Source organism: Anas acuta, chromosome 6 (genome assembly GCF_963932015.1).
Source record: "Anas acuta chromosome 6, bAnaAcu1.1, whole genome shotgun sequence".
In the NCBI taxonomy this organism is placed as follows: Eukaryota; Metazoa; Chordata; class Aves; order Anseriformes; family Anatidae; genus Anas; species Anas acuta.
The window spans coordinates 6,066,856-6,135,502 of NC_088984.1; the positions used below are offsets into that span (position 1 = coordinate 6,066,856).

Below are 68,647 nucleotides of genomic sequence, written 5' to 3' on the forward strand. Positions count from 1 at the left end.
AACCATGTACCAGCTATTAGTTGGAGACAGCATTCTGATGCTGTTATCTGCTTGTTTAGCACAAAGGAGGCCAAACAGAGCGTCTATGCTGATACTTAAGGCTGAGCTATCCCCCTAACACACAAGCCACTTACCCTTCTGTATCTACTCCCCCTACCAAAGCTCAACACATTGTGCCTCAGATTCCTAACACAGCATTAAAGATGCATCCTCAGCTCTTCCATTGAATTGTAGGGATTGATCTGCAACACTGCATCTTTCCTTCCAGGCTAGCTGGCAGTAGAGAAGGAAGGCAGGTAGAAAGTTTGGAAAAACAAAAAAGCTCAGGGACTGCACAACATTGTAAGTGCCAGACACTGGGGGAGTTTGAGGGAGGGAGAGGAAGGAGGGAAAGTACTGGAGGAAGGACAGAAGGAGCTGAGAGGGGAAGAGGTTGATTCGCCCATGGAATTCAGTAAAGTATCCAGCTTTAGGCTAAGCAACAGTCAGCATTTAAGCTAAAGAGCCCATAGTGTGAGCACCTGGGATGTACTGAAGGCCGTGTTGCCACAAGCAGTTCTCTTTGAATGTTACATGTTGGTAACCAAAAGGATTTGTGGTTATTGAGGGACCCATAGGACATCATTGCAAGTGGTAAGGCTTCTCAGTCAAGTGACAGTATTAAAACTCTGCCAAATTTACCCTTTGAAACTAGTCAAAATTATTCTCACAAACACAGCCATGAACTTCTGTGGCCCTTTCTGATATCCAAATAGTAAATCTTTAATTGTCATACTTAATCTTATGTCATCACATATTCCCTCTTTCTGTATATACCACATGAGCCTGTATGAGCCATTTCACAGAAGAAAACTGCAAAGAAGCGTCCACTGCAAATATGGGACACAAAAACTTTGATGTTACAGGCTTCCAGATCTCCCAGATTCATAGGAAGGTAGGCGATGCTTTCAAGATAGGCCCTTAGCTTCCTGCCTCAAAAAAAAAAAAAAAAAAAAAAAAAAAACGGTTTCTGTGGGCTTAGTCTACTGTGCTCTGAGACACGATGTAATATGTTGAGAGAATGTTGCAAAAAGAGACAAAACCTAAGCCAGCTATCTAAATACCACTTTTTGAAAGAGAGGAGTAAGGTCTTCATTGGGAGTTTGAGCTAGTGGTTAATAGAAGGCTAAGAGAAAGAATTTATACAAAATTAGCTAAAACAGACAGCATGCTGCCAAGGCAAAAGATGTGGAGGATATATTATTTCGTTAACCTTCAAAAGATTCCTGGTATGTATTTCTGAAGAATCAGCATGGGGATTGTGGGGGAGGAAGAGAAAGTTATTAGTGGGGGAAAAGAATACCATTGAGTTTTGTGAAAGCTAACAAAAAAACATGACTTAATGCTGACAAGCACCAAACTGGCTGCTCTGAACCTATTTCTTCAAAAAGACTTTTTCAAAATTTGGGTATACGTACATAGCCAGACAGCCAGGTATCTTATTTCAAAAGAAATCCTTTAACGGTTATAATACAGAGTTTCAGCACCTTGAAGATTCTTACCATTTTTGAAGTTGCACAGTAATGAATACAGGCTTCCTCAGGAGAGGAAGGAGGAGGAGAAAAAGAGGGCATAGATGAAGAGTTGCCTGCTGAGTAGGATATTCTCCATGGTGCCCAGAGAAATCCCAGCTCCAGTCCAGGTCAACAGCTACCCTAACAAATGCTCTAATCATCGCAGGGTTGCACCTCCCCCTCATTCTCCTGCCAGGAGTGCATACGAGGCAAATTTGGTGTCTATTTTGAGGCTCCCAGGCAGCCCCCGGTGAGAGGCAGGTATCTAGATATTGGGCTCTGCAAGGGCTGTTGTGCAACTGGGTATGAGCTAGTCAGAGGGTTTTTGTAGTGGTGGTGGTGGTTCTAATGGAAATTTAGATGTTTGTGGTCATTTAAGCAAGTAGAAGAGGTGCTTGTGCTCCTTTGAGGTACCTCAGTTATGCCTATTTGAAAATTCAGATGGATGTGTGCGGTTTTTTTCCCCAGCAAAAAGGCCAACTTAAGGCAGTTGTTCTTCCAGCTTCACTTTCCTGACCCCTCAGTTGCACCAACTGGAACTTTTTGCAGACCCTGTCTAAAAACCAAATGAGATAAATCATAACTTATGTCCTAAAGAAATAACTAATCTAGCTCTCAGAAGAGTTTGACATCCCAATGAATGTGAAACATAACGCAACGAAGAGGAAGTGTCCCCTGCTTTGGTGCCAGATGAAACTTTCCTGTAACAAAACACAGATACCAATTACCATAAAACGGCCTTATCTTCTCATTTGTGTAGTGTGTTCACATTACACTAGTATTGTCAGGTTTTAATTAAACATTTGGAAATTGCTATGGATTCTTCCAAGAGAGAAGCCAGTATAAATAAGACAATTACACTAAAATGGGTGATGAAATAAGTAAGTGACAGAAGTAATTCTATTTGTTACAGAAACTCTCTCTAACATCTTGTCTTTCCTTCATATTATTAAAATAAACCCTACTTTCCAAACATATGTATGCAGATCATTTTTAAACGCAGAGATTACAGAAAAAGGTAATTCTTTTAAGAAGAGAATTGTGCTTGGTGGAAAGGGTAGGCATCTGTCAGGCCCAGATAAGATCAGACAGCTGTGCTCTATCCTGAAAGGGTATTGTGAAGCTAAGTTTTCCTAGGGAAATAATGTCTTTGGTATGAAAAGCAGCAAAATGTAATGAAGTCTCCAAGCAAATAAATTGAGAAAACAGGAAGTCTCAGAGCTCATTTTTATCTAAAATACCAACCCTATATTGGGAGAAAAAAAAAATAGAATGAGAGGAGGATAACATCTGAACCACAGTGAATAATATGGAGCAGGAAGATCATCTCACTTCATATTCTCAATCAAATTAATCCTTTAGAGTAAAAACAAAGTCAAGAGGCAACTTCAGCAACAATAACAACAGGCTGCTAGGATAAGAAGAGCGCTGGGACACACAACTCTTAGGATTGGCAACAGGGTGGCTACAACAGAGACAAGGAAGCAAGCCAGGCAGAAATCCAGTCAGTGTTGCGAAACAGCTAAAGGGGAAGGTGGAGCCAGGCTGTTCCAAGAGGTGGGCAGTGAAAGGGCCAGTAACAATAATCACAAAATTAAGTGAGGGAAGCTTGGGTTTGACTGATGGAAGAACGTTCCTCACCGTGAGCGTGGTTAAGCACTGGAATGGGAAGCCGGGATTTTCAGAACTTGACCTGAGTCAGCCTCACTCTGAAAATGGAATAAGTACTGAATACCCCAAGAAGTCCTCTTAAGATCGTTTTTGTATGATCCTATGGAATGATAAGCTTATGGTTTACTGGGAAGGAGAGCTGTAGACCAGAATCATAAGAGAAACTTCATAAATGCAATGACTTCATGGGAAAAAAATTCCTATGCATCTGGGCAGCGCCAGGATTGGCAGTGAAAATGAGGGGCATCCAGGAATGCATGTCAACAGGAAAGCAAATAAGATTCCTGGAGAAAGAAAGATCTGCACGTGCCTCCAAAAGGGACTTCCAGTAAGAGGTAGGTCTCTGTTTCTATTAGTAGGGCCTCTCAGAACGGTTCTGGGCTTGAATTAACAAAAAAAATAATAATGATTTGTTTCGATGATGGGTTAAGATTTAACTTCAAGGTGATAACTTGGGAGAGTAGGATTAGAATTCAAGATGAACTGAAAAGGAAAAATAAAGGAGAAATGTTTTTAAAAAGATGCAATTCAATAAGGAAATATACACCATGCTTCACATGACTAGGGATAATCAACTGCACAAATAAATGATGAAGGATGACAAGCAGAAAATTATTTTTGAGGTGTTGCATATCACAAACAACATGACAAACCTTTCCAAGGAAAGTGGATGCATATTTCATGAAGCCCCCTTTGGGTGCTATTTTCTATGATTATTAGAATTTTGACAAGCTCTACCTGAAATGTCTGGCTGGGTGGAAAATCTGTTTAAAAAAAAAAAAAAAAAGTAACTTAAAAGAATGCTACATGTAGAGAAATGTATAGTCTTAGCTACTGTGACTATGCAAATGAAACAATGGAGGGGGACTTGTGATGGTCAGTGCCAAATTAGATCACAGTGACACAGAATCACAGGGTATCTGTAAGTTATTAACTAACAAAGGACTACTGAAGGCACCTGGAGTAGTATAAAAAGAAGTTACGAGGCCCTGAAATTTTCAAGTCTGATACTTAGAGAACGTGTCTTCCTGCTAGTGACCGAATGTGCTAAATGCATGGATACAGTAATTACCATATCTGAAATGCATGACAGAAGTTTCAGCATCATGATAAGAGATATAACAACTCAATTCAAGACATAGACATGAGAAACAGGATACAGGCTGCAGGCGAGTCAGGTCCTACTGTGTGCTGTTCTCTTACCACTGCAACTGATTATTTTTATTTGCCATACTGCTCGAGGAAAATCTGAGTAGAAAAGACAGCCTTTAATAAAAGGTGTGGAGAAAGATAACAGTGAGCAAGAGTTTCTGGCTGGTGGGAGAAGCAGTGTCTGAAGCACTCAATATCTGTACCAGCAACACACCAGCCCTGGACGACGAAGCTGGTGAGGGGCCTGGAGAACAAGTCCTATGAGGAGCGGCTGAAGGAGCTGGGCTTGTTCAGCCTGGAGAAGAGGAGGCTCAGGGGCGACCTTATCGCTCTCTACAGATACCTTAAAGGAGGCTGTAGTGAGGTGGGGGTTGGCCTGTTCTCCCACGTGCCTGGTGACAGGACGAGGGGGAATGGGCTAAAGTTGCGCCAGGGGAGTTTTAGGTTAGATGTTAGGAAGAATTTCTTTACTGAAAGGGTTGTTAGGCACTGGAACGGGATGCCCAGGGAGGTGGTGGAGTCACCATCCCTGGAAGTCTTCAAAAGACGTTTAGATGTAGAGCTTAGGGATATGGTTTAGTGGGGACTGCTAGTGTTAGGTTAGAGGTTGGACTCGATGATCTTGAGGTCTCTTCCAACCTAGAAATTCTGTGATTCTGTGGACTAGCCAAGCGTAGGTTAGGATCACTGAAGGACCAGTAGAGGCCAGTAAGAGAGAAAAACAACCAACAAAAACAAGCACAACATTCCTGTGCTGTGCAAAATATAGCTGAGTGCAGCTGAGTCAGGCTGAAAATCAAAGACTACTTTTCTGCTACATAAAACATGTTACTGCTTATTTTAGCATCTGTAACAAGACAAAGCAGAAATAAAATGCATGTTATGGCGTGCCTTTACATCCCAGCAAATGCTGTAACATTGCAATGTGCTTCATTACATGAGACAATCCATTGATTGGCACATTTCAGCTGTCACTAGTGTATTACAAATGGGTAGATCCTCTTCTGTGAGAAAACTGTATTTCTCACTGCCTTCTCAGTGTGTTTGCATCTACTGGTGGCCTGGTTTTCCCCAACACGGAAAACATATACCAGAAATGACTTAACAAATCCGTACTGTTAGGAAGACTGCACTATTTGTGAAATGCTTTAATTAAGCTAGTTAAATTGCTTAATTAATTAAAACTATTTTAAAAGCACATTCTCATTTATGTTATGGACTTTAAAGGTCTTATGGCCTCAAAGAGTATAAAGGGGTCCAAAAGTAGCCATAATGTAAATAAGAATTACCAACGTTATTTTCAGTGGTGTTATTTACAGTTACTTATCTTGTCACATTGGCTTAATTATCATCTGGTTCTAAAAAGCTAATAGTTTCACTGCATTACCCTCCAGATCTGGTCTTCTTCAAAAACAGTTTAAAAGAAGAAAAAGAGAACAGTGGTTTCAAAAATGTTGCTCACCACCTCCCTCTGCTGAGAGTTCCTGTGTGTACCAGCAGAAATAGATAAATCTTGGAGGTACCACTGCTTCTGGACTGGTAAGTTATGTTATATCAGATCAACGGTGGTTTCAAAGGACACGTGAGACTGCTAGTTGTGGTGGTAAAGATTCAATTGCTTTTTCCTATCTACCAACTTACTAAACTCTGCCATAAGAAAAGGACATACATGTACGTATTGTTGAGACAATAGCTTCAAAAACCAGAACTCATCCATCAGTACCCAAATCCATTTGAATTTCAACAAGACTTATATCTTCGATGATTTATTTTTAAAGTTGTTGGTGTTTTGGGGTTTTGTGTGTCTTTTAATTGCCAGTATGCAGAATATTTCTGCCAGTATATTTCTGAATAAAAATTACAATGCATACATACAGCATCTACATGCATCTGAACACACTCACACTCCTGTGTGTATTTGTAGATCCAGGGTTACCTGAACTGCACTAAAATTGATGAATGTTGAAATGAACAGGAGCACAAGAGACCGTCTTTGTGTATTTCAAACTGAGAAAGTAATCAAAGTTAAAGTAGAGTAACTTATAAGGGTGAGCACCAGCAAAGAAGTGAAGAACAGTGACCTCTGCATGGTTGCTACCAGCTCAGTTCCAGAAAGATACTGATGGAGGCATCCTCCAACCCTGCTGACCAGGGTCACAGACAGGAGTGGTGAAACAAGATGTTTGCTCCATTTTAGAGTCCAAAAAACATACAATAGAAACACACATTTGAATAATTCAACTTAAAAAAAAAAAAAAAAAAGGCAGCATGAGAGGATCCCTGAATACACAACTGCTGTTCCACAACCAAATGTCAGCAGCTGAGTGACACACAGGCCTGGAAGAAAAACCGAGAGCTCAAAACCCCCTTCTGCATGGCTGCTTGATGGCATATGGTACATGGTGTGGGCTTTGTTGTGAATCCCAGACAAGTCATTCTGCCATGCGGACTTGGAGCATTGCATCAGAAAACATCCAAGTCCTAATTTCTGGGTTGGTGCTCCAGTATGCTCTCTGTTCAGGCAGCAAGGAGGCCCACAGCTCCCTCTGCCTCAACATTTAAGGATTGCTTTCAGCCTCTAATAACTGTGCATCACCTTGGAAAATTAAAATAGTAGCTCTTGTTCTGATTGTATGTGAAAGTATGGCTAAAACAAATCTCATGGCACTGATAAAGTGTTGTATTCACTAAAACTTTAGAATCCTATTATGGATCTTTCCATATTGGTGTATGCTGCACAGTATGCTGCACAGTGGGTAAGAAAAAAAAAAATCAGATTTCAGGTGCTTACGAGCATGACAAATAGGCACTGAAGTGGCCTTGAGCACTGTGATGCAGTAACTGAGAAGAAATTGAAACATTCAATATTCTGAGGTGCCTGAGCCCTCTGCAGATGGCTCTTGTATACTTGCTATTAATCTAGCCCCAAAAGAAAGTGCCTCCAGTTCTGTTGATTTTTGTGGGTTTTCTTGTGGGTTTCTTCATATTTTTAGTTTTTATTTTTTAACACTGGCAACAGAAATAGTTTTAATTATATAATGTGAGTAATAATAATGTGGGCATTAACTTTCAGCTATTATTCCAGTGTTCCTCTCTAAGTGAAATTAATGCAAGATTTAGCAGAAGTCCTTTGTACAGTAACAAACCTCCAATTCCGTGAGGTTACTGTACATTTCAGTGTTAATTAGGAGCTTTGCTGAATTTAATTCAAGGTTGCTGACAGAAAGACTTGTGGTCAGGAGTATTTTAAACTTGTGACTGACAGTGACAGCAGTGCTACAGTTTTCCCTCTCATTCAGAGTATGTGTTTTGCTTGTCTTCATACCCTAACATTTCATTAAATAATCTGGTGGTTAATAATTCATTTAAAATGTACATCTATTTGTAAATGTTCATCCTTGTTTAAAGCTGAATTTTATAAAAGAATGCATAATTAAAGTGTAGAAATAACTTTTTTTTTGTCTCTGTTTCCATCTAGCAAGTGAATCTGTGGAAAGAAATGCATTCATAGACGAACAGATGACCTGAAAGTATCTCTATATTATATAATCCATTTAGACATCCATTCTGAGTGATTGAAGACAATATCAGCAGGTATTTGATCATTAGGTGTCATTAGCACATGCATAAAGATAAATATTTATCTGTTCCACTACAATTAAAGTTAAGAGGTTTAACATCTCTACTTTAAGAGCTTCTCTGGTTTAGATTTTCATATAGATAGAGGCTTTACAAGTCTGAAATGATGTGTAATGTTAAAAAGGCCCAAAAGATTAGAGCAGTAATATTTACTCTAAAGTTTGCCTGGCACTTGTGAGGCATTGCAAAAATTCATAATTTCTCAACACAAACCTCCCTAGTTTTCCAGCAAGCATACTTCTATATCTTTAAATAAAATAAACTTAAATTATGTGGGTTGTAGGTCAAAAATTTAGAGCACTGAGCAGATTAGAACAACAAATTGGCTATTGCTCAGTCACACACACAGGTGTGACCCAGCAGAGGTCAATAGCCAGACAATTTGTTGAAGCATGGAAAGTTTAAAATAGACTGTGCAAGTGTAGTTTATATAAATAGGTGATGTACAGTTGCCTTCTAAGGCCAATACAAGTGTATTTATTACCTAAAATTAAACTGACCTATGCATGAAGAAACCATGAAATATGAAGAAGCCAGCAGTTTTATGAAAGAAATTAAGTGGTACTTTACAAGATTATTAGAACTTCCATTGATTTTGTGAATAATTGGGTTCCTTGATTATTTTGTCTGTCTTCCCAGACATTAAGTCATCCCTTATAAATGAAATTTAATTACTGATTAAAGAGAACATGAACACATCCCCAAGCACAGTAACAGGGCTTGTGGTAGCACAACAATTCAGCAGCTCCCTGCAGCAGCACACAGAACCCATCCAAAATTAGATCGAGCCCCAACGTACTGCAGAACTACACTTTGCTGGCTCTCCCTGTGTTATCAGGGAAAGCCACAACACCCAGGGGGTGAAATCAGGTAAGTGTAGCTTGTGTTCCTACTTCTCCCTTAAAGCCAATGTTCACATACCCACAGTGCTTTATGGACAAGCCCACGGTCTGGGCACGGGCACTCATCCCTGCTGACAGCCAGCCTGCTGGCCTTGTCCTTCAGGGGCGCCCAGGGAGAAAAGAGGGCTGCATTCTGCCTCATCCAGGAAGAAATGAGTTGAAATGATAGGAGAAAAGTAGCACAAACTGTAGGGTTGGTAGGAGCCAGGACACCACAGTACCACAGATCACAATGCTGCATAGTTGTTCCAACCACTCTGAGGTTAGGCAGATGTCACAGCACCTGGATCTAGTCCAAAGTAGTAAAATCAGATCTATTTCAAGATAGTTATGTCTCCTTTCAGTGGAAGAAGGGTTCCCTGAAAATTTTACATCGATGTAACTACAACCAAACACCCTACCCAACCATGACATTTCTGTAAAGGCTGCAGAGCCACAAACAAGATCTGGACTCAGCAGCTGCCCGTTATCTGTGTCAGTCAGAGATGCCAAAGAAGGCTGATTTAAATTTAAAATCCTATGATTTGGATATTTAAAAATGTACATTAAAAAAAATATACAGACTCAAATCATTACTGATTAATTTTATAAATACATTTTGGCACATTTTCCATGCAGCTTAACCTTTTGAAAATAGTAGCTATTACTGGGCCAAAAGCATCTTTTAGGTTTAGAAGGTCTTTAAATTCTAAACATACCTGGTGCTTATGTTTCAAATAAAGATTAAAAGCTAGTAAAAAAGTTTCACACTGAGCTAAATCCACACCAGAATGGTGTTATAAATATGCAGAGGCTACAGGGAGTAAAAACAGGGGGGAAAAAAGAGTTCAGCAAAGAAAGCTCCTTTCTTTTCTCTTCAGGATCAAATGCCATCTCCAGATCCAAAAGAAAAAGGTGAAAACTATCAAAAACCACATAGAATGGGAATCTGCAGCAAAATTTAGAACAGAAATATTCTTCAGTGATGTGTAAGAGAACAAGGAAATAAGCAGCAGGGATGCTATAAACTGTGGTGAGGAATAAATTAAAGCTGATCTAGCTGTGACTAAAATTTGCAGAGGTAATATTTAGAGTGTCCAGTTTTAGGCATTCAACCTACATAGCTCAAGAGGGAATCTTTTAGTTTCTGCCTCTAAATTATACACTGTGATTCAAGTTTAAACCTTCTAGAAGGTGACATGCAAGTCCCTGTGAATACTCAGTGAGAGGAGTACTCAAAACTTGCAGTGAGGATGAGATGGCTAAAGGCAATGAGGCTGAGGAATGGATGTTACTAAAACCAAGTAAAGCTTGATGTTCTCAAAGTGAATACATCCAGCAATCACCTTTCTTGAGTAAGGAAGGCCTGATAGTTTGTTTTTTTTTGGACAAATTGTTCCATCAAATTAAGGCTTGAAAGAAGAAAATATACTGTTTGTTGGACGGTTAGACAGAATAACTGGGGAACTATAGATTCATTCATCTGACCTCAATAATACGCAAGTCTTTAGAACACACTGAAGGATTTTAATACAAATAAATGGAAACAAAAGTAATGGTCCCATACAGGAACCAGAATAGATTTTGCCATGCTTGTACACTTCTACAAGAAAGGGAGATGCTAGAGGAGATGAAGAGAACCCGAACAAGACGCTACACCTATTTGTAGGCTAATGAGCATCTGCAAGACAAACGTGGAGGCACCCTGTTCTCTATAATACTCCGTTTGTAGCTGCAAATACTTGCATTAATGCCAGTTTATCTGCAGAGCTATGAAGTGAGAGAATGGAGTGCTGGCCACTGGACTGGAGTTAGCTGCTGCACTTCAAGCACCGTAATTGAATCCTATACAGCCTCCTGGACTCCACCAGAACCAAGCAGATGGAGCCTCGCTAAGCTGCTTGTTCAAACACAAATACATAATAAAAAAATACACTTTAAGGGGTTGACATAACACCAAAGCAGAGGAACGGGAATGGTTTTACTAGAAGTGCTTCTCACTTAAACCTTTTTGGTGGCACTTCCAATAAAGTGAAGAATTCATGGTTTGAACCAGGAGTAGCAGCATAAAATTGAGTCTAAGTAAATCCAGCTTACACTTAAGATAGAAATAATAAAATAAGAAGAAAACCAAGTAAAAGACAGTCTGACTGCTTTTATGTAATGCATCAACTTCAAGCAGCTCTGCAGTTTTCTGAGTTTTTGGATCCTTGCAATTAAGGCAGAACTTATCCATTATATCCTGCAGTACAAGGATGTCTTTTAGCTTGCTTTGAGGTGTTTTTTGGTTTTTTTTTTTTTTTTGGAAAGACTTGACACTTCTCTCTTTCATTCCTACTCCAGCTGAAATTTGGACACCCCTTCCCCCTTTCCAGCAAAGCTTTAGAGAACAAATAAAACAAGGATGAAAAACTCTTTAGCTTTTTAGTTTAAGGATACTTATGCTCTCATTTGGCTCCCATTTTCTTTCTTTCTTTAAAATCCTTGAAATCTTACAGTCAGTAGAAGATGTGCCACTTAAGTATCTCTTTCTCCTGAAACCATAGCAGAAACCATCCATCCTTCTGGGATAAACAAGCTGAGATAAAACTCTTTTGTTCTCTGTGCCACAACTGAAGAGAAATTGCTTGCGCCACTGGATTATAACTTCATTTTAAAGCAGTTTTCTTAATAAGTGAAAAGTGGGAGTCAGACTATAGAAAGAGATGGGGCAGGGAAAAAAGAGAACAAGAAACACAAGAAGAATAAACTTCAGAAGACTTCTCTACTACCTTACGGATATCATATTCTAATTTTGACAAACTTCTTACTCACAGAGTCATTTTGTCCACAAATGTTTTTGTACCAGCTCTTTTAATTTTAAGAATATTTTCAAAGAGTACGACCTTACGCATTGCATCTCCCTACACACGGCCCTACTGTTTTGTCAGGATGCATTCTTGACTCACTGTATTAAATACCCTGAGGACAGTATTAGCTGCAACACAGATAGGTAAGGAAGAGGATGTGAAATGGAGTCTTAATTCTGAATTCCCTGACCAACCTTGTTGTTCAAATGGAAATAAAGAGTATGGGAGAAAACCAAACAGGAGAAGGAGAACACAGTTTTCTATTCTTATTTAAAGGATAACGATGTCCTAAGGGAACCAATAAAAGAAAATGAAATTGTACAAAGGACAACTCCAGTACATCTAGTAAATCTTGTAGGAAAAAACAACAACAATCAATAATAAAAAACTATTCACAAGAATGCTAAATAAAGCCAGCTAGGAGTAGAGCCTTTTGAAATGCATATATTGTTTTCTGGGTTTGAAGACTTCAAAAATCATTATTCATAATCCAGGTTGAAATTCAATAAAGATATTTGCCCAGTGTTTACCTCTTTTTATGCAACCTGTGTTTATATAAATTACTACAGAAAGAGAAAAATGGCAAACTTCTACAGCATAGTACATACCACGTGGATTCTGCTTAAAACAATTTTTGCATTCACACCAAAAGACGTACACTTTTCAGCAAGGTAATCCATGTGTTATTCTGCTCTGTTTGACTAGATGGTTACCCCTGCTAAAGTCAGTTGATTTTTATGCAAGCAGTACAGCAAACCAAAAGCATAAGTTCACATAAAAAAGTAATATGCAAACACACCAACAATTAAGCAAGGTGTGAGAATAGTCCAAAATCAGCCAAAAAATCAGACTATTCTACATAGCAAGCTTAATACAGTGTATTTTTCATATTCCACTTATTTAAAAGGAATGGTCAGATTTTCATCAAATTATTACTGCAATTGCCTGTTTATATTGAAATCAAGCACAACGAAAATAAAGCCTAAATGAGATTCGTGGAAGTTTATGAACAGTGAGGATGGGGGAAGACACTGAATAAATCAAGATGTCATTTACCTGGATAGCAGGAAGGAATCTTCAGATGTCTATGTATTACACATATGTAAACCACACATACTGCTACTCCAATACTTACTCACATAAAACTTATATTTATTAATGTTGACAGCATATCTGTCTCTGTTTTATGAGGTATGTTCCTAAGGACTTATCCAGTGCTTTGAATTCCATAATGTTTTTGAATGGAATTGTTCTGGATGACACCTGGAAACTTAGGCAATCATTTTGTCAAGTCATGAAAGATTCATCTTTAAGTTCCAAGTTCTATATTCTGAATATTCAGACATTTCAAGAAATTATATTTCAATATATTGACATTTCAAATGACTGAATCGATCTGCCAAACAATACATCTTAAAGAGAAACAAACACCAACAACCAACCAACAGACCACGGCAAAAGTCTGTTTTTAGAATATTTAAGATCTGTCAATGTTTTCCAGTGTATCAATATTAATGAAGCTTGGCAAACAGGGTCTGTGGTTGAAGTTCATATTAATACAGCATTAGGTCCCGAAGAAGACCTCCTGATTCACTAAAAGTTTTGTTGAAGATTTAACCAGAAAAATGCTAGTGATATTGTAAGATTTCTCTGCACTGGGCCTACATTTACCCTGGAAGAATTTCCTGCACATTGTTACATTTAATGAAAATGAATAAAAGCAGAATATACAACAAAAACTCCCTTTTCAGTACAATTCGCATAGAATTCACATTTCAGAAACTGCTGAATGATGGCAATAACAACTGTGAGATGATTTACTGCAACTAAACTTTGCACCACTAAAATAACTCTTAGCATTGCATATTTTAGAGTAAAACACAAGAAAAGTTCAAAGAAGAGTCCAGGTACTTATTACTTCATATTTTATAACTCAAAGAGTAGCTGCATCAAAGTTTTAGCACACTTAATCCTTACATTTCCACCTTCTATTTTTCCCCTGAGGTGTGCTTTATCATAAAGGTGCACAACTAAGTAGGGATGGTATGACTGACCTCTCCCTTCTCTTAAAAGTCCACGATGAATTCCCACTTACTATAAATGATCAAAGTTTTATGGACTAATGACAGTTTAAAATACTTTTTTCCCCACTTTTACTGCAGTACTGTCATTAAGACTAACAATCTAAAGTAGCTAAGAGAATGAGTAAGCAAGATGATTTACACAGATGATAGTGCAATGGAAAGAAGCGGGGAAAGATTCTTTGAAATTTTTTGTAGCTGAACCATTAAAAAGATTTACACCAAGGTCTTTAAGTGAAAAGAGAGCACTGCCAAAGAGGTCTGGCAAGCTCTTCTATCAATAAAATACTCTGCCACATAAATTTAGCCAAACCTTCAGCTTAAAACCTGATTAAAAGCTAGAAGGAACTTGTTTTGTTACCAGAGAGATCCCACCACCCCAGCATCCAAAGAGACTGCTTATAAAAATCAGTCAGGATAGAGACATTTTTAGAAAAAAGTTTCCACCATCACTGAATCTCCTCTATTTTTCCATGAGGCCATATACAAGAACTCATGAAACATTTAGCATGAGAGAGCGCATAGGTTCTAATACAGGGCAAAGTTGTGTTGAAATTATTTAGGGCCGGGGACAACATTGAAACCATCTGTGTTTCTATAGCTGGCTGATCAAGGCTTCTAGAAGACTCAAAATGTTCATGTATCCTTATAAATTTTGTATTTAAATTCTTTCATAATGTTCTTCAGTTAGAGATTATTTTGGTACAAGCTTTTATCTTTTTCACATCCCACCTCCTACCATTTTTACTCATTACAGGTAGCCTTAGGAGGCTATCAGACCTAGATGTTGGCGTAGGACACATTCAGAGCAAAGACTTGACTTCATGACTGTACAAGAAAATAAATCTGGACTCTGAAAGCAGCGATGTTTGATAAGGTTTCAACAAGATTTCAAAAGCAAGCAACAGAAAGAAAACAGGAGGTTTTCTGCAGGTCACTATGCCAGAACATTATTATTTGTTTGGTGCTAAAATGGGATTAGGGCTGTAAAACACAAGTGTTTTGACAGCCCTTGCTTCAAGATCAGCTGTTCATGACATTTCCACCAGCTTGGATTGCTGCCCCTCCAAAGCCAGAAGACAGGTGTCTTCCAGTTTTGGACTTCACCCAAAATAAAGACAGGAGGGATAGATACTCATACGCCCTCATACGATACTCACCCCTCCCAGAAGGACCAAATAAAGAGAGGAGCTTTATACACTGCACACCAACAGTAAACAAGTTCTAGCAGGATGAAAAGCAAGGAGCTGAAGTGGTAGCCAGGCAAGGAAAAGTGCCTGCTGGTTACTTGGTCTTTTTATGCTGCAGAAGTCCAAGCATCCGTGCTGCCTGAAGACAGCAGGTCACAACTATTGGGACAGACCTGAGCCAAGTTTTTTAACCTTCAAACAGAAATCTGTAGGAAGAAACCCATAGGGATGGTAGCCAGGTGAGTTAGCTGAACATTGCATGTGTCCTGTGCCTTTTTACTCCTCCAAGACACAACCTCAAATAACTGACCCATCATAGTAGGCTTGAGTTTCTACAGAAGTGTGTGCTAAGTAGCTGAATAGCATTTCGGAATTGTTGTGGTCCTTCAGCCAATGAGGTACGGAAGAGGAAAAAAAAGCACAAAGGGAGCTGGGAGAGGACAAACAACCCTATAGCCAACAGCACCTTTCCCAGATCAGTGCTGCTACTTGAAATTTCAACCATTTGGGTGACAGTGTGGTAACAAACTGAGGACACCATCAGTATGTGTCCTGGGAAAGAGATAGATGCTACTCCTTGTCCTGCTCAGCCTTTCCTCAGCCACCATTTGAGCACTTATAAGCTTTGAGGCATTTGAGCTTTCACCTGGTTAACATCTGTAGGTTAACATCACAACATTCAGTTACCAGCATAGTAAAATAAGACAAAAAAAATCATAGGGAGCCAACACTACATCACAGAAAAGTCAGCCTACAAGTCCTCATCGCCAATCTTTTATCTCCATCACAGAATAACAACCTCCTCTCCAAATACAAATATTAACTATTTGTTTTCTAATAGATAAATATTGTCTCTAGTATTATTTTGTATGTGTTGGAATAAACACTGGAAATTATGCATGAAAGTGCTCGTGGGCATTTTCTTCATTTATGGTCAGAACTCATAAGTTTTAGCAAATACACACACACATATATATATATTTCAAATAATAAGAAAACCCGTCCCAGCATTGTATGCATTCTCTGAAAAACATGCAACACGTGCACAGATGTGCAAAGAGAAGACCCTAAAGACAAATGTCCTGTCAACAAGGAACAGATCAAAAACGTGAACTTCACAATGACGAAGTTTTAACTGAACACAGATTTTAAACTGCTTTGGATGAATGTGAACAAAGCATTTTCTTCCTCTAAGAGCCATTTGTCAGCCAGAAACAACGAAGTGGATGGAACAGGGAAAGCTGAGAAATGGAAGAAGGTGACTTCGGCAGCAAGGGGATGAGGTGTTTGGGGGAAAAGAAGGGACAAGCAGAGGCACAGTTTGCACCCTCAGCCAGATGCACTGCCAGCAGGGGGAACGAGGGCTCACATGAGACATGTGATTTACTCCTTTTGACTCCTTGAGAGTCAGTACTTGTCTCCAAAAGCTAAGAAGCTCTTGGACATTTCTGCAGCTTTGGGAGGGACACCTCTTTGAAAATACATCAGATTACTAGTGGCAGGTGGTAAGCTGGGTCATAAAGAGAATGATTTTATTTTCTGGTCAATTTACAGACATATCAAGTAGTTGGGATTTTTATATAGCTTCCTATCTTGTGTGAATGTAATTAATGAATTTCTTCGTTCATATACAAAATATTTAGTGATCTTTAGCTGGGAACTTTCAGTGAAATTCAGTGAAAACATTTATTTTCTTTTCTTTCCCCTTCTTCCCCTGTTGTATAGCAATCTGGGAAACCAAAGCAGATCATGCATTGAAAAACCAGGACCAGAATGATTCATTAGGAGCACTGAAGAATGATTTTTGCTTATACATTTTCCCCACAGCTGATGCACTGGCTGTGTGTACACAGGCCCCCATTCCTTACAGACCTGCTCCTAAGAGACTGCATGAGAGAGTTAAAAGCACCAAGACCTGTTACTCATTCAGGTGTGTGAAGTCACACAGCTTCAGAGGGGATTACAAGTGTCATTTTTGCCACTGAATCTCCTACACACTGAGTAGAGTTCAGCACAGGTGTTCACACAATCCTTACCTTTCGGGTTTGTAGGTGTAGGACCGTTTCCATCTCAAGTACCTTCCTGGAGGGAAACGCTGCATATTTCTCCTCTTTTCAAAACATTGGCAAAGGGATGAAACATTCATAAATAAATGGTTTATTTCCTCCTACATTTCCTCCCTAATGCGAAATACAATTTTTACATACTGCATATTGATGACTTGCATAATGCTGTGATTTATAACACTTGCTTCACTCCGTTTCATTGTAATTTTTTATTCTGATCAAATATGCTTTTTGCTCTCTTTTTTTTTTTTAAACTGTGTGTTTTTATACCGCGTTCCAATTTAAATAAAAAGTTATTTAATAAATGCGATAGTACTTGCTGGTGAGTGCCTGTTGTGCATTTTGCCAGTAGATGGCAGCATGCTGCTGCTTAGTCGTGAAGGTTCTGCATAAAATCCCTAAAGCAGAGACTTTCTAACAGAAACTATTGTGTAAGGTTTTTGTTTGTTTTATTTTTTCAAATCCACATTCCTATACGTTCTCTCACAGCAAAATATTTCCATTGTGTTGCTTGCAACCCTTCTGGGGCTGAGGCAAAGAGTAAAGTTTTCCTTGATTTTTTTCTTGAAACATTAGTTTATAATGTTTCACAGAAATTAAGATTTCTGGAAAGCAGAGATAAGCTGGACAAAGTCTGTTGGTACAGACACTCAGAAAGGTTTGTAAATGGGGAATTTCAGCCCTGTATCCGCAGTTCTGGACGTCATTTCTAGCAACAAAAACAGCTCTTGTATCCTTGCCTCTTCAAAATTCTTGACGACACAATATATTTTCCTGTTATCAAACAATATGCAGACATATATAGCAATTTTCCTCCTTTCCTACTGGTATAACAGGCAGCAGCAGGATATCTGTGAGCATATACCTAAAAATTTAAAATAACAGGCTCCAAAATTTTGCTATTGTTATATATTTTCCATATGATAATTTTAATAAAAACAAAACCAAAAGTACAGACTTTAATCACTAAACTCCTAACTCGCTGCATTCTCAGAACCAAGATGTGCTGACAGAATGAGCATTGCTAGCTGCGCTTTCAATCTACAGTTTGCTCCTATAAGTAAGAATTTGTGTTAAATGCTGTGGCCAGTAGAACAAAAGTGCATTTTTCACTCCATCATACACAAGGTTTATTGCAATTTGTAGGGGATGGATCTTTCAGGTTAGGAAGTTTAGGGCTTATCTTTAACAGTTTTCACAGTGCATTGGCAGCCTTCTAACATGTCCTGTTGTACCCTAGTAAAGGAGAATAGATATATATGTGGCTGGCCATTTGATAAAAGCACAAAAAAAAAAAAATTGAGTGACCAGCTCAGGCATCCCCTATGTCATGTCAATGCTGTAGCCAGAATGACTTGGCCACTTCAAGATACACGTTAAGGAGCAAAGGATTTTTTTCAGAGGCTTCATGCTTTCTCACTTGAAGTGACCATTTTAGCCTTCTCCTATCCCCCAGAAGTGGCTGGAATTCCACATTTACCACACAGCAAGTAGCAACTGCTTTAGCACTGTAGTGAGAGGGAGCACTTCTGTCAAATACAGTGCTTTTTTTTATATTACAACAGATCATGTACATGCAAGTTCATAATAAAGCAAAGCCTCAGGAGGTCCTTCCAACATGTAAAAGAAAATAGACTTCACAAATAAATAAATACAAGACTGCAAATCTCTTTGGTTTGGGCTTGTAAGGGTAGTTTGTATGGCTCCCACACCAAAGCAAGCTCCCTTGCCAGTGCCATGAGGTCCTGCCAGGTCTGGGTGCCCGACCTGGGGCTTCTCCCTGCCTCCTGCTCCCCAGTGCCTGCCAGGACAGGTACCCACTCCCCAAGGCTCCTCCTTGCAGCTCCTTGAGTTATTGAGTCTCTGAGTCCATCTACCAAGGAGCAGAAGTTGAAACCAGCTGCTCGCTTGCAGAGAGCACTACTAGGCAATTATTGCCACAGACTATCTCAAAGAATCCCAATTTCAACATGCCTTTGAAATTCAGCATGCTTTGAGTTGAAACAGGTGAACTGTAAAGAAAGATGCTCAAATACATTGTACTGTTAAGCAGTATTAATGGAGTAAAATGATTTAAAGACCCCCAAGGTAATGACAATTTAAATAGCAACAATTACAGCGATGAACAGCAGCCAAAGGTCTGCATCAACTATAAACACAGGCAAACTTCCACTTCTCTGGCTTCTAGCTCTCCCTAATACATCCTAATTTTAAATACTGCTTCTCAGATCCTGAACACAGCTTATATTCAACAATGCCACCAATGACAATTCTTCTTCACTTTGATACTCTTCTTATCCTCTTTTCTTTGTTTCCTTTTTACTTTGCCATTAATTTCTATTTCCTCCCCTATTTCTTCATGTCCTAGTAAGCTTGACATATCTTAATACTTCTCTGAATTAGTATTTAACAAAGATGAGGTTAAAACAGGGGCAACAGGATCTAATGTAATTATATTTAAAATACTGATAATACTGCATGAGCAGACATGCCAGAACCCACCAGCTGTTCCTAAAGGTACAAGCCAGCTTTCTGTCTCCTCACATTACAGCCCAGTTTAACCACTGTTGTAATGTATTTTAGGGCAGAAAATATGGAATCTGCTTCATTAGAACTGGAGCTCTAATTTATCTGCTTACAGAAAGGTGTGTTGTTCTGTCATTTGGAATATAAAGATTACATGGGGTGTTACAGATAAATACAGCAGAAGTTTGATAGTGTTTGTTAAAGAAGAGTGGATTGGTTTGCATAACAAGATTCTTCAGAGCTGATTTTATACATGTGTATATATAGAGAGAATAACATTTTATATACAGATGATACCACAAAAAAATAAAAAATACACTTGCTTAACTTTGAGTCATACATGGGAAATAGTTTAGGATGTAGAAATATACAAGAAATTAAGCCACAGCTTAGCAGAGGCAAGAGACAACTGTGCTGTGTCCACCTAATAGAACAGCCATTGAGTTGCAGCTAACAGTCTGATCTTGACAGTTTCAGATTGCTTAGGTTAACTGGCACCTGAGTGCAGTTAGAAGATAAACAGATCAAAATTTATGAGGAGCCAACTTCTTGCTTCCTGCCCCATTATTAGGGATCAAGAATGGGGCCTACAAATGAAAATGAGAATGAACTAGGTGTATGGTTTCAAAGAATCTGGTCTAGATACTTGATTTTGGCTGTCTACATCAAAACATGCACCCTCTAAGCCCTTGCTTTTGGCTTTTCCAGGCTGTTACACATACCACTTTTCTTCATTGACTCTGTATCTGAAAAGGATTTATGTCTCATCTTGGCTACCCATCCAGACAAAACAATCTCTGGAGGCCTGCTGCACCTGCATTGCTTCAGACCTTCAGCAAAAACAATCTTACATTGTAGAAGAGTTCTCTGAAATTCTTAAATAAGCTGGCATTTTATTAGTGTTAGAATTTTTTCCTCAACATTCTTTCCTTGTATGTATCCAATGTTTTGGACATGAAGCTGAATCAAAAGAGGTCAGGAGTCCAAAGAGGCAGTGCAGCTGTGGAAGCCAGCTGGGACCTGTGAGTGAAGCTCTGATGACTGATAAGGCTACACCTGGACTTCAGTCCTTCCAAGAGTTTAAGCACAAAAGGTCTGAAGATGATTTTAAGAACCTGGCTTACTCCTAAAGGAGGAGCTATTAGAAAGGAGACAGTTTGTGGGCGCATAATCAGCTGAGGATAAAAGCCACCCTCCGGCAAACTGAAGGCACAGTTCCCTGTGATTCCCTCTGCAGGCAAATTCCTGGTTCTCCCTGTATCACTTGAGGTAACATCTAGCATGGATAAAGAGATCTGGAAGCTGGAGACACACATGTAGAAGTATAAACCAATTAGCTGTTGTCTGATATACACCTCTACATACACCCCCGACCTTGTGCTCTCCTTAGGATTGTGCAACGCTTTATGTTTATTCTCCCTTGGAGTCCTTGAGCTGCCTTCTATGCACTTCTCACCTGCCTTATCTCTGTAGTTTCACCTCTCCTGTTTTGCATGGCTATGCTCCCTGTGCTTTATTACAGCTTTTTCTATCAGTTTGGCAGATTCCTCAGAAGTCTGAGCCACGGTTACACAGGCGTGCTGTGCGCAAGCTGGGTCTGGGATTGCAGAGAGATGAACCCCAAGGAGTAGGGTTACAGGTATGTCAGGCTGTTCTGGGGAAGAAAAACCTATTGACATCACGTTATGAAGACCTGTCTCTGTTATTGTCAAGTCACATTGCTGGGAGGGAGCAGAGAGCAACAACACACACTTAATAAAGTAAAAGGACCTCTTTGCATCTCCTTCAACTCTGACACAACAGTGAGAGCAGCAGGCAGCAGACTCTCGCTGTTTAGGAGCAAGGATAACACAAAAGCAGGTAGAAGTACATAACAAACCTCTTCATTTGTGCTAAGTTAAGCAACAATAAGCCTACTTGTGCCCACAGATGGTTCAGTGCCTGTAATGTTCAGTTTGGGTTTTAATGCAGAAATACCTGAAGCTGTTCCTGGCAACATTGAATGACCTCCTGCCTGCAGCCAGCAATTTCCTTTTGATACAAAATGCACACTACAGAGCGACTGATCGTGTTTTGAGTCTCATTAGACAGTCAGGAATGGAAGGAGGAGAGGCACTAAGTAGCTGTCTCTGCCCTGAGGAATAACTGCAGGACAACACACAGACAGCCCTGGTGGATAAGAACCTGCACGCTCTGAGAAGGCATCAGCACAGGAAAGGTGGTGTGTGCAGCCCCCCTATGCAACATCTGCCAGATGTGGCACTGCAGGAAAAGCACAGGAAAGAACCAAAAGGCACCATGGATATAAGTCATACAAGTGGCACTGTCTTGCTTCTGAAAGGAAGAAATAATTTCTGTATCTCACTGCGTAATCACATCCAACTGCATAAAACCACTGCTTTGTTAAACTGAAGAGATAAATCCATGATTTCCACCTTCTCTTTGCTGACAGGCCCTTAAAAATGTTCCAGTGGAAAAGCAGATTTATATACCATAATTGTCAACCTACTTACAAGTAGCATGTTATTTTGTAGTTATTCTCCTCAATCCTTTAATAAAAATATGTTGACCTGAAGACAAAGGGTCAACAGCCACAGCTCGAGGCCATTCAGCATAGGCAGAGCTCCGCACTTGGACTGTTCCCTGTTGGTGCATTCACACATGGCCACTAAAATCACCTTCCAGTAAAAGTAGATGAGGTTTTTCAAAGCCCTTTCAACAGCTGTGAAAAGAAGGACAAGTGACAAAGCAAAGAGAGGCCACCTCGCTATAATGGTTTTTCTTTTTTTGAATGTCCCTGCCTCTTTCCGCTCCTTTCAGCAAGGTCTGTGTTGCCACACACATTGCATTGAGCACTGGTATCAACAGATTTCATCTGGTACATTGCTTGTCCTAGAAAATTAATAGTGGTAACTATTTTCTAGAAAACTGTTATAAATGTTGTAGGACTGTGGAAACTGCAGTTGCTAAACAAACATTTCTGGTGAGCTTTGAGGAGTAACTTTGAAGGAGTCCATATGTCAGATTACACTTGCCTTTCAAGAAGAAACATTTAAATACCTTTTGTCCCTCTGGTAAATTGATAGTTATGTGTTTTTTATTTTATTCTAATAACAGAAAAACATACCACTGGCCATAAAATTTGATCCTGAATGTATTGTTATCATAGCATGAAATGTAAAGTGTAGAGTTTACCTATCAAACTCCTCTGGAGCGTGAGACCTGCAAAGCGCATCCCAAATTAATGTCCACTGCTGCTTTGAAATGGCTGGAAGCATACTGCTAATGGCAGGGCAAGGAGCATTATCTGTTTACAGCAATGGTTTTGACTTCTAAAATGAATTTTGACCTATAGGCCTTTAAATATCACACACTTCAGTCTCGTCGTAGAAGGTTTCTGCTTGCTACACTCCCCGTTCACACTCGGGTTGCAACATGCCGGATGTGATCTGATTAATAAGGACAGAACCACATGGCTGCACCGAGTCCCAGGCTGTCTCTCATGATTTATTTAGTCCTACAAAGGATATTTCCCTCGATTCATTACTTTATTGATGATATTTGCTGATTGAAAAGTTAGTACTTGCTTCCACTAATCATCAGATCAAAGCAGCCTGGTAAGATTTTTAATGTTATGTAATGCTTTTGAGGAATTTTTTTCTGATTCAAGAAAACTAACTTTCCTAATCCACCTGGGCAAACACTTGCTTTTCTGCCTCCCTCTCAATTACTCAATCAAAAAAAAAAAAAAAAAAAATTAATGTCAAGTTTTTCTTTCTCTAATTCTGAGACTTTTAAAGATGGCAGAGGCTTCCACGGGCCTTTTCAGCTTAGTCTTACGAATAAAGCTGACAGAACTCAGCCAGCAAGAAAAATGAGCGACATTTGTCAAAGACCCAGCACATGGAAATGAAAGCAACAAGATATACATATGCCTCTTCCCACTGTAAGAGGCAGGAAACCTCTCTAGACTCACCAGCTGCAACAATTCTTTCCTCAGCTCCTGGTCACCCCAGCTTTATGGATTGCTGTCCCCACCACCCGAGACCACATCTCCCATTAAGGCCAACAGTATCAAACAGGCTGAAATCTTAAAGTCCTGTAACCTCAAGGCCACTACAGACTAAGTGCTACTTCACTTTCCAAGCAGAAAAGTGCTGCTCACTACCTGGCCTGCTCCAGACCTTTCAAAGGTAGCACACCATCACTGCTGTACTTCAATTTTTCACACACCAGCTTTATGGAGGAGTAAGATCTGAGGTCAACACAGAGCAAACCACAGCCTGGCCCTACATAGGAAGTGGCAGCAGGCCACCCATCAGTAAGTGCTGCTCTCCTCAGCTAAGCCAGCTGCCCTCAATATGCCAGTTTTAGGCAGCTGGCAAAGCTTGCCCTTGCTGAGGCATGTTTTCTAGAACAAGGGGCAAAGCTAAATAGCTTTGACTGGAATACGTGGCAAACTTAATTACAAATCCATGCCTGTACTCCTGGGCATCTTTTTCAACAAACAATTTTTCCAAACCGGGCTTTTTTTTTTTTCTCCCATATTTCCTTAAACTTCAAGCACTCAATTTCCAGCAGTCACAGTTTTTTTCAAATAAAATCCCAGTAAATGCAAAATAAAAAGCAACAGCAAACCCTACCTTGTTTCAGGGAAGACTCCTTAGTCCCTCTGATTCATTCCAAAGCTGTTCCTGCTCAGCATAAACCAGGCACGTCAGCAGCAGGCTTTACCAGACCTCCCAAATAACTGTCCTGGAAGCCAAGGTCTGCCTCTCTTCATCCAGAGGGAAACTGCATTTCCAGAGGGCCAAAGCATTGCTCCACCCAAATTTCTTCAGTAATTTTGATCTGGATTCTAAACAAAACCAAGAGGCTTGTGTTATTTCCCCAGCCCTGACCCTCACAAAGTATTTCCCTCCTCCCCCAGAAGCTTCACACCCACCTGGGCCGCAATTTAAAAGTAGATGCAGGAGGCTGATGCCTGTTCCTGGGGCACCTGTGCCTTGTGCTAAAGGGCTGAGAATGACAAAACTGAGAAAGAACAGGAAAAGGAGTTGAAATGTAAAGTAACATAGGGAAAGAGACCATGAGGGAGGGAGAGAGAGGCTGTTTCCACTGCCCAAAGTAAGATGCCAAAGACCACAATCAGCTTTACGATTAAAAAATATTTCGTTGTTAAAAGTTAAGGGTGTTAAATAGTTGAGGTTTTTTATTATTATTATTATCATTCAAAGTGCAACATTTTATATTGAACATCAAAGAAATTTCTGAGTTATGAAGCAGAAGAAAAAATACACATTTATAAGTCTCAGCTCACAGCTGACTAAGTAACTAACTCCAGGCTGCAGTGCCCTGTGACACCTATCCCAAATTTAGCAGCAGCAGGGCTTGCATTACAGGCTCTAACTCTTTGATCTCATTGCTGTGGCACTGAGTATAGGAAATCAGTAACATGTATTGTGCTTACTCGTCGCTTCAGCTGCCTAATGGCAAGCTTAGAGCCGGGGTCTGGGAAACACAACCCCTCCCATAGTGTACTGCCAGGAACGATGCGAGGAAAGCCCAAAAGATTCCAGGTATACCTCAGAAATGTGAATAATCGCTTTGGCATTGTGGAAGAAATGACGAAGAAAATAAAGAATTTGCACCAATGTACAGAAGCAACCAATTATGAACTTAGCTTGGTAGCTTCATTATCTATCAGCCTGCTGTAACTATTCTGATAACGTAACGCATCTTCTGGATGTTTTAAGTGGCATTTATCTCACCAGGTACCAATGCGATGTGCACTGGATGTATACTTCGTATATAGCTTGGGTAGAGTTTACCAGTGAGTCTCATACAGGGGATGAACAGGGCGATAAAACATGACAATAGCTGGTAAATAATATGTAAGGAGATGTAAACCACAACGTCTTAATAACTGATTAAAATAATTGCTTATATTGGAAATGATATAGACAAAGACCCATGTAGGTCAAATAGGCCAGAAAAATGATGATCTAAAAGTCCATGTGTGGCCTCTTTATAACCAAAAAGAAACATTTTTCTCTATCTTTCAAAAACTTCACTTGGGCATGTTATCATACTTGTATGTTCCTGACCAGCTAAAACTCTAAAAAACACTGAAAACATTACATTTCAGTTGTCTTCCAGAGCTACCCAGATTCACCTTGATACTGAGTAATCACACGTGCTCAGTGCAGGTTTTTTTAATCACTCCCCATATGAAAGTTGACAGTAAAAAAAATTGCTTCTTTTTATGTAAGAGATTATGACTTAGAAGTGTAATAAAGGTGAAAGTGAAGTGGATTTGGAAGCGTTCACTGAACCAAAGATCACATTATATTTTCAATACTAGATGAATGCAATAGCAAATTCTAATCTCAAGTCACAGCCTTCATTTTAGTACAGCTCTGTGATGTTTTTTTCATAATGTTAAGCAGGATTTTTTTTTTTTAGCAGAATTACACAGCGTATATTTTTGTCATAATGCAGATTTGCTTGTTTTGTCTCTTGGTTTGAATATAAGCAACAAGGTACATTTGTAATGATACTGTTTATTCATATTCTATGGAAAAAAAAAAAAAAAAACAATAGTTAAAAAATTAAAACTCTAACATGGTAAAAAAATAATATTCAAAAATAAAGCTTTTCATAACTTATAACTAAAGGAAATTGAGCAGCTGCAACATAAATGAATCTCACGTGAGTGTCCCATCTAAATTATAAAATATTCCTTTGCAAGAAATTAACTGATGAAAGAATACATCCATTTCTAATGAGGAAAATGTATTAATTCTGAAGGTGGAAAAAAATCTGAGAGTATTAATGCAGGGATGCTCTGCCCTCAAACACTACCATTGCTGTATGTGTATATGTACTATACAACAACTCCAGATAGTATAACTTCTAAGACAAATTATATTGAATAGCTCTTCTGATCCAGTTACAGGCAACTTGCTTTCCTTTAAAATGGATTTTTTACCATTACTTTTTCCCATTATGACATCTCATAAAATATTTCCCATGATCCTGCTTTATACACGTCTAGCCATAGTTTATAAACTCTGGAAATTTAACTATCTTACTGATTCATCTTCTAGGTCCATTTGTATTAATTCCTTTAATATCTGCTCAGGTATTTTGCTGGGCATTTGACTTTAAGTAACAATTACTAATTTCCTGGATGTCCCTTTTTATTCATTCTTTCATGTTCGTAAAAAGGTTTAAAATGTATTGATTACCGTTGCCACCTGCCTCTCAGTTTTAATTAGTGATCTGCTCTCACCAATGCTCTTCCAGGAGTGCCAGCATGTCTACTAAAAGGTTTCATTTGTCCATTTGATCTGGACGCACCCCTTTATTTATGCCCTCATTGGTAATGTGTGTGATAAAGTGTGTGATACTTCGCTTGTTTAATTCTTTTTATTCTTTGAATATATGTAAGCTATAGGAATTCAGAAAGACAGTGAGCACTGGTGAGTCACCTCGCTTTCTTCCAAATGGTTTTCAAGGTCAAAAATCATGTTTAAGCACACAGTGGAAAAACAGCTTAATACAGGGGTCACTCATAGCCTTCTGAAACCAAGCTTTAAATCCAAATGTGTAACAACCCCCTCTGAGGAGCTGGGCTAGAATTTGTCCGTGCTACAGCACAGATCCATCACCTGAGTTAAAGCAGCACTAGTAAAGAGCGGTAGCAGGCTGTTATTCTCTATTTAGACTACTCACAACAGAGAAAGGCAGTACGCTGGCTGCACTGAGAAAAAGAGTTAACTGATGTGATACAAAATTCCAGTGGAGAGGCAATCTCTGTCTCAAGCAAAGCTTACAGCTCAGCTTAATGACAACTGAGCACCTCAGATAAATGAGGAAACAATGAATGCAGAAAAACAGAAGGCATGAGGATGGAAAGCAAGGGGACAAGAAGTGCTGCTGGTAATGCAGGCATAAAGAAAAAACTGACAAAATTAAGATTTAGAAATTATACAAAAGACACTATATAGGGTGAGAGAATGAGCTAAAACACTCTGGTGACAATTCATGAATACTGCACCCAGAAGCAGAGATGCAGAGCTGGTCAGCTTTCTGACAGGCTTATTTTCTTAGTGTATAGTTAAGACATTTAGAGAAAATCAACTTGTAAAGGTTTAAAAAAGAATCTTCACATTGTCCAAATTAAATGAATAGAAACAAGAAAATAGTCTGGCAATTAAATTTCTTAATGTCTCATCATCAAATGTGCTGGGTCCAACTGGACAAAAAATAAAATATAAGCACAGAGCACATAAAAATGGTAAAAAGGATTGATAATCAAAGCTAATGTGTTCATTAGGGGTCAGAGAGTGTAATAGAGTGAGAAACGTATATTCAAATGAAAAAGTAGATAAGATTCTTCAGCCTCATAAAAGTGTATATGGAAAGAAAAAACCCAAGGCACTATCTCTTTAGGATGAAGAACTGAAGATAGTCTAGATGTGCCCTAAAATGTCTAGATGTGCCTTCTGCTTCAGTTCTAAATACAAATGAAGATTCTGGCTATTAGACAAATATAATTAATATAAAGGACAGGAAAAAGTGGAAATGGAAGTTCTAACAGCCACTGCAAGACTGAAGTCCCACAGTGAATATGGTCAGACAAGCAGAGATGCAGAAGTGGTGTCAGGCAATCTTCAGCCCAAAATTCTGAACCGCCAGACTTGAGAAACTGCAAGTCAGTAGGAAAGATCTGTAATGGGTCTGTACAGTCAGGAAGGGTGAATATGTAGAAGAGCAAATGTAATTCTGCATGACAATACAGAAAAAAAGAGAAATACAATAACAGCAAACATGAGCTTAGAAACACACACAGCCTGAAGGAGGGAAAACAATAATAAATAAAAGCATAGGTAAATAGAAAATGGGATCAATTTGTTGCATTGTGATGTTTTTATTTTATTTTATTTTATTTTATTTTATTTTATTTTATTTTATTTTATTTTATTTTATTTTATTTTTTCCCAAAAAGTAGATCATAGAGGATGATGAATGTTTCATTACCTGTCTTTGATTAGGTTGCTAATTTTCTAGACAAATGAAATAGAGTCATCTATCAGGACCTCAATCAAAATGTCTTTGGATGTCGGATGGGAAAAAATAGATATGCTGGAGAAGGTGATTAGGGAAAAAGTTGTGGAGAGTGTAAGGTATGGCTTAACAGGGTATGTTCAATGTCTAGGATGAAATAACTAAAATTCTGGTGGAGGGTTGAAGATATTAATTACAACAAAACAGAGGAGACAGACTTCAGTCACTTATGTGACATATTCTTGAAAATTAAAATATGCTAACACCATGTATCATGGAATTTATTTCCAACAGTGATACATTAATCATTAATGATGTTCCATATGACTACTACCATCTAAATTTGGATGATCACCCATCTTCAAGAAAAAACTTGTTCCAATGGAAACAGAAGGAAAGGTTTACTAGAATTATACTGGAAATTGAGTGCTATTGTCTGAGAGACACTGCCTGGCTCACATAATTAGTAACATTTTAGAGGAAATTTGTCCACTCTTTATCAGTTTTGGCGGACAGACCTTACTAGAGGGATGAAGAAGAACATGTTAAAAACAAGCCCCATGGCTGCAAAGAGATAAGCGTGTATAAAACTGGGTATCAAGCACAGTGAATCTGGAAACTAGAAGCAAAAAGAAGGTTTTTGAATGCCAGAGGAGTGAATTTTTGGAACCGCTTCCTAATGCAGTACGGGACTCTCCACACTTCTGGCTGACTATTTTAAAGATGGAGCTTGAAGCATTTCCCAAAAGGACCTAAGCCCACTGTCTTCAGCCCAGGAAGATGGACCGAATGGCACGGGCTGCTCTCTCCAGTCCAGAATTCCTAATATCGGAAACAGAGTGAGGAGGGCCAAGAAGAGCAAAGGTTGGAGCTGGTGCTTTAAATTAACCTGGAGGACTTGGAAATTTAATTGGGGTTGAACAACAGATGACTTTGATCCTAACTACAGGTATTGTTTGTGCTTGTAAATGACTTGATAAATGAATAAAAATCACTCTTGACTTTGTGCACAACCACTAGAAAACATGTGATAATCAGGCATTTTTCACCATCTCATAACAGCTGGGATGGTTCAGTAGGACCTTAAGATGTTACTTTAGTTTTTCCACAACTGGATCACCAATCCACTTCTAAAGAGAGAGCGGGATTACTTCCTGCAACTCTTATTTCCCGAGTTGAACCAACTATTTGTTACTGTGCCTTAAAATTAGGCCAGAAAATTTTCACTTCCCCATTCAAATGACATTTGAAGATCATGCTAACAACCAAAGCCAGGGGGTGCAAAGCTCAGCCTTACGTTCTGTTCTTAACCACCGCTACCGTGACTTTTCTGGGAAGTAATACAAATAACAATGCCACTTATCACTTACTGTGCATGATACTTTTCATCTTCAAAGCGCTTTACAAACATTTATGGGTAGTTAATCTGGAAATAGTATGATTTAGGGGCAGCTTCTGATAGCTTGTGTGACAAAGTTAATGTCATTTAAATTGAGTCTGCTCGCATTTAATAGGATAGAACTACAGCGCTTTAGTTTAACCACTATTGTTCCATTAAAAGCCAATTACAGAAATTCAGCTCTCCTTGAATTTATAGAGCGCGGCTTTTCATTTTAAGAGAGATCCATCTAAATACCTCATCCGGCTTCGGCCCTCATAACTGCGGCTAATTGCATGAGGCTTCTCGCCCCACTGCATAATGGCATTACGGCTCGCGGGGAAGCGAAACCCTCCTCGGGGGGCTCGCAGGCGCTGCTGTCGGGCAGCAGAGGGCGCTGGCGACATGTCCAAATGTCGCCGGAGCCACTTCGGGTCGCGACGGCCGGGCTGGAGCCGCGACGGATCGGCACCGCTGCTGCCTGCTCCGCTCCTCGTCCTTCTGCCCCTTCCGAGGCGCTAATTCCTGCATTGACACGTGCAGGGGGAGAGGGTCAGCACCACAGAAAACACCCTTTTAGGATAAAACCTCTTAAATACGGAGGTGTTTATTTGTTGGACAGTCAGGGTGGGAAAACAGCTTTTGGGGTTATGTTCTGACAGGGAAGCCCTAACATAGCTCGTGCTGATTATTCTGTAGTAAAAGACCACTAAAATAAACATTTTATATGAACTTTTCAGTAGTGCTACAAACTACATGGATTATCACACATAGCCTCAGTGGGTACTTCTCTGAATCTGAAGTCTGATGCACGTGAACCCATTTTGTTCGGCTTAGATGTAGTTTCCTTCTCTACACCTGAGCATATTTTCTGGACCCAAATGAAGGAATGCGGTCGGTGGCTCATTCATGGCTGCGTGACGTGCCTTGACACCCAGCAGCAGGTCTAGGAAAGGACCAAACGGGACACAGCACATGCATAACTACAGCTGCCATCTGGTAAACTCTGCGCAGTAAAAGGGCTTCCAAAGCACCTTCCAGTGGCAAATATTTTAGAAGTTGAACCCCACACAAACTGCAAAACTCAGGGCGATGCTCAGGGGGATAACAGCACTCCCACTGCAGCCTTGCATGCTGAACATGGCCGGGCCTTCTGCCAGCCCCAGGCACCCCGACCTCCACAGCAGGCCAGCAAACCCCAAACTTCATTCTCCTTTTGAGGTTGTGGCTTGAAAGCCCAGGAACAACAGTTTTACCACTGCTGCTAGGGCCACATATCTTAAAAGTGGGTGCAGAGAGCACTCACTGAGAGCTGTGCCAGGGGAGGTTGGAAATGAGGAGACATTTCTTCTCAGAAAAAGCAGTCTGGCACTGGGACGGGTTGCCCCATCCCTGGGGGTGGTCAAGGAAAGGTTGGAGCTGGCGCTTGAGGACATAGTTTAGTGGGTGATATTGGTGGCAGGGGGATGGATGACTTGATGGACTTGAAGGGCTTGGACTTGATGATCTTGGAGGGCTTTTCCAACCTTAATGATTCTGTAATTCACTGCCTTTGATCATTAAAAGGACAGCACCTCAGGCGGGAGGTGAGCACTGCAGCCCTCCCTGCCTCCTCTCACGTCCCAGCACCAGGTGCCCTCATGCCCAAATGCCATTGCCCAGACTCATGTGAGGAACCTGCCGAGCCCCTCAGCACCCACAGGGACCGGCCGGGCACATCACCCCGGGACCCTGCGGCCACCCCGCGCCTCAGCCGGGCAGACGGGAGCGCGGAGCCCGCGGTGGCCGGCCCGTGGGCAGGCTTAATTCCCCCGGAGGGCTCCGCTCTCCCCCTGAGGGTGGGCTGGGGACGAGGAGGGGACCCGTCCGGCTCCCTGCGAGCGGCAGCAGCCCTCCGCCCGCCTCCCCTTCGGCACCACGCCGGCCTCACGGAGCCCGCCCCGGCAGCGGCGGGCGGGCGGGCGGAGGAGGAGGGGGCGGCCGCTGCGGCGCGGCTTTAAACTTGCCGGCAAAAGCCGGGGCGTCGGGAGCGGGAGCCCCACCACGGCTCTCCCCCAGCGGGGGACGCCACCACAACCACAACAACCACCACCACCGCCGCCACCACCACCATCATCATCATCACCAGCGGGCTACGAGGGGACCCCTCCGGGCCGGCAGCGCTCCCGCCCCCTGCCCGCCCCCCGCCCGCCATGGCCGCCCGCGGAGCCGAGCGGCGGGGCAGAGCCGGGGGCAGCGCCGGGGGCTCGCCGCCGGCCCGCAGCGCCCTGTGAGGGGGGCACGGCGCCTCCCCGAGCCCCGGCCGCCCCCCCTCCGCCGCGGGGATGCGCCACGGCCCCGCCGAGGGAGCCGCCGCCTAGACCGGCAGCCGCCATGGTGCCCCTGCGGCCCCTCGTCGTGCTCCAGGGCGTCCTGCTGCAGCTCGTAAGTGCCCCCCCTCCAGGCTCCGGACCCCCTTCCGTCCTCCCCCCAACCCTGCTTTGTTTGTTTATTAATTATCTGCCTTTATTAATTGCACCCCTCCGGGCCGGGGGAGCGCGGGGGCGAGGCCCGGCAGCGCTCTCCTGAAGTTTGCCGCCGGTCCCCGGAGCGACCGCTGGCTGCCGAGGGGCTTCCTTCTGCCTTTTTATCCCTTTTTCCCCCTTTTTTTAATATAAATCCTGTGCTACGGGAGCGGGGTGGCCTCCGGCGGGACGTTTCCCTTAGGGGCCAGCGGCCGCAGCCGAACCAAACGCGGTTTTCAAGACTTTATTTTTTTTTTCCCCCTTTCCATCACTATTATTATGATGATGATTTCGGGAATTTCTGCCGGCGTGCTCCCCTGTCATCTCCGCTTCGTGCTGCCAAACTTCTGCCTCCCTTCCCCGGCTGCCTCGCACCTCCAAAGTTTGTCACCGTAGCCAACAGGGAGCGTGTAATAAACCCTGAAGGGATTAACCACCCTCCCCGAGAGCCGGCTCCTAATGTTGCAGCGTGAATTGATTGATTAGTTTTCGGGGGAAGCTTATGTCAAATCCTAATCCGTTCTCTGGCTTGTGCTTGTCGTGTAACGTTTCTCGCTCCCGCACTTTGTCGTGTAGCAGCGAGGCGCCCGAGCTGCAGCCCTGCGATAAGGCACCGCCACCCTTTTCGGACGACCAAAGGCTGTTGGCATCCTTCACTCACACGGCAGCTCCCAGCTGAGCAAGGCAGGGGTGAGAGCACCTCTGCAGGGGTGAGAGGTGTGGATGGGGAGCAGTAAATGGACGGCCAAGCTGCTGAGCAGAAGGGGACTAAACAGCAAGGCTCCTTCCTCGCACCTCCGAGCCCTCGCACACATGCCCCCTTTTATTTATTAGGCAGAAAGCAGAGGGATTCATTGTATCCCTCGGTTGTGTGGATAGTGTTTCAGATAGCATCGTGAGGTTGCTTGCTGTGGTGCTGAAATGGCTTTGCAGGGAGGCTGCCTGCTTGGAAGAAGCAAAGTTGCTGCCTGGCACGCAGCCGGTGCAGGTTTCCAGGTGGATGTGGCACTGAACTCACGCAGGAGTGCTCAGTTTTCTGTTTTCCTCACGTACAAACCAGCAAAGTTTTGTTGTCGATTAGTTTTATCGCTTACACAAGTTAGTGTAAGTAATAATTTAAAGCAAAGGGAGAATGTTTGAGATTTTAGAGATGCTTTAGATCTGTCTTTTAACGCTCAGCTATTACTAAAAATACACATGAAAATGCTTTGGCATGCGTTTCCACAACATCTGGTTAATTTCTGGTAAACATCTGGTTAAAGCTACACCTTACTATACGTTGCAGGCAAATATGTTTGGTGCTGGTGGTGATGCACAGAATACAAGTATCTGTGCTATCCTCTGCTCTCTGTGCAATACTTGGAGTGCCTGGTGGCTTCCTGGAATCTAATTAGCAGTTTCAGCAGGCAGGCATCGGTGATGCTAATTCTCAACTGTTTCTTAACCAACAATGAGTACGGTTAATATTAATAAAACGCAGAATGCTCAGCACTACAGCCAAATGAAGAAAAAAAATGTGGCTTGCAGTGTTGTAATACAGCACTCTAGTAACCCAGAAGTGCTGCCATCAAACCCTTATTGATGGCACAATCTTAATTTTTAAATGCAAACAGACTTGTTAGGATGCAAAACATCTTTGCATCTACAGTCTACATTTTAATGAAGCCAGAAACACTTTTTCATTAGACCTCGAACTCTTGCTTGGCTTTCGAACACAGAAGGGTGTCATCTGTGTGCCCACTTTATAAAGATGTGCAGATATGGGGCAAAACTTCACAAATTTGAGGAGATGCTGGCAGAAAATCTCACTGCGTTTTTGAACAGCGTTAGTTCGGGGATGGTGTTATATGCAATAGCATTCAATCAGAAGTTCATGTTTGGTATTTTCTCAGTGGAGTGTGGATACATTTTTGTAACACTTTCCTGGATTATTATTTTTAACTAGTGGATGGCGTGCCAATAATGCATGCAGTGTGAGCACGGATGCATCTCTTAAACTACTTTGCATTATTTGGGTATGGAAAGCAGCAAGGCTGGAACAGGCAGCTGTGTCAGGTTGAGGTGCTAACTGGCGTCTGGATAAATGCGTTCAGTTCGAAAGTGAATTTTGGCTCGTGCTGTCAGTATAGATCAAAAAATAATTTGCAGTGCTCGGTCAGTGATGTCCAGGCTGTTATTGATAAGAAGCCCAATAACTGATATGCTGTATTGTCACTAGGAGATGCTTTTCCTTTACCGTTAGTCATCAGTAAGCTTTTTAATTTTCACATAGTTGCTGAATACCTTCATAATTATCTCTGTATGAATAATGGAGTTCTACATATTGGAAATTGAAAAGACTAAGGTATTGGGAATTTTCATTTTAAGGAGATCTTATTAAAGTACATGCTGTAATATATTTGGTGTTTTCATGTTCCTAATTTGCACTGTTAAAATGCCACATTTAATACCCTTCTTTAACATAGTTTATGGGGTCTTTAAAATGTACAAGACTCACCCTTTGCTTTACAAGGGAGGGAGCAGGGGGCTGTAGGTAGGGTTTGAATCAGCTCAGGTCTGTTTTTGCTGTAGGTAGGTGGTGTAAGCAGTACTTTGCCTTGGCGAGGGGCAGGGACAGAGCAGCACTCGCAGGTGGGACCCGTGGTTCCGTAGGGTATTCAGCTCAGCTGTTGGGTTGCTCCTGATCTCAGCCGGCTGGAATTAAAAAGGGATTGCAGCAGCGTTTTCCAGCGCCCATAGCTAAAGTTGTGTCAGCAGTCCTCCCAAGGAACTCGCTTCTAGTGTTAGCAGTGGGCAGAGCTGTCACCATTTATAAAGCGAGGGAGTTAGTTATTTTACAAACACTTAAAACTGCGTTTTTGTTTTGTTTTGTTTTTCCCAATAGTGTTTGGATAGATGAGAAAAAAATAGAGTGACAAAGTATATTGTTTCAAGATTTTTTCTCCACCTAGGCTGAATATAGCATCCATTGCTGTGAATTTCAGTGACGCTTTGTTTTGGCCTTTTTAAGGGATGATATTTTTACCTACAATGAATATAATTTTGCCTGACAGTTAAGGCAAAATTTTTACAGCATGAGTTTAAAACAGAGTTAAAAGGTCTTAACAACTTAAGTAGGAAAGAACATTTCATAACATGCTGTAGTACAAGACAATGCTTCGTCAGCAGAAATAGCTTGAAAAGTGAGATAAAGCTGCATTTCCATTTAAAATATTTATATTATGTGGGGCATAGAATCAGAAGTGTGTTTCTCTTGGCTTCTTTAATTTTGTCACAGTCACCTTGCAGACTTTCAGTGTGTAACGAGCCAGTGCAGTGAGAATCAGAAATAGCCACCACGTAAAACTCCAAACTCTGTTTGTGAAAGGTAAATGCTACCCTCTGGTCATTGGGAAGCACAGGGATGAAATTCCATCCCTCTTAATTTCACTGAGATATTTGCCATGAAATACATTCAGCCCAGCTTTCCTTTTGGTTTGTTTTGGTGTTCTCGGTGCTGTAGGCATCGTACACCTGCGTCTTATTCTGGTGTAATAAGGTACTAGAAGTAATCTAAGGAGTGAAGGCAGTTTGAAATTAAGACAGCCCCGGAAATGCTGGTTTCAGCACTTTGGGACTTTCATCATCCCAAATGAGGAGTATGCATCAAGGTGGATGGGCTAGGTTTAGTTTAGGAAGGGTGTTGAGATGCCACGCAAAACTCAGCAGCATCACATCTTTTAGCCCGGTTCTGTGGAGCTGGTGCCTGACGTTTTTCATGGTCTATTTGCAGGTTGACTGGGGCACAGAAAGGTTGTGGATCCTATTTAAAAACTGTTGAGCAAGCCAGTTTGAGTGATGTCTGTGAGACCACAAGAAATCCCGGGCTTCCCAAGCACAGGACGTTCAAAATCCAAGCCTCAATCTTTCCACTTGGGACATGGAAAGCATTTGTCTGCCACTGTAAAGAGCTTTGGGATCTGCCTACCAGAGATGTGCTGTAAGCACTTTTGTTACCTGTATCGTAGTGTAACTGCCAGGGAAGCGAAACAGAGAAGTGAGTGGAGCCCGAATGCTAAGTTGGTGAATTGGGATGCAGTGGGTCAGTCACCTCCTTCTGCCTGCTTCCTGAGCCTTGGTTTCTGCAAGGAGGGAACTCAGAGTTGTGTGTCAAAAGGAAAACACATCTAAAAACACATCTAAAGAATAATATATCTAAAAGCAGGTGTACTTCAGAGGACAGTGCATTTTCTCTGCCAGTCTGTCTCTAGTCTTGATTTTTGCCTGCCCATCTGTAGCTCACCACGTAGCTATTCCCAGTTATATAGCAGAGCTATTGGCTGTGACATTTTTACCACATCACAAGGGAGGTTCCCATTTACGTGACTCTGATGCATTCACCCTGACCTCGATTTCCAAATGTTCTGGTTTGGACCTTTCACCATAATAACCTGCATACCTTCGTGTATGTTTCCCCTCGCCCCATCCCTTGTTCCCATCCCATTTTCATTCTCTTCCTTTCCTCCCCTGTTTGTGGCTGTAGTTTGAGGTTTCCTTGGGTAGGTGAAGAATCAGTCAGAGTTAAAGTTAAAAATGGGAGGACCTGTACAGAAGCAGAGCATCAGTAGTGTTAAGTCCCCGTCAGTCACGTTTCACCCTCTTAGAACCTCTCTTCTGCAATTTAGCCCTTCCCACACTTGCAGGCTTTCCCTGATGCTCTGTAAATTCAGCCCGTCCATCAGCCATGAGCGCTGTGGCTCGCACACTGCTGGGTGAGCAAGAGGTGGAAGGGGCAGCTGGATGAATTTGGGGACGGATGTCCCACCAAGGCTGAAGTTCACAGGTCAGGGCGTGGAAAACACTGTAGCTCCTTCGCTGTAGAGGATCTCTTGTGGCTGCTGTTGTGGCCAGCCATCGGTTCAGCTGCAGCTAAAGCTTATTTCAGGGCTGGAAGGAAAAAGAAACATCTTAAGATGGGAAGAGGACATGAAGAGCTATGAAGATGGGTCCACAGAAGACCAAATAGTTGTGTCCTAGAGGCAGAGTTTGGTGCTGGTACAGTGCTCTGTGCTCCCTGCGTTGCAGCACTTGCTCTAAATACCCAATCTGAGCAACTTGACTATAACTTAAGGTGGAATTATTTGTAAAGAGCTTTAAGAGCTGGAGTTCTCAAGCTCAGGTTTTCTATTTGTTCCAACTGGCTGGTAGCAATATAAGTTACTAATAGCAGGCAAGTGAAAATGTAAGAATAGGGAGAAATAAAAAAACAAACCTAAAAATCCAGTGTCTCTAAAAGCAGTTTTTGTGTGCGCTGGGACCAATTATGGTTATTGTGCCATTACAATGAAGAGTTAAGGTTATTTAGAGCACTTTAGTTCTGCTTCCCAAAATCCAGCATGTTTGGCTTATGTTTGTGATGAACAATCATTTGAGAATTTCCTGACTTTATAGAACTTGGTTTTGGTGATGACCGGGTATTTCTAGAACCATGAATCACCAGTATAAACTCAACCTGAATTTCATCGTGCTGTAGCAAGTATCTAGGAAAACAAAGCACTGTGCATAGATGTGCTGCTGTATTTGTTCTGTCATTATGTGGATTTAAGGGCTTTGGTGAAGGAGCTGGCTGTGCTTGAGGCTGACCTGAGGAAGAGGAACACTGGGACTTGTTTGTGGGGGTAGGAGGTGAATATCAGAGAGAGGAAGATGATGGAAATGAAAAAGCCTGATGGGCAGGTGGAGTAAGCCTGAGCAGTCACTGCAGGAGGAGAGGGACAGAGGGACTGAGAGGAGCAAGGTCTGTTTCCCCAACATGTTCTGAGTCTGTGCTTGCACAAGTGCAAGAACCTGATGGTTTCCATCAGCAGTTTTCGGCACTGTTGCTGGTTTTTCTGCCTTGAAAAGGGAGTGGGAACCCCAAAGTTGAGCATCCCAGGATGGTAAGACATGGACCGTGAAGTTTTTTCCTTTAAAGCTGGCTGCTCAGCTTTTTTTTTTTTTTTTTTTTTTTTCTTGTTTATTTCTCTCCCTGCAAGCATCTGCTGGCTGCTTCTGTTGTTCATTACATGGGTCTGGAAAGTTGGAGTTGCTGTTCCCCTGGAGGTTCTCATGGCCAGTGATTTCCCTCCAACCTCCAGCTGCAGCTGCTACTGCTGAGTGTCTTCCTCCAGCACTGCCAGCTTAACCACCCATGGGATTCCCAGCCCAAATTTTCTCCTTACCCCAAGCAGTTGGGTTCTTGTAGTTCCCACGGGCTGGTTTCTGCAGTCCTCAGAGATTGTAGTGCAGGAGCAGGTATGTGATGGTAGCTTTATAGCACTCACTAGCACGACTTCATGGCATTTATAGTCAAGAGATGTGCACTCATTTTTTTTGTGAAACCAAGGAACAAAAGCTGGCTGAACGTAAACCAGAGCCTCACGGTGTGTTTCTCACTTTTTTTTGCCTCCAGTGCACCAGGAAAATGTTCCACACTGCTGTCCCTCCTCCCACTGGCCTGCCTCAATACAACGGCAGGGGCAAGGATGAACGTTGTCAGAGGAGAAGCTGACGTCTCCTGTCTGTTTGCATCTATAGTGTATGACCATGTGTTGATTCCTATGACTTACTGCTTAGGGTTTTTAACCCATTATTACTTAGGTGTTATTGCACATTTTCCAAGAGGAACTGTAGTGCTGTGCCACGTGCTTTCTGTTTCATATACTGTAGGGCAGATAGTGCATTGTGAGACTATGGTCTACATGAGCGCATGCTCAACCTACTGTATCCTTGTTTCCTGGGGTTCAACATAAGTCTGGAACTGGGATATGACAGCAGAAACTAGCACCACAAAATGTTGCTGAGAGACAAGAATGGCAAGGTTGGTGCATAAATCTGTCTGTACAGTCTCCAGATGTAAGTGCAGGAGAAACCAGTGTATGGCTCCTGGTTTTCTAGGCTGTGCAGATGTGTTCTGTGTTTTCTCATGTATCAGAATTTGGTGGTGTCTGTAAGAAACAAAACTCTGTTTCCAGAATTTTATTGTCTCATTTGGGGATAATTGCAAAACTTGCTGCTTCTGTTTTACTCTACTATGGATTATTAAAACCTGTTCTTAATTTGGAGCCTTCTTAATTTAAAAGCAAAGAAAAACAGTAGGATAATCATTTAAAAAAAAAAAAAAAAAAAAAAGAGGAAAGAAAAATGTGTGGTGTGTTCTTATTTGTTTGGTTGTTTTTTGAGGAAAATACAGTAGCAGATGAAGAGTGGTGCTGAATCTAGCTCTTAGGCTGGAGACAGGGGCATTTTTAGAGCAACACATTGGGAAGCAAGGGACGAGCGAAACCCAGTCCTTCAGTTTCTTGAGCAAACAGCGTGTGAGGGAGAAGCCGAAAGCTTAGGCTGTTTTCCACTCATTAAGATAACAAAATGCTAATCAGCTTTGTGGAAAGATTCATAGCAGATAATGTTACCTTTGTTGCTGTGACACCGCTGAAGGGTTATCTGGTGTGTTAGCCCGGTCCCCTTTAATTTAGATGATTGAAACAGTTATATACAGCAATCACTAGCTAAATTGCACCTTTCTTTCTTTTAAAATGAATGAGGTTTTGTCCATTGGTTAATCTCAATGTTATGATCACTCAAGGCAAGGAAAAGACTGGCATTAAACTCCTTGTTGGGTTGGGATGGGTGCTGTGGTACTGCTGGAGATGGATGCCAGACTCAAGTTCATCCCTGCACAAGGGATCAAGCTGATCCCTTGTGTAGCTTGGAATTGGCTGTAGTTGTATAGCTATGGAATTAGTCTTCCCGTCATGGAAACATCAAAATTTGAGTTAGTTTTAAATCCCCCTTAAGTCTTCTCTGTTAAAATCATGCTATCAGTTAGGCTGGAAAAGACCTTCATGATGGTGAAGTCCAGCCATCAGCCCAGCCACCAAGCCCCACCAGGCTTTCTCTGCCTCCTGGAGATGTCCACATGATCCAAAGTGCAGCAGCCAGGACCAGGTAGAAGGACTGCCTTCCTTTCTGCTGCCCAACTGCACTTTTTTGTTTGTTTGTCTTTTTTTAAAGCAAAACATACTCTATCTGTACAGGAAACTAAGGAGTTGCAGCTGCCTTTCCAGGATCTCCTAGTGGTCATCAGTTCACACTGTGCTGAGAGCTGTCTGTCCGAAATCCCTGGTAGCAGGACAATCCAAAGGCTTTATCAATTTGAATCTTAGATTGTGTAATGCACTTCTAGAATGTTTCCACTTAAAACTAACTGGTTTTCAACTCAGTTGTTAACTCTGGGACCAGGGAATTAAACTCCACATTTTATTTAACAAAACACTTCTGTGAATATTGGATGGGATCTGTTACTCTGCTTTCTCTAGAGTCAAGGTTTCAGTGTTTTTTAATACTTAATGTTGAACAACTGGGGAAGGAAGGAATATAAAATACCTAACTTTGTGTTACAGTGACCAAGAATACCATTCTGCAGAAATTTGCTTTCTGGTGAGGTTTTCAATGTTCTTTCAATGAACAACAAACTTTACTTTTGGTGGAATAACAAGCTTAATATGGCAAAAAATTAAAATATAGTAGTTCTTGTATCTTTCTTTGGGTTTGATGGATTGCATTGTCTTGTTCAGATCAATGACTAGACTTCATTTTTAATTCATGTCAATAAAGCAGATAAATGTAATGGAAATTCAATGTTGTCCTATTTAGATATTAGAATTGTAGTGCTGATAATGCAAACCAGTAGTCACTGTACCTGATTTGTCCTGTACCAATGATATTCTCTGAAGACACAGAAGGATGTTAGCACTGAGATAAACTGGGCTGTGAGCAGGCATTAATAAGCCTGCTGTACTTTGAATACGGGCCCTGTACCCTGACTTCTGTCTTCCTAGTACCATTATTTAGTAGAAATGTAATTATCTTTGAGATCTCCAGGTCTTTTAGATCTAGTTGAAGTGCACAGAATGGTTGAACAGTTGTCAGAGAGGGACTGACATACATGTATAGCTGCAGTAACGGCATCATAGGAAGTTTGTTTTTTTTTTTCATAGGAAATGGGCTAAAACAGTATTCTAAACAGAAACGAGTCTGAAAATTGAAGAAACCCGAGTCCTGATCAGAAGTTCTTTAGGACATCCTGGGACAGACACATTTCAGGGATTTGCTTGTTATTGTACAGGCATGTAGAGGCCGCAAGACATTTTAATCTTTCCTTGGCTTTGATGAAAACGTGGGCTACTGCATAATTCATCTGGTTCGGGTTCCTCTTCAAAATACTCAACTGGAAAAGAAGTAATCAATTTTAGTCAGGCAAGAAAACCTATGCTAATACGGAGGTTCTGCTCACTTCCTCAGTTTAAGAATAACATCTTAACTAAAAGCAGTCAGGCGTTTTTCTACAGTTCTGGAAAATTTCAAGTTCTGAAAAGATAGCACAGAAGTTACCCCTATGGCAGCTTTGAATTAAACACCTGCAGTTTGCATATTGTGCCTGAGAGGGGATCCAGGAGAGCTCGCTGCACAGGAGGACGTGCTGTACCTGGTAAGATCCCAGGCAGGAAGGAGCAGTGACTTAAATGCATCCCTTTTAGAAGCTGCAGAGCCTTCCCCTAGGTTGCAAGGAGTGCTTTTTCACTTGAGTCCAGCAGCCTTGCTACATTAAGCTGTTTAGATTAACATACAACAGCTTTTAAGGACTGATGAATAAATTCTCTATGCACAAATAAATTAGCGGTTATCCTAGTTTACAGTACTGGAAGAGAAAGGGAGTCCATGTCTCTCAAGACAGTATCATATTTACCAAGGTAGACAGTATATTTCATGAGGGTGCTCAGTCCCTTCCCTCAAAGCTATTTAGATTCACTTTTTGGAGGAAGAGAGAACAAACACAAATTTGGAAGTGGGATATGAGAGCTGAAATTCAGTGAGGTCAGGAAGGTGGCTTTCCTCTCACACCTACCAGGCGATGCGCAGAACACAAAGTGATGGAGGACTCATTGCAACCATTTTTCCTCCTCCTTCAACCTTAGTATAAGGTGTGTGAAAACCATGGCCTGAATTGGATCCTTCAGCAGAAATCGATGCAGGAATACCTGGACTCGTGTCCCAACGGAGCCCATAGGTGGATTAGCGCTGATGTCCTTGGTGAGACGTGCTCCAAAACAACTAAAGGCAGTTTTCATCCTTAAAACATAAGGACTACTTGGGTTGTATGTCTTTCAGGGTGATTTTAAAAGTTATAGATTTAGGACTTAGGCATCCCTTATGAACCTGTGAAAAACCGTGTTTGCTGTCTCTTGAGCTCTCCCTATTCTTGTGTTTCACTTCAGAAGACGGACACCAGGCAAAGGTATCCAATATCCTCCTGTAATGTAGGATTGCTGCTGCCCTAAGCTTCCTAGTACTCTTCCTCAGCTTGTTTTAGGTCTCACAGTAGTCCCTAGAAAGCTTCAGAGCTGACAGCATTGTGTTATTTAGTAAGCTTTTCCTAATATTACACACAAAGTTTTCTTAATTCCTTCCTGTTACGCTTACCTTTCTTCTTTCTATCACTATTGTGCTTTGCTGTAGGCTGCATTATTTGCCTGTTCCTGGGGACCTTTTTCTTGAAGAACCACAGCAGTAGCATTGTGAGTTAAATCAAGCTTTGGCTCTCTGTTGATCTCTGTTACTGACCATGTGTGTTTGGAGTGCCTTTTGTCACTTTTTTTGTTTCTTTCTCCCATTAACTTTCACAGAGCCTCTTAATGTAAAGATATCTGCAGGGCTGACCCAGTCAGTAGTAAGACAGCCTGTTAATGTTACAAGAAACCATCCAAGTGTTAGAGAATCCAACAATTTTGCAGATGAAGAAAATGGGTTAGATTCAGGAGGAAGACAGTATATTCTGAGTGACACTCTTGACCAACTCTTCTTTTGAATAAAATCAGAAATGCGCATCTGAAGCCAGTGAAATAAAATACCTTGTACTTTTATCCCACTGTCAAAAAATCCTCTTCTATTGATAGTGTATTTATTCTACTTCAAACTGCAAAGTGTTCACTACTGTATGTTTTTATCCGTCTCTGGACACTTTATCTAGGCAGCTTTACTCTGGACACCAGCAGTCTGCCCGTGAGAATGGCACGCTGTGTACACCAGGCATATATCCTGAAGGTGTGAGCTACGTGATTGTATTGGCACTATGCACAAGCTAATGAGCACTACACCGAAAGGTAGGATGAGTACAGTTATGCAGTTTTGATCAGTTTAGCACTCAGGGAGAATGTTCTCCTATCTAGCCAGAAACATCCTTACCAATCTCCCTAACATATTGCTTCCATCGCGAGCTCTTGAAAAGTGCCTTCTGCTTCATGTACAGGGCTCAACACCCATCAATGCTCAGAGAAAATACAGTGGTGGCTGAAAAGAAAAGTAACAGCAGGAGTTACACGTAAACAGATTGTATACCTGAATATTTTGCTCAGTCTCTTAATTTCTGGCTAAAGAAACACACCACAAACTCCTGAGGGACATGTTTCTTTGCAAGCAATGGCAACCTTCGTAGCTGTCAATATGTGAGAAAAGCTTCTGCTGAAAGAGGCTGTAGAAAATCATCAGATGTGTTGTTGATATAAACCCGACATTACTTCACATTTCCTATTCCTGAAAGAAATGTGTTTGGAGAAGTCTGTAAAATAGTCCTCTTACCTGGCACCACAACCTGTTTCTCATACAAGTGATCATCTTTAATAGATAAACTTTCCATTAAGAGCTAGACAAGGTGCTATTTTTTCTTGCAGTAGTCAGAAATAAGAACAATAAATGTGTGGGAGAAATTCATCAATTTTGTTAGAACATCAAGGTGCGTGTCTATCTGAAATATAGACTGCATGGAAACACAAATCAGTACAGAGAAGGCTCCAAGTATAGAATTATTGACCCTGGAGGATAAGATACAGAATAACCTTTCCAGGCTGTACTTTGTCAAGTTTAAGCAGTGTTTGCAAGGTGGGTATTTTAGCAGTCTCTTCCCCCTCAGCAAAGGTTTAGCAGTAGATGCAATATAGCTTTTCCTAAATGTTGTTCTTCTTATAAATTACAGTACTATAATAATGTATTAATCGTTTGTGCATTTCCTAAATTTACTGTTCTGAAAAACAGTATAAATAAGTCAAACTGATTGATGTGAGTTACTAAGTGTGTAGATATGTCTATTTTTCCAATCTGGTTGTTCACTTTCTGGTTGCAGTCCCAATTCCAGGACCAATTGGTTGAGTCCTCTCTGCAGAGTGTCCCAGTGCTAGAAGTGATGGGGTCTGCAATGCAGCCTCGATATATAGGATGATAGATTATGCCAGTAGATCACAATTAATCGCTTTCCAGCCTTGTGAAATATAAATGCATTTCTCAAAAGTTAGCTTTTGAGATAAATCCTTATGCCACACAGTGCTAATCATGTCTGTGCTGGGATATTTTGAAATCCATCAGCTAGAAAAAAAAAAACACACCTACAACTTCTCTTCGAAATGCTTTTGAACAGTGGTCCTAACCATAATTCAAGAAGTGCACTTTCTTCCAGACAACTTAAGTATGAAGCAATCTGTGTCTAGTTATATTACCAAGCCAGGAAGAACATCTCATCCTATCACAGAGTGTATACATATGTAAAGCAATGTCCTTGGAAGTTAGCAGACAAAAGCTATCCTTCGGGTCTACCACAGAGTACATACATTTTTTGTTTCAAGGGATGTGAAAATTAATTTATATGCTGCCATTCTAAGCTTATAATCAACTGTTAGCCACCATGTTTAAAAAATAAAGCTGTTAGTAAAATATTTTTTTAAATGGATCATTTCCAGCATCTTGGCACAAGCATTTCTCCGCTGAAGGAAAGACTACGAGTGGGAGGACGGGGTGGCAGTACCTGTCCTCCTGGCCTTGCTTGCTTAACCTGTGGAAGGCTGGACTTCTGTCACGTTTTATTGCATCTCTGGCATAAGTCTGGACCTTGAGAGATGAAAGCACACTGCAAATATGAAGAGGAAGAAGTTAACTTAAATACTTGCACCTGTCGGTGTTTGTGGGCATTAAGTCAGATCTTCAGATTCTTCAGTCTTGATAGTAATAACTTCAATTATTATATTCTGAAACTAACTTTATAAAGAAATATGAAGTAAACAACATTGTATAAAACATTTTATGCAGTAGTTCTGATTTTTTTGTTTGTTTACACTGTGCTTTATAGCAAACTACCTCAAAACCTTTCAGTAATGCTCACAATTATGAAAACTTAACCCTAGAAAATCCCTTAGTGAATTCTGCCTGCACTCTTGCAGAAGAGTGGGACTCTGTTACTGACTCTCAGGAGGGGTCCCGCCACTTTTACACCCAAACGGTAGTCTACTCATCCAGGCTGTAATATCCCATGTTAAATATGGCTAACCAAAGTAGATGACATTCTTCTGTTATTCTCCAACCCCCAGATCTAGTCTTTTGATAAATGTTTGACAATCGGTTTAGTCAAGCATGGCAAATTTAGTAAATCCATGGTAAATCTGACTGTCTATTCCCAGTCATCATCTTCCCCTTCATGTGTGCAGACATGACTTCAGAGAGGATTTGTTCCATAATTTCCCCAAGGGGCTGAAGGAAATATGAGCAGCTGGTAATCCCCCAGATTGTTCTTAGCTTTTTTTTTTTTTTGAGAATGGTCACTACGTTTGCTTTTCTCTGGTCATCAGGGACTTCTCCCAGTCTACAAAACCTTTCAAACCTGATAGAGAATGGCCTTACAGAAACATCAGCCAGCTTGCTCAGCGTGCTTGGTTGATACCCATCGCTCTCATAGTCTGTGTACGGGTTGGGATTGCTCAGGGGATCCCCAACTCAGTTCTTTCCTACTGATAGTAAAGATTGCATAGGGAATAGAATCAACATCTCAGGGGACTTGAATTAGTTGCACTTAGGTGTACAAATTAATCTATTGCAATGAATCCACACTACATAATCAATAGTATGTCACTGAAACAGGTACCACTGTTCTTGTTTAGTGATGAATGCTAAATGATCATCAAGCCAAATTTTAAAGAATCTCCTGCAAAGGAATAGTTGCCATTCACTTTTTTTTTTTTTTTTCTTCTAAATGAGCTAGGTGGGCATGATGATCTGCTACAAGTCTCTCCAGGGAGATCTAAAACTTGCAAGTGTGGGTCTTGAGTTTGGTCTTCCAATGCCACAGCAGCAAATAGCTATGTGGATTCAGAAGCAAATAAGCTTCTGGGCATTGGAAACGTTTCTGTAGGATGAGGGTGCTCCAGGGGAAGCAGCAACATGCTCTCTCTTGGTCACCCTAGAGCAGTAGTCCTGTACGAACTGCTTCAACCTTCCTTCTATGTAGCTTGAACATGGTACATTTTTCCCTAAAGTCCTCATCAGCAATGCAAAAGATTGAACAAAAAGTTCCAGAACAACATTAGTGTGGGTTAACCAACTTCTGGAGTAGAATCTCAAGACCAGCTTGCCTAAAGTACTGATTATTAGATTCTTAGCTGTATTACATTCAGCCGTACCCACAGGTACAGAAATAATGTCTGCTTAAGGCAGAAGCAGGAAGATGATTTGCAATTCGCCATAAATCGTGTCTTTATGAATTCAACCGGTGTATTATGGATAGCAAGCTCGGAGGTGAAACTGCCAGCCTGTGCTTTGAGTCAGACTAACAACTTTTGCTCCTGCAAAAATGATTTGCATTTTTAATTGTCTGTTAGCTTGTGTCCTACAAATTAAGGGCTTGTAGATAAATTACTAAATTGGGTACTTCTAGGTAGACAAATGAACCTCAAAGCAAATGTAACACCTGAAAATTGATCAATTCAGTGACGGAAAGAAATTATGGTCAACCGTTGTCAAGCACTTGCAGTTTTTTACCATACGGGAACTTGGTTCTCCCTTAGTTTGTTAGCTGATATAGTGACAAGCTGCTGAGAGATGACAGATTTAGCCAAGGATTTAGAGTCTGAACACCTGTGCAGTGTCATGCATTTAAAAATAGAATGTGACAGCAAAACACATCAAGCCTCTAATGTCCAAATGGAAACCACAGGGGTTTTTCCTTCAGCTTTTTTCCAGAGAAGTAGCTCTCAATCATCGCTGTCCGAGTAAACACACAAAGCTGAGGCTGTTTTGTTGAGGTCCAAAATAAACAGGAACAAACTCGGGTGGTAGGCATGGGAGCAGCAAAAATGTTCAGTAATCACCATTTCTTCCCTCTCAATGATGTCCTGGTGGCATCCATCTCCGAGGGGTGCAGGTTATTACTGCTCAGAGGCAGTTTCTCCAGGAAAAGCTTGCTGAGGGCCTAGCAGGGTCAGCTAACCTTCCTTGGCCTACCTTGGCTTCTGTGTGACTCACTCAGTCCTCCAATGAAGCTGACAAAAAAAACAACAAACCAAGACGGTTTTTGTTTTGCATAATCTCCTCCAAGAGAGAAAAAAAGCCTAAACCAAGGGCATGAAAGATAAAAACAATCTTTGATTACTGGGTTAGATCTGCGTATTACGCCCTTCTTTGAGGGAGCCTACATCACTGACAGTATTTGAGGGCAACGCCTCTGCTTCCCCTCTCCTCTAATAGTATCCTTGAAGCCTTAATCAAAACTAAAGCACGTAATCTTTTTTTTTTTTTTTTTTTTTTTTTCAGGGGGAGACTGGTTTTCCTGCCCTGTCTGAGGCATTAAGTCCATGGCAGTCCCCGCTGCCAAGGAGCACTTTGCTCCAGGGAGCACTGCGGGCTGGCAGCCGTGGGCAAGGCCATGAACCCCCCTTCACATTACAGAGAACCAACCTTCCAGCTTGGGTTCTAACTTCAGCAAACTGCATGGTATTTTGAAGGTCAAGTTTTTTTTCATCACGTTGGGTGCAATAATTTTGAAGAGGGTATTTTTGCCTCTCTGTTTTGTTGCAGTCCTATTAACTACGTTAAGCAGAACAGTCTCAGCAAAGCCATTTATTCAGTGTTTTGGACAACAGTTTTGTGTGATTGTGTGATGGGGAATTCAGTAAGGTCCACATTTCGCTCATCTGTGCTCTCATTTATATATGAGATACTTTAATCTGAGATAACGCCTATCACACATGAATGGGTTGCTTCTTGAAATCAATGATATAAATTAGACTCCCTGTTTAGGAGCATCTGGCACCCTTAGAACCTAGTGCATGTAATGATATCTCTGTTTATTAAAAAGAATTATGTAACAATATGGTTGATTTATTTCAATGTGATTGGCTTAGCAACTTAATTGGACTATACCAGAGGAAAAAAAATAATTTAATTAGCTCATCCATTTGTGGCTGACTGGAAGCACTGTATATCATGTTCAGCTTCTTTAAAGGTGTGCAGCTGTTTGATCCTGCAAGGAACTGAACCTTTTCAATGTTCACAGAAACTTTCGTGTTTTATGGGGTTGCTCAGCACCATGCTGATGTTCAGACTCCGGGCCCCAGTCAAAGCCCACAGAAACCAGCAAGAAGTTTCCTTTGAATCCAAAGAGCTCTCGAAGACTCCTTGCAGACAAAGGAACCTTCCTTGAGAAACAGCAGGACGAAAAGTGCCTTGAAGAATAAAGCTGGTTTTCCCCCACTGTGGTCTCTCTTTTCCCTTGAGCTGAAACTCCCACCTTCCAACTCCCAAATGCTATTAGCATACCAGAAAATTAGCATGCTGCATCCAAGTTTTTATATTCAGCCTGGTGCAAAGTTTTATTTCCTCTATTTCCAGAGTGACTACTTATACATGAAAAACATGCTCTTGCAACACCGTTTGATTGCTTTATGAGGTTACCACATCTCAGCTGAGAGAGAACACTAATTGTTTTTTTTTTATTGGTGTACCTCTTAGTAACACAAAAATAAATGGGTTATTTATTTAAATGTGTTCAAATTACTTAATAGGCAAATAGTATTTTCTGAATAGCATTTGACAGTGATTCAAGTAACTTTCAAGATCCCTCCACTTTATTTTAGTTCCAAATGCAGCTTGCTGCAATCAGCCAAGAGACTGTTGTCTTGGGGCCAAATTCCACTTGAGTGGAGTTAATCACATCAGCATAAGTTGTTTCTATAGTCTAGTTTTACACCAATTTAAATAAAATTAGAGGTTTGGATGTTGATTTCTCTTGTGCTGTTAACTTAAGATACTCTGAATCCCAAATGATTTCTTTTTCCATGCCTGTAATTGAATGCCAAACTCCCCACCATTCTCCCACCCTCTAAAACACACCAAAACAAGGCAGAAACCTAAATTAAAATCAGAGTAAGGATTTGACTTAAAGCATAAAAGAAGAAATAAGGCTGAAATTCCATACTTATCGCACCCTGTTGTACCTAGATACTGCTGCACATCTGGTATGTGAGATAATGCACTGTTTAGAGACTGCGTTACGAACACAGAAAATTGGAAATGAGTTTCAAGTCTTAACGCTACATTTCTTTACTACTGGGAGCAAGTAAGGCCCTGTTTTTCACTCTTTTTTTTTGTAGGTTGTGTGATTTGATTCCCTCTCTCGGTTATATAAATAATATAAACATGAATGAAATCAGAAAAGGAATGGTTCTGTAAGAAGTGTTTTATGCAGCACAGCTCTGAAGGCTTTTTAATAATTCCCAAAGTGTATACCAAGGTTTAATTACAATATTAGCCATATAGCAAAAACTAAGATCTGCTTGGCTGAAGTCGTGAGTGTAGCAATAAAAGCACATATATCTTGTTCAGTCATTTATCATATAATATAAATAATTAAAAACAAGGGCAGTGGTTAGCCATTCTTGACCTTCTGCGACAGAATATGTTCTCTCGGCACTACCTGATGTTATAATTCACTTCTGAAACGATCACACATATCAGCTATTTGCATGAGACTAGCCTGTAGCTATCAGACACAAGAAGGCAAATCTGCAGCCAACGTGCTTTTGAGACACTTCTTACTGAAACTCATCGATGGCTGTACAGGTTGTATCTTCTTAGGGATCATATTCTTCTTATGTTTTCTTAGACATACAAAATGCAAGAGTTTTATTACAAAATGACCCGGGTGTAGCACATATGGGCTTAATCTACATGAAAATAAATATATCTCTACATGCAAAGCTGTGAATTTTGTCTGATTTTTTAGTACCTACATCCTTCCAAATTAATCACTTTTCTCAGTTTCTTGTGTACGTGGGTGAACACCCTTTCAGCGGCAGTCTGGAATGAGGGGCACCAGGGGTACTCCAGGACACAGCAGTGCAAGGACCACTGGTGGTGGCCGCTGCCAGCCTACAGCACCAGGCAGGATGGCACTGGGCAGGAGCACAAGGAGCAGGGAAGCTGTTGGTGCATGGCAGACGCTCATTCCTCAATCCCAACTTCAGCAGGAGGAGCTCTTGTACCTTGAGAGCAGGGACAGCAGTGGGAGAAGCTGGAGGCCGGGACTGCAGCAGCCCCATCCAGCTGGGCTGGGTTTGCCATGCATAGTGACCATGAGGACAAGGGGAGAAAAAGCAGCTATGCGAAGCATGCTGCTGGCACCCTGGAGAAAATATCCCCTTCCGGGTATTGAGCAGCAATGAAGTGCACATCAAAATTGTATATTCATATTCAGCTATCAGAATTTTGGCTGAAATTCAGCTGAGCTGTAAACAAACTCAGACGCAAGCCACAAACATCTTATCTACACTAATGAGGTGTCGCCCTTTGCTGACTGGAAGGAGATCTGCCAAGATTTTTTCTGGAGCATGATTTGGAAATACGAAGTCTCTGTTTAGTGAAATAACATATTCAAGCTCTTGTTATCATGGGTGATAGCAACACATGTATCTCACTGCCAGTCCAGCAGTCCTGCTCTCCTTGGTGCGTGACTGGTGGACAGTGAGGAGCTGCTACACCTCAAACAGCAGCTGAAAGGTTATCTGCTTCCACCCGAAACAGGAGGAACAGGTGAAACAGATTTATTTAGAAATTTTTAATCCCAAACCATGCATATACTCTGGCTAATTTGATGGTTAAGCCTGATTCAGATTAAGTTTGTAGCAATGGGTGAGCCTGGCACACAGGGAACTGGCACTGGTGAATGTGCCACAGCCTCAGGGCACCAAAAACCCAGACTGTGTTTCTTTAACTGCTGGAGAAAGGGCAGAGAAAAGAAGAAAGCAAAGGCCTCCCTGGTTATCTCACTAATGCAACAGCAGAGAAACGGCTGGGCTAATTTTGTTGCACTTAATGCTTGCCTCCTGCTGCTGACATCTCCCCAGGCTTTGGACATGTCCTGTGCCAGTGCCACCCGGTGCCAGCGCTGTGCTCCCTGCATCCTTCCCCTGCAGCAGTGCAGGCAGGTGGCACAGACAAGCCAGCCATTCCTGGAAGGCTTCATCATCACGACCAGCCGGCACTTCTCAGGTATCGGGACTCGTAACGTTGTTTGATCTAGCACAGTCTATTGACCCGAGCACGGAGACTTGGAGATTTATAAAATCACATTTTTATTACTGATTCAGTCATGCACATACATATTTATAGACTTTTAAAAATCTTTGTAATTGATCGAGTAGGGCAGCACATTCAATTTTAATACAAGGGATTACTTGCAGTCCCTGTAGAACCACCATTGGTATGCAGAGGAGGCAGTTTAAAACATTTACAACGGAGTTGCTTTTTTGGCTGTCTTATGCTTATTACCAGCTTTGGCCTAGGCAGCAGTTACAGCTAGATTTGTCTCCTTTGATCTCTACAATCTGCATGAAAACACGCATTAAAAACAAGAAGGAATGTGTGCCTTTTCAAGCCTGACTTTACTTACACGTCATCAGCTCTTGTACCTTCTGCTTATCAGATCACATCTCATATCTCTTGCTTAAAAAGCTGTTCCTCCCAACCCCAGTTTGTTCAGTTTTTTAGTGTTAACAAGCAGCATGATTAATCTCGGTCCCAAACCCACTTGTATATTTTGCTTAGGTTTTGTGTACAGACTCAGAATTTGGCTATTTAATGAGAAAGACTTGATTTCATGTTAAACCCTTTTAGACAGTAAGTGAATTAAGCAGTGACCTGTAAGGCTTGTTTGCTGTTATGGATTCTGGAAAGCAGATTGGAAACACATTCATTATCTGCGCAAGAGCTCAAGACTGTGATGAACTGAAAAACAAAACTCAAAAAGAAATTTAAACGAACGCTGATTTACAGAAGAGGCACTTTTTTGTTATTGTGCATGGTCAAGGCTGGGGCCAGTGAAGAGAATCACAGGGGTTGTTGACAAAGAACTGTGAATAACACAGACATTATCTAAACTTTTGGGAAAAAAATGTCTGCTGTGAGTTAAGTCAACAAAGCCAACAGGGCAGAGATTTCTCATTGAATGGTTATCCAAACTGACATCATATTTAGGCCTTCTGAGGTTTTTGTAGTCAAAGGTTTGGGAAACAGAGTAGACAGAAACATTGGCTGTTAGGACACATGTATCCACCAAAATCTGGATTCCTATTTGCATTATTCATGGTAACCCAGGGAAGACTTTTTAAGGTCATGCATTTTCATAGCCTTTCCTCTAAAACACCTTTAATATGCATATGAAGAGAATGCTTCCTGCTGTCTCTTTTCTAGGGTTGTACATTTTCTAGGCTATACATTTTAGATGTGTGTGCCTTGAAAGCGCTGTGCTAGAGTCCCATCTCCCCCAGCCCTGGTCTGCCAGCAGGTGATTTATCTGCCTTTAGTGCTTGTTTCACCAACCGCAAGCACCCTGCCAGTATCATTCTTTTATACAACCTGGAAACGTTATTCTGTATATGCTAATTGAAATGCATCAAATGTATCCTGTGATGAGATCAAATTAATACTTGGGGTGATGTGCACAGTAATTTACAGTAAAAGAAAGATTGAAAGATGTAAAGATGCACTGAATGTATTCCCTTTTTGTTTGATACAGATACAGCATATGTAGAGCAAATAGGTTTGAAATTATATTTTTATATGCAAATGACAGCAATTTGTATTAACTCCTATTGTGCTAGAACGTAACATTGATGTCTGATGTAAGCCTTTCTTTCTTCAGATCCTTTCTGTGTTCTTAGAGTGCATGTTTAAAGATCCTAGACACTAAACACCTCTGTGAATTACCGAACGGGAACAAGCCAGGCATGTATTGTGACAGTCTTCCAGGCGAACTGGATATCAGTCATCCCTTCTCTGTTTTTGAAAGCCAAGTCATGATTTTAGTACACCCAGGTACAGGCCAGATGACTAAACAACTTCTAGTTAAACCCTGTTAAAAATCACATGGCAGCTGGATTTCAAATTTGGACCTCATCAATTCTTAAGCATCTCAAAACTGCCATTTCCTTTCAGAATTAACATCTTGTGTATCTAGCAGGGCTCTTGAATGGGAGTAATTGTGTATTCTTTGTTTGTTTTTAAAATTAATCCAGAAAGTTGAATTCTTAGATTGATAAGCAGCTAAAAAATGGCTAAGGAAAATATTTCTATTTTAGGAAGCTTTTAATTTAGAAAGGATTTGACCAACTAATCTCTAACTGCTCCCCAAATCTTCAAAGAACAACCAAATTCAAGCTGTAAGGAATTCTGTTTTTCCTCTTCTTGGGGACACAAAAGATGACTGACTAAATTAAAAGGGATTAAATTTGAGTTTAAACAGGACCTTACAGTGTAAGTCAGTACTACACCACAAAGCAGTGCACAGCAGCTGCACGCATGGCTGACTGCTGCTGGTCAAAGGGTAATATTGTTTCGCCTTCAAACTTAATAATAAGGCAGCATCAGTTCATGATTTTCTCCTCTTTAAGAGAGTAATTCATTTCAGAAAGCAGCATGCAGGCTTGTGTGTAGGCAGCAATGAAATATCTGGAAGTGGCCCCGTGTGCTCCCTCATGCTAGGTGGCTTCAAAAGGAAAAAGACTTTTTAATTTAATTTAGCAAACTGACGTGGGCTCCCCAGTATCACACCCACGCTGGGGTGGGCAGCGAGAAGGGACCAGGCTGTGCTCGCAGCAGGGGGCTGTCACCCCATGGCACCCCAAGGCCACGGGCAGGGGATTTCTCTCTGGTTTTCTCCCCTCATGCTTGCTGCCAGCCTTCAGGAGCCCCGTGCTGCTCAGCCCTGCAAGCAGCAGCTCTTCCAGAGCCATAAGCCACCTTCCTCCTCTGCCTTGGCCTACCCTCCAGCAGAGCCTGGAAGTCAGATTTCCAGGGTCACCATGCGGAAAGCAAGCAGTGAAATGGTTTTTTTTGGAGGCCAGCGTTGATCTTGTGATTATGTTTCCCATATCCTCGCCTAGGTCTTGGAGACATCCTGTTCAGATGGCGGGGTGGAAGATTGACAAGGGATCGCCAAGCCCTGCTGCCAGGCCCCTCACTGTGTGGTGTGCCTGGCCTGGCAAGCCCAAAACCAGTGTCAGGACAATATCTGTGCTTTTCATTCCTCGAACAGGACATTTCCTAACACGACAGAGTTACACACCCTCTGGTAAGAGGCACACAACAGTGAAAGCTGAAATCAAGTCCAGATACATTGACTTTGTCTCTCTCTCCTCTCTGTGTCCCACAGAAGGCAGCAGTCTGCAAGCACACACACACGGCCTTCCTGGGACGGACCCATTTAACTATCTCCGTCTCTTCAGGTTGTTAGGAAATGCAGCCTGCAGTGAAGCAACAGAAAAATCTGATGCTGTATTTAACTAAGTGTGTTCATTGCCTATTAAAATGTAACTCCTCGCTTTAAAATAGGATTAATTAAAATGTACAAGAATGCAATTCAGTTACATTTTATGCTTCAGCCCAGCACACGCTTTTTTTCATAACTCGTTCCCAGAAGTAATATTCAGGGCAGCACGGCATTCTCACTCCTGCCATTAAAAGCGCAAATGAATATAAAACCTGTTCTTTTCAAAAACTTGGCTCCAGTATTGCCATTGTTAGATTTTGCGTAACATATTACTTTGGCCATTACTGTTTTGCAAGATAATTGTATCAGTGATCTAACTTTTGACAGTATCCAAAGTGGCTGAAAATAGTTTGCTGCAGCACCTTTGTCTTTTAAAGGCCATTTGGGGCTTGTTATTTTAATCCTTGTGCAGCCTGATTTATCACTTCAAACATCTGTCAGCTGTGCTTTGTCTTGAAATTGATAGTGATAGTGTTACTGATTTTTCAACAGCAGCTGTTAGAGGTTCATTAGTTAGACTCTCAAAGGGAGTAGATAACTGTAATATTTTTCTTTGTTAATCATCTCTTACGTGCTGTAATAATTCAGAGTTTGAAATCTGCTAGAAACGTACAGCTTCTTTCTGTTTCTAACTTGTCAGAAGCATACTTTTATTCATTTAATCTAGCTAGATTATTAAAACTCTATCTCATAATGCTGTTAAAGTATTGAATAATGGCACGTGAGTGGTAAGATAGAAAATCACCTTTTTCTGTGTCGTGCTTAGCATGGAGGGAGGTCAGCTGGGTCTCGGAGTTCTCATCCAAATATGAATCAACTCCAAAGACGAGATTAAGGGCTGTTCTGTAATTGATTTTTAATTTAAAATTTATAAGGCATACAAAACCTAGATGACAACTTGAGTAAAATCAAGTTGATTTCTAACAGGTACAGCAGTTTTACATTAATGCGGTTTCCCTGACACATAAAATCATCTTAATGGTTTACTGTGGCTCTTAAAACCTCTCTCCCCCTAAATCCTTTCATGCCCACCTCCGTCCGAGTGCCCTGGTGACTCCTGCTTGGAGCTTTGTGGGACTGGGGCAGCCATGAACTCTCCTGCTGTTCAGAGCCTATCAGTGCTACCACTGGTTCAAACAGCAGTGCTCACCAACAGATAATTACACTTTGAAATTAGTATTTTAATGAACTGATCTCCACAAATGTAAAGCAAAGTCTCCCAGGCATTAAAGAAATAAGCAGGAGGGAGAATTATTAACTGTAAAGTTCAACAGACAGCAGGTCAGCAGGTGCTGTCTTGGCAAAGGACTTGAAGTGGTTCCATTTCAATTTGCTCTCGGAGGAAGCTTTTTTAGGTATTAGTCCTGCAAGCCGCTGAGCAGCATCTGCAAGTGGCATGGTGGAGGTTGAAAGCACCTGGGACATCTCACAGGCTTACCGGGCAAAAGAAATGTCTTCTAAAAATACCTAAATATTGGTTGGGAGGCCAGATTCATCCTAAAGGACAAGTCTCAGTCCCATGAGCTGATATATGTCCATAGCACCAGCTAAGCTCCATACAAAATAGGTTTCATGAGCACAGCTTGAACTTCCAGCAGCTGAACACGGTGATTCAAAGAGCACCTGAAGCTCTTTGCAGGTGCCCAGGGAGCACGGCCAGAGACCTCAGGGGGCTCGGTGCAGCCTCCCCAGTGGTTGAGGTGTTCCCTTCTGAAAGCCAGACTGGTGCCCTGGCCCCGCTGGCAACAAGCAGGGTGGTCAGGGAGAGGCTGTGAGGAGGGCAGGAGCAAATGGGGCCAGAAGGCACCCACCAGAAGCAGCATCCTGAGTGCCCAGGCAAATGGCCAGAGCCCCCAGCCCACTGCAGCAAGGAACTTGCACGCTCAGGTCAGCTTTCAGCTTCCCCCTTCCCTTACCAGGACCAGAAACTGGCCTTGAGAAAAGCGCACTCCCACTTTTAAAGCCAGATTTTCAGCTTTTAGCCATCTGACTTTGGAAGTCCTTCAGAAGTCCCATCTAGGCAGATTATGCCATTAGTATTTCATAGACTTGATGACCTTTTTATTTCACTTGCTGAAGGGCAGCTCATCTCTACCAGAGATGCTGCCCCGCTGAGCCCCCCCACTGCAGCATTCCCTTTCCTGGCCTCTCATCAACTACACACGCTTCTCGAATATTTTAGGTACTTACATAAGTACAGATCCCAACTAAGATTTCTTTATCTATCGTGACTGATCTAGGTGTTCTGTTATGACACTGCTTTTCAGATCAGTCACAGAATGGTTTACATCTCTATTACTTCTCCACCCTTCAAAAAGAGCCGGATGCCTCACAAGTGGCAAAGAGAAAAACTACATAGTAATACCAATATTTATATCTAATCTATGTCAGACAAAATTAGGAACCTTTTTTTTTTTTTTTTTTTCCATAAACAAATAAGATACCTATTTTTTATCTCAAAGATCTCTATTTTAGCTTTAAGGGAATCTTTAACGGATTTAAGTAGAATAAGGTGAAGTCTTCAACAGCTGAGTTGTGTGCATTTTTTTTTGGCAAGTAGCATTTCTCAGAGCGAATTTTCTGTTGTTTCAGCAAAAAGGTAGATCAATGCAATACACGGATATCATTTAAAAGCCATCTATGCAATTTATCCAATTGAAGCTGGAGGGAACAGTTAAGCTGAAACTACTAGTAGGGGTTATGGGTAAAATGGCAAATGCTTTCCACAGATACCTTTCTGGAAAAAGAATTAATTACAGGCTTTTTTTTTTTTTTAATTTTCCCTCTCTATTCTTTTGCTTCTTTCTCCCCTCCAGATTTCTTTCCTTACTGAAGTGCTGTTTTAGTAAAGTATTATTTTGCTTTCTCACAAAAAGTGGATAATTTTATTTTTTTTTCTCTAAAATATGATATCAAGGATACATTTTGTTGAAAAATATGCAATGAAATCCTGGTCTGAATTGGAACTTCTCTCAGCATGCCCATTTGTTTTAGACTGATATGTTTGTCTGTAGGTTATTTGAATGTTAGCTATATTCTCGTTAAAGCAAAGATTTCTACCTGTTACCTTCCCTAGCCTTCAGGGGTACATAGATGTAGATAGAGGTTTTCTCTCTCAGATCTTTAGCAGAAAAATGGCAAAGCGCCTTTCAGTGGCACTCAGCGAACCCAGTTTATTCAATTCCCATATTTCTGCCGTGAGAATAAAAGAGGAACTTGCCGTATTGTAGTGGGAGAAATGGTGCTGAGTCTGCACATTTGCTTTTATGTTTCCAATTTATGTTTTCTGCCTTACCTTCCGTGACAGTCTGAAACTCCTGAAAGGCAAAAGGCTAAGCAGTTAAAGAAAGCTTCAGGCTGGCTGTTACTGTCGTGTCTCCTTCAGGTATTTAAGTTTATATTCGTGTTTATCAGGATTCGTTGAATTTCAGGCAATGATATGCAGTGTCAGAAAATACAAATATTCACAATTAATATACAGAGTCCCATTGATTCGTTCCTCATTTTCTTCCTGTGACATCCCCATTTCACTGCTCTGACACTTTCCCAGAGCTGCTGCGGGGGGTTCAGTGCAGGAGGGCATCTCACTGCCCATGGCTGGCAGCAGCACGCAGCGCGGCCCCAAGCACAGCGTCCCTCTGTGAGAGGCATCTTCTTGCAGGATTCCTTTACAGGCAGGAAGTTGAATGGGCTGTAAGGTTCAGTTGTGCCTGATCTTTGCCTCCACTTGCGATGCCTTCTGTCATTCCTTTAATTTTTGGAAGTTGTGAAAAATGTACTTCCTTCCTCAGTCTGCTCCTGTCCACCAGCTCAAGGGCTGCCATGCCGTGGGGCTGGTCCAGGGACACCCCCGGCTCTGGCTAGGGCACGCCGCGGCCACCCCAAGCACCCTCAGGTCACCCAGCACCTCCTCCGTCACCACAGCAGAAGAATTCAGCTCGGGAAGTAAAGCCAGCAGTCCAATACAGAGCCTTGTGTTAGCTTCGCTTCATCTCCAAGTCATTTTGTACTTTCCTCACAGCTGAAGCGAAAGGCAGAAGTTAGCTGCGCTCCTTTGCAGCTCTCGATATTTTCCCGGTATGTGAGCCGCATTCCCTGCTGCCAGGCCCTCAGGTATTTACAGACACTTTTGAACTTAATAATTTCTAATAAAGTAGCTTATCTCAACTCCTCTATCTGATTTAAAACAGCTCCTGGGAAAAGACACAAGCCCCAGATCACGGCAGGATGCTCAGTGCTTCCTGCAATGAGCTCAGCCCCCACCTGCTGTAGCTGCAGCCGCGTGTCCGTGGCTCGGCGCATCAGGACCAGGGCCCTCAGCTGACTGCAAAGTCCAGTGGAGGAGGAATCGGTGCAAAACCTTGGACCTGCCTGGCACTGAAACCTCTTTAACTCTGAGCAAGCAGCGACTCGTTCCTTGGTGCAGGCTGACCTGCACGATCTCTTATTTTGTTTTCTCAAGGGAAATCCAAACATCTCCCAGCAGCATTTCTGGGAGAAGGGAAGCAAAATCAAAGTTTTTGAAGCAAAAACCTGAACATAAGTTTGGGCTGCTGAAGATCCGAGTATCCAAAAGAATTTTTCCTTTAACAACCCCAGTTGTTAATTCAAAGCTTTCATTCCTAGCAGAAGCTGCAGTGGTAAATAAGAGTTAAACCACCTTACAATTGCAGCTTACGCGCTTATAACATCCTGCAAAATGAGGCTGTGACTGGGTGAGACAAATGTGGTTCTTCAACAGTCCTGCTAAAAGACGTTGCTTAATTCCTAAATTCCTTGAAGCATTCCTGACAGCAGTCGCATCTGCTGCCATAAAACCCATCGCGGCCTCTGCCTTTGAGAAAAACGTATTTAATAATCGGTAAAGTTCAAACTCAGCTTGTTGTGATGAATTATTAGGAGCCGTCATCATTTTCTTGCAAAAAAAAAAGGTTATAATGGAACACAATTTTATGTTTTTCCATTTAATTGATGACGGTCTGAGTTTTTATTAATCTTCCTGGGCTCTGGTGTAAGATGCTGAAAAAGCTAATATGAGATCATTGTATCTGGTTAATGTGTGTGCTTTGCAAAATTGATAAGGCCTGTCAAGACATAAATTATTTAAAATTTGATAAATGTGTTGAAATCATTGAATTTTCAAACAGATAAAGCAGAGCTATTTCTCTTCCTTCTACCCCCCCATTCACAGCAAGGTTTTCGTGAGGCCGCTCAATGATTCTGCTTTATTCTTGCAGCGCGTGGCTTGCAAGATGCTGAGATTAGCACGAGGCAGCCAGGGCAGCATCCTCTGCAGCTACAGCAGTGAGATGAATACAAACCCTTGCGATGCAGCGGCAGGGCTGGGACCAGAAGAGAGCTCAGAGCCCACTGGAAGCTCCCCCAGGATGAGTTTTTCTCTTGTCTGCGGGATAAAAACGCTCACCGCAGCACCAGCGAGTGGCAGACTGGTGCTTCAGAGCAGTTTATCCCACCAGACCTATTTATTTCAGCTAATTGCCGGCGGTTTTTAAATGATTCCTGGCAGGGCAGAAGCTACAGAAATGATTGCTGGTGATTGATGACTAACCTGGATCAAGTCCCCAAAGCATCAGGACTGTTAACTCTTGCATGGCTGCTCCTCCTTTATTTAGTGCCTTGCCCATGGAGGAAGGTGTGGGAGCAGGTTCCAGGTGAGCAAGCACAAATTTAATGGGGCAAATACAAAAAATACAGCATTTACTGATACCGGCGTTGCTTCAGCACAGACTAATTTCTTAAAAATAGTTCACAGGGACCTCATTCAACCCTGTGCCTCTCTGCCATGGTCTGAATCATTCATGGAAGGGAAAGGCCTTGAAGAGAAATCACAATCGTTCAAAGAAGCATGCAGGAAGAGCCAGTGGTTTGAGTGAAAACCACACAAATAAACACGATGTTATGCTTTGGTCTGAATTGCTTCTGTGGGTAGCGTACCCCACCAAAAGAGCAAGGCGTGTTGTGGGTTCTGCACAGCGTGACAGGTCCAAGATAATGCCCGGTACAGGAAAGTATCTGCGGTCTGATGGAAATTTGGGGGTAACCGGGTGACAGTTTAAAGCCTCTGTAATACAGAAAATAGATGAGGCGATTTCCTCTGCTTGGGAATTGATGGGTTGGAGGGAATGGGAAAATGCAGGTGCAGCAGAGGAGAACTACAGCCACAGCCATTTATTTAAATGTATATACAAACTTCCCTAAGCTAGAATTTTTTTCAAATACCTTCCTTCCTAGCAATATTTTCCACTATAGAGAAGCATCGTAGTGAGATGGGAAGATGCTGAGGAGGTCATTTTTTCCAGCACGCTCTGCATTCTTTTAATACGGATTTTTTTATTTCCTGGAAATTGCTAACCAAAGTGAATAACCGGCTGAACAAAACGCATCGGCCCATCCCTGCTAATAGCAAAAGGCTGTCATCACGTGAGGGGTCTGTGCAATGCGTAGCAGCAAATGATGGGTTAGGGTTTGGTTCTCTCGTGTTGCAGAAAGCTTTATTTAAAATAGCAAAGTCTGTGCACACACACAAAGGGTTTTGTACAAATATTATTCATGTTTCTGAACAAGGTGCCCTCACTCGTGCTCCTGCGCTGGGCACCGAGCAGAACCAGGCTGTTCTTTGTTAGGCACTGTTTATTGAACGTTTGCAGAACACCACAAATGTACCATCCAGGGCTTGCAAAGTCCCCTTTCCTGTGACTGACTGAGCCGATGACTTTTTCAGCCCCCGAGCCTCGTTCCTACAGCAAGATGAGGGAAGAGGGCAGCAGCAGGAGGAGGCAGAGTCAAGAGTTAAGGCTGCCCAAGTCCTGTAGTCTTCAACCTGTTTGAGAGAGGAGGAAAAAAATACTCATTTTAAGGAAGCAGCAGCGCTTATTGGGTGCTGTATGTGCCCTAAATATTATTGCATCCTCATGATTCAACACATGAATGGTTTTGTACTCCTGTGTTATGAAAGCCAGTTCATTGCCACATGAACCAGCCCATGTCACTGCAGCTCCAGCGGCAGGTCTCACTGTGAGCGTACCAGCTGCTCCTTCACTGTAACACTTACACAATTAAACGTCGTGGCAGTGGCTTGGCATGGCACAACTCCGCAATTCCACCACCATGGCTGTGAAATAACTGTGCCCTAATACCTTCCCGATGTGACAATCCTGACTTGTTTTATCATGCGGTAATGTTTCCCATTCCTTAGCTCCCCCGAACCTTATCCTACATATTTCTTCTTTTTATGGCGGAGCCTGCGGAAAGAAGCACTTCCGAAAGCAATGCTCTGCTATCTCATTTGGAGTGAGCGCCCCCAGAAGAGCCATACGCCGAGCATTACCGCTAACACATGGCTCAATGCCCTCTAGATCTCTTCCTAAAAGGAAGGGGAGGAAAGCCAAAGAGCCGCTGCACACATACCAATAAGCACTGCGGAAGGAAAGCAGCCCAGAAGGACGGCTGTGTGCGTCCCTGTGCCCTTGCCAAAGGACAGGCAGAGCTGTGTGTGGACACAAAGCCGGGTCCTCCTGCGCACCAAGAGGCTTTGGGGCCAGCAGTGCTCCTTCACCTCACCCCCTGCAGTCCTCAGCCGGGTACCAGCTGTGGGTGCCTGTGCCTCCAAGTGGGTGTTAGCACTTCGAATAGGAACAAAAGCTTCTGGACTTTCAGCCCTATCCCCACTGGAGCCGGAGCTGCCACAGGATGGCATCCCACCTTCATCACCTCCGCATCCTCGGTGCCAGCCCCGGCCTGCAGCGGGGAGCTCCCAGCTGCTCCCAGTGCCACCTGGCTCACCTTCAGCCCTTGGGCTGGCTTAGCAGTGGCTGAGGACCCATGCATAAACATGCGGTGCTGCACCGGGAGCTTTCCATCACTGTGACAGCTTCCCCCAGCATCGCTATGACAGCAGTATTCGTGGTGGTGCAGATAAGCATCCGTCTCTGCTTCCATTAGGATCTCCTATTTTCCCGAGTTCGTAGCTGAGCCATAAAAAACGTAGCATGGAGGCAGAGACTTGACATACAAGGTCTCAGGCTGAGAGTGATCGCTGGTGTCTTTTTCCCCCTTTCCAATCTAAAGAAGAAAATAATTTTCCTACGGAGGGGTGCTCCTTCCTCCCCAGCCCACCATCCAGTGCCTAGCCCTGCAAGATCCATGACAAATTCAGGGCAGCATTTTGCCAGGAGGAGGAGGAAGGAGCTTTTCTTTGGGGGTGGAACACGCTACAATTCAGTTCTTTCCCTATTTAGCTGCTTTTCATGCCGTTCATGCAATGGGTAGCGTGTTGGTGAATGATAATGCAGCTGAAAAGCTTCTCTTTGTACGTGAGGATGCTGATGTAGGATAGCCCTGAGGAGGACTACCTTGCAAATACGTTTTACAAATTTTATCTTTAAGACTTCAAGGGCTTTAAAACAAGTCAAATGTCCACTTCTAGCCTGTCAAAACACAGGTCCTACCTCTGACTTCCTGACTATACGCTCAACTTCTGTCTTTTCAACAGGACTCCCCTCTCAGGGTGTGCAAGAAGAATGTACCTGGGCAGTATCTATGTGCATTAAAATGGGAACCTGATATTTAGTGAGACACGTGGGGCAGAAAGCTAACACTGTCACTGCTACGAATTGTTATTTGCTCTTTGACTGAAAACTATTTTGCATTAGACTTAGCTTGGCCTAGTCATGTTACTGAAAAATGATGAGACGTGCTCTACAAGTGGAGTTGCTCAGCTCCTCATGCAGGTTAGGCCCTGCAAAATACAGGCAGCTTAGCACCTGCAACCAAGGCACCAAAACCTATGATTGTGTTCACAGTCTGACTCAAACTGAGAGCACGAGTGGGCATACCAAGTTAGGTATGCCTATGAAAGAGATAAGACCAAAAATACAAATGTATAATAAACATTTTATTGTGCAGATTGGAGGATTTTAAGCATTTGGCAGGTTAACTAAGCAGAAAAAGAAAACAGAATGGGAAAAAAAATCTGCTTTTGTTTGTCACCCCATCTTTTAGCAGAGGTTCTGCTTTGCTGTTCAGGTTTTCTTGTGTCCTTAGGCATGGTTTTATCTAACACATCTGAGAGCAGTGTGTGCTTGCCTTGCTTGACACGTGACAGTCCTCGACCTGTCCAGAGATTTATGCATTTGTTCCCCTGGATGGCTCCCATTGAGCTTTTTGCATCTGCCGTAAGCTATTGTGAATAAAATCCTTGAGCTTTCATGGGGCAGTAGAAATTACTCATTACAGAAGTCCGCGTGACTGGACTGGCACAGATGTGGTTCAGTCCCCACTGATATAAAAAGAAATATTAATAGCTCCTTTCGGATCTTGACGTTTTTATTTTCATACTTCATACCATTCTTTTTCTGTTTTGAAACAGGTATTTTGTGATGCTAATCAAGTCGTACAAGCCACGGACGTGCTGGACTGGGAAGACAAGGATGCTGCAGAGACATTGGTCGACAACGTGGTCCACTCCAGGATCATCAATCCCTTACGCCTGTTTGTTAAGCCATCTCCAGTACTGAAACACGGCCAGGTGTCCTACTCAGACAGCACAGAAAACTTTTGGGATTGGTTGTCCAACATCACGGAGGTTCAGGAATCTCTCGCACGAACTAAACGCAGACCTATAGTAAAAACTGGGAAATTCAAGAAGATGTTTGGATGGGGCGACTTCCACTCTAACATCAAAACTGTTAAACTGAACCTCCTGATCACAGGGAAAATCGTTGATCATGGCAACGGCACCTTCAGCGTTTATTTCCGACATAACTCCACAGGTCTCGGGAACGTTTCTGTAAGCCTGGTGCCACCTTCCAAGGTGGTTGAGTTTGAGTCGTCTCCACAGTCAACGCTGGAGACCAAGGAATCCAAGTCCTTCAATTGCCGGATCGAGTACGAAAAAACAGATCGCGCTAAAAAAACTGCCTTGTGCAATTTCGACCCCTCCAAGATCTGCTATCAAGAGCAGACTCAAAGCCATGTCTCCTGGTTGTGTTCTAAACCCTTTAAAGTTATCTGCATTTACATTGCTTTTTACAGCGTAGATTACAAACTGGTGCAGAAGGTCTGTCCTGATTACAACTACCATAGCGAGACTCCGTACCTGTCCTCTGGCTGAGACAGCCGCCAGTAACGGTAAAGATCCCGCATCAGTCATAAAAATCAGCATTCCCATTAACCTTCTGGAGAAATATGTTTTCCTAGCAGGTTAAAAAGTCTTTTAAAACTGTAGCTGTGTTTGTGCTGTATCGTAAATAATCAAACTGTTCATGTAACAATCATTTTCATTTGAGACCATTGCACTTTAGCGCTCTCATCATTCACAAGGGAACCACCAGGCAGACACATGATGAAAAAAAAAAAGAAATCAAAGCAAATTTTGTCTGTAATGAGCATCGATCATGAAAATAATTCTTTTTTAAAGAAGACTCAACAGCAGAGAGGTTATCTTTTACTTGAATTGGACAACACTTAGCAGGAAACGATCCTGTTTCTCATTGGGAACTTTAGGAGGTGACAATATAAAGAACAAGTGATTCTCAGCTGCTTATATGGAAACCCAAATAAACAGCTCTCCCACTAATTTCACAAAGAATGTTATATACACAGGGCTCAAAGGATCAAGTCTAAATATTGAAAGTGTTATTTCTAGGAAAAAGAAAAGGAAGCTGCATTTCTATGAGTTGTAGTAGTTGTATGTATTCGTTGAAGTGAAGAGTGAGTAGTTCTTCCTTCAGACTTTTACCCATGGATATGCAATGATGTAATTAAACACTGATGAGTTTTAGTTTATTAGACCCACCAGGTGTGCAGGTGTGGTGTACATTTCTTCCTTCTGTGGTCATCACTGGTTTTGATCATTCTTAAGTGTTTGCACACTTGTACTAGTTTCATGGTGAGAGTATACATACCCTGGAAAAAGATAATCTCTGTTTAAGTCTGAAAATGGTAACAGGGGCTGGTTTCCCCTCAAAGGAAGCAATTGTCTTGCTACCACTATACTGTGGCAAAGAAAATGTATCACAGTGTAAGGATGATGCCTGAGTAACACGAGCTTTCTGCTTAACAGCACCCAGTTGTCTTCTTTAGCATTGCATTGCATATTGAAGGTCAGTACATAGGCAATGAAAAACAGAGGACAACAAAAACCTATGCATCTTCACCTCATAAAGCAGATTTCAAACAATTGCTATCGATATGAAAACACTCAGCCAGACTCACACCTTGTACAGAAAACATCTTGTAGTTGTAAAACCCAAGGGTCTGGCTAGGAATTTGCTTCAGAAGCAAAGCTGTTGCTCCCTCTGAAGTCAGTAGCAGCTAGCTCCAGCAGTGCAACGCCAAGCACAAATTCCCCAGGCTTTCTTTCAGTATTGATTTTACCACTGCTGCTGGTTTGCTATCGCAGACCCCTGTGACAGCCTGATATTACAGGTCCCGTGCAAAAAGCTGGCTGAGGAAGTGTTTTTCATTACCTATAATCAAACTAACACGCAGGGCCCAAGAAGCTACACGCAGCTTAAATGAAGTACTGTTAAAATACTTTGCTCAAGTTTTATGCACCCAGACAAATGACTGGCAGCTCAGAAGGACTCACTCATGAGATTAATTCTGATTTCCATGGTAAAGTCACACACATGAATTTATTCTGTCAAAAAAATAAAGGTAATGGTTAATTTACTTTTCTCTTTAGGTGACAAACTTAAATGTGTGGTTTTGTTTCATCACAAATCTGAATGTTTTCCTCCATTTTATAGAGTCTCTCCTGTTCTAAATGATGTTTTTAGTTTGTCAATTATTGTTGATTCCTACAAGATGTTCTACTTTGTATTCTGTATAGCGTGTCCTCGTTCTAGCTGTATATAAGCTTGGATTTATTGCTATGGGTTCAGTGTTTGGTGCTTTTGTAACTTAGCTGTAAGCCATGATTTTATTGCCATGTATTTTTACTCAGCACTGTAGGCAATTAAAAGAAAACCCTACATGCTATTTATTGTAGAGTACGTGGAAACCATATATGTATATACACTTGAATATGTGTACATATACAGAATATATGTGTACATGTATTTGTATGTAAATAAAGAGAGTTTGCTAAATCTGTCACTCACTTGTGGTAAATTGGATTTTTTTTCCCCAATATCACTTTGTGTCCTTATGCACAAAAACTCAGATATTGCTACACATCACTGAGTATTTTTCCCAGCTGGAATTTGTTCTTTGATGAGATATTTAAGTCTGGCCTGCACCTGACTGTGCTAGAAGCCTGGGCTGAATAGGTTTGATAGTGTTTATGGCAGCTGAGAAGTGGATGGTTTGATGAACATGGTCATGAACTGCTTATTACATTAGGCCCCTGAACCAGGGCATTAAAAGTAGAGGGGTTGGGCTCATGTCTGCTGGGTTCCTGCCCAGCAGAGGCTCTGTGGAGGTGCAGGGCCTGCTGCTTGATCCGTCTGTGCTCGGGGAGCTTCTGGGGTAGGAGCTGGGTTCTCCACCTGCAGCTGCAGAGCCAAGGCCTGGGCTGGGCATCCCACACCACAGGATGAGGGTCCAGGGCCTGTGGCAGGCAAGCGGGGCTGCGAAAAGGCCTCAAGCCTCCATTTGTTGTGAGCCAAGCTCCAGGTAGCAAAATGGGCTCACACACCAAGAAGACAGGTGCCCAGGCAGCAGCAGATGACTTGAATCAAGTCTCAGGCCCACCCATAAATCCCCCCCAGGAGCTTTCCTTCCCCCCTAAGGGCTGAGGAGTGACCGCTGCCAGCCCTGCTCCTCTCCTACTGCACCAGTGAACATGACACAGGCTAGGAAGAGCCAAACATTTTCCACAGAGAAAAAGGCCCTGGCCCAGAGGGCCCCACACACCTAGGAGAAGCCCCTGAAGGCTCAGGGTTTGCCTTACAGCAGGCCAAAAATTGGCCAAGGGAGAGGATCACCCTCATGGAGCTCTGGCCTGCTTAGCAATGGCAGCCCTATACCACCACCCTCCTCTTCCTCCTCTTCCTTCTCCTCCAGCCCCAGTGCACTGGGGCAGCCTGGCTCTGTGCTTGACCCTGTGAGGGACGGAGCCCCGGTACCAAAACCCGTTATGTCACAAAACTCACCCCTACCCACCACATTGTTTCTGATCAGTACCTTAAAAATCAGCCCCGAATGATTACAGCACATTTTTTAATATAATTTTTGAGAAAATCACTGCAAGAAAGGACTTGCAGTCAAAAATCAGATTAAAAAGAAAGTGTTTCAGCCTAGCAAGTTAAGCAAAATATGCTCCAATGAACCTAACAGTGACAGACTTTATTAACTCGAATTTCACTACCTGTGTAAACAGAACAAAATTTAATTTTACACAGAACAGGCACTACTTTAAAAAGAATTTTCTGTATAAACAGATGACTTTTTATACAAGTTTCA

At 41.9% G+C, this 68,647-nt stretch overlaps 1 protein-coding gene and 3 long non-coding RNA genes across 6 annotated transcripts; 3 read left to right on the forward strand and 1 right to left on the reverse strand.

Annotated features, from left to right (window-relative positions):
- Positions 1-1,062: 1,062 nt before the first annotated feature.
- LOC137858812 (uncharacterized) lies at positions 1,063-12,270 on the forward strand. 3 transcript variants are annotated; one of them, XR_011098029.1, is made up of 4 exons: positions 1,063-3,559; positions 5,771-5,915; positions 7,855-7,970; positions 9,778-12,270. It is a non-coding gene; the product is annotated as an uncharacterized lncRNA (long non-coding RNA). The 3 variants fall into 3 exon arrangements; XR_011098030.1 differs by having other exon boundaries at positions 1,064-3,559; positions 10,665-12,270; XR_011098028.1 differs by having other exon boundaries at positions 1,072-3,559; positions 7,855-12,270.
- Positions 12,271-15,389: 3,119 nt separating this feature from the next.
- On the reverse strand, positions 15,390-26,065 carry LOC137858813 (uncharacterized). The gene is made up of 2 exons (XR_011098031.1): positions 24,252-26,065; positions 15,390-18,590 (listed from the first exon to the last, which is right to left on the reverse strand). It is a non-coding gene; the product is annotated as an uncharacterized lncRNA (long non-coding RNA).
- A 5,960-nt stretch (positions 26,066-32,025) lies between these two features.
- NXPH2 (neurexophilin 2) lies at positions 32,026-67,343 on the forward strand. The gene is made up of 2 exons (XM_068687114.1): positions 32,026-32,482; positions 64,608-67,343. Exons 1-2 carry the CDS (start codon positions 32,432-32,434, stop codon positions 65,349-65,351), a joined length of 795 nt encoding a protein of 264 aa, XP_068543215.1. The 5' UTR covers positions 32,026-32,431; the 3' UTR covers positions 65,352-67,343.
- Positions 42,433-45,700, forward strand: LOC137858705 (uncharacterized). The gene is made up of 2 exons (XR_011097932.1): positions 42,433-43,742; positions 45,369-45,700. It is a non-coding gene; the product is annotated as an uncharacterized lncRNA (long non-coding RNA).
- Positions 67,344-68,647: the final 1,304 nt, after the last annotated feature.

Bases quoted from the DNA above. Each gene is read 5' to 3' on its own strand.
- NXPH2 (XM_068687114.1), top strand. From the start codon at position 32,432: ATGGTGCCCCTGCGGCCCCTCGTCGTGCTCCAGGGCGTCCTGCTGCAG. The intron at 32,483-64,607 runs GTAAGTGCCCCC...GTTTTGAAACAG, and splicing joins AGGGCGTCCTGCTGCAGCTC to GTATTTTGTGATGCTAATCA.